Source organism: Lolium perenne, chromosome 2 (genome assembly GCF_019359855.2).
Source record: "Lolium perenne isolate Kyuss_39 chromosome 2, Kyuss_2.0, whole genome shotgun sequence".
In the NCBI taxonomy this organism is placed as follows: Eukaryota; Viridiplantae; Streptophyta; class Magnoliopsida; order Poales; family Poaceae; genus Lolium; species Lolium perenne.
In genome coordinates this window covers 190,088,945-190,160,460 of record NC_067245.2, presented here as the reverse complement: position 1 = coordinate 190,160,460, position 71,516 = coordinate 190,088,945, and the positions used below count along the sequence as shown (strand labels likewise).

Genomic DNA, 71,516 nt, shown 5'->3' with positions numbered 1-71,516 from the left:
CTCGAGACGAAGGAGTTGGTGATGCGCCGAGATTGGTTTGTTTTGGGTTGAACGTGAGTTGTTGTTTATTCCATAAACCCTAGATACATATTTATAGTCCAGCGGACTTTCTAATTCGGACGTGCACCTAACCGTGCACGAGTAAAACTCTAACTTTTAATCTAAAGATACGATCTACTATATTACAGATACACGGGCAAACTAGCCCAAATTCTTCGTGTAAGGCCGCTTCAGAGATCTTCCACGTGTAATCTTCCAAGCCCATCTCTCTAACGGCCCACCTCCTGATTTGACCAAAATCGGGTGATAACAAGGTGGACTTTTTAGGCATAGATGCAGTTGGATGACGGTCTATGTACTTTGTCGTAATGCCCAATTAAATCTCACTATACTCATCATGATATGTATGTGCATGGTCATGCTCTCTTTATTTGTCAATTGCCCAACTGTAATTTGTTCACCCAACATGGTGTTCGTCTTATGGGAGAGACACCTCTAGTGAACTGTGGACCCCGGTCCAATTCTCTTTACTGAAATACAATCTACTGCAATACTTGTTCTACTGTTTTCTGCAAACAATCATCTTCCACACAATACGGTTAACTCTTTGTTACAGCAAGCCGGTGAGATTGACAACCTCACTGTTTCGTTGGGGCAAAGTATTTTGGTTGTGTTGTGCAGGTTCCACGTTGGCGCCGGAATCCCTGGTGTTGCGCCGCACTACATCTCGCCGCCATCAACCTTCAACGTGCTTCTTGACTCCTACTGGTCCGATTAAACCTTGGTTTCTTACTGAGGGAAACTTGCCGCTGTGCGCATCACACCTTCCTCTTGGGGTTCCCAACGGACGCGTGTCGAACGAAGAGACAATACGTCAACCACGCGCATCAATGCCTATTATGCCGTACATCGCAATCCCAGGAATATTGGTTTTGCGAGACATAATAGATTGATATCACATAACATCATTCACTACAAACCATAATTGTCTTACATCAAAGGATCACATGATCCAGTCTTACAATAATAGTTGATCTAATGATCAATTACAAAACACACAACGGAAGAAACGTAGTAGCGGTCCATCTATTCCACATGCAACGCTTGACGTCAGGAGTAGTCCTAGTTATCATAGACGTCCTGCTGTCCATCTTCCTGGTACTGGGGCTTCTCTTCATAGTCTGGCCATTTGAATAGCCAGGGACACAACCATGAGTACTTTAAAGTACTCGCAAACGAATACTAGTGTAAGTACTAACAATTTTAGTAAGAGGATTCTAAGCTCTAGGTTCATTTGCATAAAGCCAGTTTTATTTCATAAGCATTTAGTAATCAAAAACTCTTCATTTGCCTAACTTAGCTCAAGTGGGAACATTAGTGTCATTCCCACAACTCTGTTGTGATCAAGTCAAAGTCATCTTTCAAATTCAAGTCATAAGTCACCAGTCACATGCCATATTTTGAAAAGTTCTGATGACGGAACAATATGCCCTTTCCAACTGTCCATGACCGCGGACGTGGCTATTCGAATAGTTTTACACTCTGCAGAGGTTGCACACTTGTGCCACAATATTTGATTACATCCGTTAGGGATAGCCCTGAATAATCATAACTCAGTATGCGGATCATCAACCATTAACCTTTCACTTACATACCCTAGTATAGGCACCTCTCCCCATGAGCTTGGCCTCCCAGTGAGGGCAAACCGCCAACCTGGGAACTGCACAGGGCTTGGGTCGGATATTCACCTCATTTCACGTCATTTCACTTTCAACGGAGGCAGCCTCGGCATAACCCCTATGACGCTTGTTCAGAGGGAACCCATACTAAGATACATAAATTTCCAGCTAAATCCTTACCCATAATCAGGTATTGTGGGGGTACTCTAAAATTGGAATGGTATCGCATCCGAACCCAATCATCAGTTTTTATCAAAATCACCATGTCATTCAGGTCACCTTCACCTTCAAAATCTTTTAATAGAATGACTCATCATCCCAAGGTTTTCAAAGTCAAAAGATTCACAAGTTCCCATCTAGAGTAGTCAATTTTAGTTTTAGAACTAGCAACTAATCATGAGGGGTGCTAGCTAACTTGTAGCTCTCTAGGCTAACTTTGATGTTCTTGTACTACTCCATATCTAGACTCAAGTTAACTATAAAAGTAAACCTTGATAAACAAAGTAAAAGCTTTGTGAGATAAAAATTGGGATTTGGAAAGTAAAACACAAAGTAGTATGGTATTGGTGCCTTGCTCAAGTAGAGCTTGCATTAGGTAGCTTGCAAGAGTATAGCTTGCCTTGATTGGTACAGTGATCAAAGTTTTCTTCTTCTTCCTCGTAGAAGACCTCCTCCTCCTGGTAGTCTTTGGTACTAGCGTCTATAAACGGATACGAGGTATACAATCACCACACAATGCTTAAGTACTAGACTTAACACACAAATGGTTCACACAAGCTATCCTATCATCACACATTATTAACAAGGTGGTTGGCTTTGTTTTCTTTTAAGAAGATCTTGTAAGAAGAATAATTTCCTCTCATTGATTCTTATTACGATTTAATCTCCCCAATTAATAGGTGTGAGATTATGTTGACCAAGGTCAACACTTCACATTTATCATTTGGGAAAAATGATTTAAATGAGGTATTACACCTCATGCAATTTAAATCCTACTATGGAACAATTTAATATCATTAAGTAATTAAATATGAGGTTCTTTATACCAAAGCTATTTCTTCATATTGAATTACTTGAGACAATGATTTAAATGAGAGGAAACCATTCATACTATTTTATAAATAATTTTGGGTACTTTAAATGGACTAGAAATGGCCACATAGCCATTATTTTTCTCTAGCCCATGATCATGTAAACAACTATGCTATGTTTTTACATATTCATGTAGAGTAGGTGAAATGTGAATTATGAGAGTTGGAATCAACTCAAAATCATTTATGGTTGATTTTTAATAAATGTTTGAATTTGAAAAAGGTACTGACTTGTTCTTTTTACTACATAATTTCTACAACATATGTAGGATTGAGACCAGTGTAGTTGGTTAGATATTTTCACAAGCTTTCCAACAATATCAAATTCATAAAATTTGGCTCAGTAGATTTTGTGCTATCTAATTTTGAAGAGGGCACCAATATTGAATTCAAACTAAAACGATTAATTCAAATTTGAATAACTGGGCTCGCGCGGGAAAGGTTAATGGGCCCGTGAGAGAAAACACGAGAAAGGCCGGCCCAGCAGTGTGTCTCGCACACGCGGGCCTCCTGACAGGGGGCTCCACCTGTCAGTGACGTATAAACGCCGAAGCGGTTTGGATCAATCTGGGACGCAGGATTAGAATCAGATCGGACGGTGCACAGGCATCGTCGTCTTCGACGAGAGGGGGTACTGGCCGCGGCGAGGGTAGGGGGTTGGAGGCTAACCGGCGCTCCGGCGATCGTCGATGAGGTGCTGCAGCGACGTTGTGGACGACGACGATCCTCCTGGTACAAGCGGCGGCTCCTGGGGCGGCGGCAATCTCCTTCTTCTTCTGCGGCGGCTCCGCAGACTCCGGTGATGAAATTGGCTAGCTACGGGTGACAATGTGGAGGGGGAAGGGGTCGAGGAGGCTCAGGGAGAAGAGGGGAGGTGAGTGGTGTGCTCAGAAGGCTTGGGGAGGGGCTCCTTTTATAGCGGCGAGGGGTGTTGCGGCTCGACATGGCAGGTCATCATCGTCGACGAGGCTACAGTGGTGGAGGGGCGTGGGCGATGACGCAGGGGTGTTTGCGACGTCAAGGCGGTCCTAATGCGCGTCATGGCACAACAGGAGGTGGACGGAGGAGTGCGGGCGACGTCAATGTCTGTGCCGGGTACCGGCGGAGTTCGTCGACGATGGCGTCATCTACAGGGCTCGCGCGGGCAGTTAAGCTTGTCTAGGATTTTCCTGGAGTCGTGGCGAGGCTACGGGCAAGAGGAGAGGGTGTGGGATGGACGGAGTCAATGGGGCACCGTGGTACACTGTCGTGCCCGTGGCATGTCCTGGCGCGCTCTGGCGTGTTCTGGGCGTCCTGGGCGCGTCACGTTCCAGGCGTTGTCGTGCTCTTCTTCGTCCTTGGCGGGTACAAGCATGAACAGGTGAGTGAGTGTGGTCTATTTGACAAGGTGAGAGTGAGAGGAGAGGGCAGGTGACGAGGATGGCATGGTGAGTGACAAAGGGCTCGGCATGGACGTATTCTGAGCAAAATCGTCATGGTACTGAGGTACCAATGCTTGGTTTTGTTCACTGGGTGCAAGAGGGTGCTAAAGATGACCCAGGCACAGATGGTTTAGTCCAAAACATGTTGGATGAAAGGATGTATGGGGTTGGCAGATTTGTGCATGTCAAGTGTTCGACACAGTGGCCGCAAGAGCTTGACATTTGAATTTTGCCAAACTTTTTGGGTGGATGTGATTCAAATAATATTTGGCACCCTTTGATGGTCTTGGTTTGCAAAGTGGAGGTGATTTGAGGAAATCCATAAGTGACATGATCTAGAATCTGATTTGATGTTGCATCTTGGCTTGCTTAAATTAAGCAATTGAAAAGGATCCAGTCAAAGTGGTCAACATCAAAAGTGTTCAACTTGATGAGGTCTTGGATGAGGTGCAAAGAGTTGAGAGAGTTTAGTTTAAAAATTTCTTAATACAGGGGCTCAAAGTGGGTACCCTGATGTAAATGTCAAAATTGACCATTATCATATGTGAGAGGTTTTTGATTTTTCTTTTGATTTGTTTTGGGTTTCTTTGAGTCCAAAGTGTTTGTTAAGAGTTTAGTGATGTTTCCAAACTACTTGTGCAAGGTAGAAAGGTCTTGGTTAAGATTTTGCAAAAATGGCCATAGGCCCATATGTGGTGTTATTTTTATTTTTCTTTTCTTTTTCTTTCTCTTCCTTTGATCCTAATTGTGTTCTTTTGGGTTCCTTTAGTATTTGGTTAAGTTTGTTAAGGGTCAAAAGCCATTTGGGTAAGGTAGATATGACATAGGCCAATATTGGAAGTATGGCCATTTGCTCACATATGCCTCACCCTATTATTTTGTTTTCTTTTTATTTGTTCCTCTTGGGTTTTGAAAAGGGTAGGGTTTAGGGTTTTGAAACATGTTCAATACAACAAACAAACAATCATGGCAAAAATCACATCATACATACTTGAATACTATGCATATCAAGTGGTTGCATTAAAGTTTTTGTTGGCTCCAAAATTTGAAATAAGTGAAATTCATTTTCTTCTTTGTTTTAAAATTTGGGATGTTACAGGGCCTGTCCCGGAGGTGCTTTAAAACCCGGTTCATGCAAGAACGCAGTGGACTGCAGGCATCCAAACGGCCCGAAAATTGCTGGCCCGATGCGAGCTAAGGGGGATGCAGGCTACCAAACGCGCCCCTATTTCCTCACTTGTACTAAAGCTAGGAAAGCTATTTGATTCCATGATAGACCAATTTTCATTCGAAAATAAACAGCAACCGCGAGGAAAACTACCAGTTTTTCCCATAGCGTTCCAAATTCTCCATCTGTATATTATGACTGGTTTGGCAATAATTTGGGACAAACTTTAATTAAAGCATATTGTAACCGAATCTATATAACATTTTATAGCACATAAAACCACAGGGCAAACAAAAAGAACTACAAACAAGATTGCTGTAATTAGAAGGGTAGGAGGCATATGAATTACTCTATCTACACAAGTAGGCCACACTTCCCGTCACAAATATTCAATATCACTATCTTGAGGTCTCATGGGCAGTGAACAGGCTAGTCCCTAATTTTGTAAAATTCATTTACCATTTTGATTTCAAGTTATAAATTAATCATGTTTCATATGAATTTCAATTCTGTTCGTGAACCCAGTTTTAAGTTTTGCTATCAATAAACATATTAAGAATCTGTTGCTGCTACAATTATTTTCTTGGAAGAGTGAATTCCACCTTTTACCCCCTAAGATCAATTTTGTGATAGCTTTTACCCGATTTATCAAAAAATCCTCAAAAGTATCCCATTTAACATACTTTCTTTCACTTTTTTATCCCTTTTTATAGTTTACCTTGTTCTGACGGGTGGTTCCCACCAGATGTGGCGTTGATGCAGGTTTCTCTAGTACGTGTCCTAATCAGCTAACCCGGTTTAGGTAGGAGCTGGTTAGCTGACTCTGATTGAGCTAGATCTCGGTTCGTCCTGCTTTAGCCGGACCAGCTCATTGTCTCCCTAATCGCAAACCGCCTCAGCTGCAGGATCTTTGAGCTAGAGAAAGACGAGAAGAGGAGGGTTATAGGGCGCGATAGGTCCGGGCGTCCAGCGATCGGCGGCGATCGTTGGAGAAATAATACACGATTCACCGATAAGCTATTCTGTCCCAGACCTTATCACCATCTAAGTTAGCTAATCACACCACAACAGTAACAACCAGCACATCTTCCTCTACGTATTCAACTATCCAATCTGCTTCTCAAAGTCCTGAAATTTCTTGTCCTTCATCTCTACGTTGTGGCTATAACAAAGATTTCATGCACGAAATTCTCAGCAGAACTGCAGCAACGTGGTCGTGTTGGGCAAGGAAGCGGCCGCCTTCGCGTGAGGACAGAGCCTTGGCCTTCGCCGCCCAGTCTGCAGAGTCGCCGGGGAGACTGCTGCCTCACCGTCGCCATTGCCCCAGGCGTCAGCACCACGACAGACGCAATAGTTCTACCATGAGTCCCTGAACCGGATCGGGTAGCTCTCTGTGATGACTGGTGACTGGGACACGCCGTGGAGCAACCTGCATTCGATTTGGCATAGCCACGTCAGAGTGACACTGGGACCCATGCGCTAGAATGCGAAAAAATATAAAAGGGGGTAAAAAGTGGAAGAAAGTATGTTAAATGGGGTAGTTTTGAATTTTTTTTGGTAAATTAGGTAAAAGATGTCAGAAAATTAATCTTAGAAGGTAAAAAGTAGAATTCACTCTTCTTGGAAATACATCCTACGAGAGATAGATTATCAAATTCATGTTCTGATTTTGGATTCCCAAGATCCTCGGAATCTAATTTTTAGTTCATGAATAGACAAAATGGGGGCTACCAACCTTCCACTCTCCTTGTACTTAGCCAGGCCAATATCACACGCGCGCCCAATCCGACAGGAATGAAGATGTGATTTGGCAAAACAGACGTGTCAATATCAAATGTGCAAACTAATACTACTAACTTGGTGCTGGACTTCGTAGTGCGTTGGGAATGCTAGGCATTCAGAAATTCGTCATCTTCTTTCTTTCGCCTTAGTCTTACCCATTTCATTGAGAATTTAGACGCGCAAGGATGAGACTTTCTCGTAGACTAGAAACCTAGTTGCTCAACAAATATCCAATTGTTATGTAATCTTCTTAGCTAGTCGATTCCCAAAGTTTGGGAGAGGGGGGGATTTGATTGGTCATAATGCTATGCATGTTATTGTTTTTCTTTTGTCAAACATCACTCGCACATCTCCAGAATTTGTCCCTGATGTTGCTGCACCTTGACACATGAATGTGAACGCTGCCTAGCATGTTTGAAGGGTCACATTGGACAGGAAATCCAGTCTTAAATTCTTGAGAAACAAACACAACTCCTTGGCATGACAATGTCAACTGCATATTAGTGGGGAACCCAAAATACTAATGGGAAATTACTCCAAGTAGAACATCAATCTAGTTACAGAACCACACACTGATTCAGCTCCCCAAAGAAATTTGTTAAGCGACCATATGATTCAGCACCTCCGGGGTATTCAGCAAGGGCTTGTCAGATTGTTCTTGCATGGTTCAGAAATACACATTATATAATATTTTTTATCTTTTAGAACTGTAAAGCAAACTAAAAGAGCTAAAACGACTTATAAAAAAGAACGGATCATAGAGAGAATTTTTTAAGAAGTGGTCAGATCAGATTTCTATGCTCAGTTCTTGATCAGAGTAGTTTTTGAGAGGAAAAACAATACAACTGCCAGTAGTCATTACATTTTCGACCGCATATTGTGCACTCATTCCTTCTTGTCATTCCTTTCACAATGGGAGGTTTTTAGCAGTTAGCAATAAATGTTTATGTGGCACTCAAATAAGATATAGAGATATGTATTTGAGAAAAACCGCACCAAGAATCTTTTAATCAAACAAAAATCAAAAGGATAAGCAATAAAAACTTGTTATAGAAGTGGAGCTTGTTTGAGAAAACATGCCACCTAGCAATAAGATAATTAACAATATCAACTCTAAGTGGCAATAATTCATATGTTCACATTCTTCAGGCTTGTGATATGCAAAAAGCATATTACTCCATCATAATGTGGTAAAGCATTTATTTTAAACAAGAGCCAAACAAAAACCAACTAGAGATAATTAATGGACATCTAGAATTTGAATTTGGCATAGCTTGATCCTACGGATCTTACATATAGCTCACCTTATGTTGAAGATTTTAATGATATAGATTTTATGTTATAGATGTCAATATTTTTCTGCAAATATTCGATCAAAATTTACCATGATTAACTTTGACCGAACCCAGAACACGAAGTAATTGTAAATGGAGGGAGTAAGAAGGATGGTGTGCGTTGGTGAATACTTCAAACCTAGTTTCTCAATAAATATTCAATTGCTACGCAATCTTCTTAGGTGTATATATAGTTTGATCCTACGTATCTTACATAGCTCACCTTAACCCAGAAGCCCTCAAACCAACACGAATGGCCCCGAATAGAGAAAAATGGCAACGAGCTGCAGAATACCGCCTGGATTTATATGCGCGCTGGTAGCATGTTGGGAATGCGAGGAATCGGAAAACACATCTCTTGTTCTTGGCGGCTGAATCGTTGCAGCGACCGCCTGGATTGCTCTGTTTAGCCACCAGCTGCGGAATACCGGACCTAGGTGCGAAGGCGAAACAACACGGGATTTCGGCAGAACCGGCTAGTCTGCGCGGTAGCCATATATGGTACCGGAAAACTTGATTCCAAACCTCAAAGCGGCCTATAAGCATGCACCCTGAGAGGTCAATTTCGTTCAGTTGCACCTACCTAAGTTGTCTACTTGGCTGGATTATGGAACGAGTTTCATCAGCCCTCCAACAAATAGGGGCCTGTGTAATGATGCTATATGGGTACCTCCAACAAATAGGGGCCTGTGTAATGATGCTAGATCGGTAAAGCGGTACGTCATGTTCGTTCGGAAATTGAAACTTTGCTAATACAATATAGGATGTCAATATAGGATGTTCCGATCGGACGGCCCAGCTCTCCAAATGGCTGTAGAGACTTCTAGGTAAGGTAGGCAAGTTAACTAATATCGAGCTGCCCCCGAGCGGAACCCTAGAACTTCTCCCGACCTCCCCGTACCCCCGCCCCGCCGCTGCCGGTGGCCCGGCGGTCGACGGCGGCGGCGAGGCCCCCCTCCTCGTGGCTGGCTGGCGGAAGCTCAGGTCCTCGCGGAGTTAGGCGCTTCTCGCGTCCTTGGAAGACGACTTCGGCTGGCGACGGCGCGGTCATCGGCGGCGAGCTCAGCGGGCGGCGGAGGGTGCAGCGGGTGGCAGCGTTCAGGTAGGCTGCGTGATGGGGCAGGGGAGACTCTGGGAGGAGCCAGGGCTGCGCGGCCGCCAGCCTCGGCGCCCCGATCGCTGCGAGTTTGGGTCAGAGGCAGGGGCCGCTGCAAATTTCTCGTGCCCTGCGGCACTCCTCAGTACTACTCGGCACTGTCATGTGCGCCACGTCGACCTCTCTTGGCATCGAGCTAGGCTCCGATTATCAAGCTGGGTTCTCGATGCTCCGACCTTTGCTCGTTCTCGAATAATTCGATTTGCCTCACTTCCCATGGCATTCTGATCAGAGACATACCATCTTTAAACGAATTCTGGCACACACTTATCATAATCGAGCATATTTGTGATCGCAAGAAAACAGAAAGAATCGCATTCTAAACAAGATTTCAGTACATCAGGCAGACATCTGACGTGGATTAATCTAATTTAAAAACCATTTGACGGCTCCAACTACACCGTTCCTGATCCCAGCCGCCAACTACATACCTTACACAGTCGCAAATATTGGAAATCACCATTTCAAAGTATCATGGACAAAACAGGTTAGCCTATAATACTGCAAAATTCAGTTTCTAATCCTCAATTGAAGAGTTGAACATCGCGGCGTGTGGTGTGTTGTAAAGCGAAGGTATTCACAAACATATCTTATAAGATTGTATATCTTCTACTCCCTCCGTTCTGCATCTTTTCGCTTTTGTGAATAAAAAATAATTGCAACACATGGTTGTGATTCTTTTCTTAATAGATGATCTGGGATGTTAACTCGGGTTTAAAGGGATATTCAAAGCATTCACCAATCTCCCTTCTCTAAGAATTACTCACACTTATAAAGGCTGATGTGCGTCGGTGAATGCTCCAAACCTAGTCAAATAGATATATGTAGTCCTTGTGCAATATTCGTCTTAGCTATACCCAGCCTATATCCTGCATTCCGACCCATCTTAGCTAGCTCTATTTCTCAGTCTAGAACCCCTCAAAATGGTACTGAAAAGGGAAACATGGCAACAACTAGGAGGAGTTACATACGCGTGGAGAGCGTGTTGAGAATGTGAGGTATCCGGAAACACCTCCCCTGCTCTTCATAGACGTCACGTTGCTCCAATGTTATACGAACCTAAGGTGTTGGTGGCCAACGTGCGGATGTAATAGATACCACGGGTGCGTCTATCGTCTGTCTCCAGGAGACAAAGCTATCAGTTGTAACCCCTATCGTTGTTATGGAAACGCTCGGCGTAGACTTTGATGGTTACTTCTGCTTGCCTTCGTCTGATACTCGGGGTGGGGTGATTGTGGCCTGGAAGGGCAGGGTGGTGCAGCTCGACAGCGCCCACATAGGTGCTCATAGTATCACTGCTAGGGTGGCACCCTTGGGAGGGGAACCATAGTGGTGGCTGACCTGCGTATACGGGCCACCTGCGGAGGCTGACAAGATCTCCTTCCTGGAGGAGCTTCGCGACATCTGCGGAGCTCACCCAGGCCCATGGGCGCTTTGTGGGGACTTTAACATGATCTATCGGGCTGAGGACAAGAACAACGGTAATCTGAACCGTAGGATGATGGGAAGGTTTCGCCGTTTCTTGAATGATTGCGAGCTAAAGGAGATCTACTTGCATGGTCGATGCTACACATGGTCGAACGAACGGGAGACCCCCACTCTAGTTCGGCTTGACTGTGTGTTTGTCAGAGTGGCTTGGGAGGACCTCCATAGTAGCTGCAGTTTGCGCTGCTTGGCGACGGTTGTGGCAGATCACTGCCCCCTCCACCTTGACTGTACCACACGGTCGGGGGCGGAAGAGGTTCCAGTTCGAGCATTTCTGGTTGCGGCTTGACGGGTTTGACGAGGTGGTCCAGAGCGCCTGGGAAGTGATCCAGGGGGACACTGACCCATTCCGGCGGCTTACTGCGAAGTTGAAACTTACTGCGCGCCGTCTCATGAGCTGGAGCGACAAAAAGGTTGGGAGCATCAAACTACAGCTTATGATAGCGCGGGAGGTGGTGCTGAGGTTGGACATAGCTATGGAATCCCGACTACTCACCCCCGATGAGCGTCGACTCTGGGCGCACCTCAAGCAGGCCTACCTAGGGCTGGCCTCACTCGAGCGGACGATGGCTCGCCAGCGGGCAAAGATTGCATGGCTGAGGGAGGGGGACGCCAACACGGCCTTCTTCCACCAGCATGCGGCCTACAGGCGCCAGAAGAATGTGATTCACAACTTGAGGGTGGATAACGCAGTGGTCTCCGATCACGCGGCCATGGCTGAAGCCACCTTCGCGCACTTTGAGGGCCTGCTTGGCACCTCGGCGGCAAGGGAGCACTCCCTGGATTTGGGCTTCCTGGGCATCGTGCCAGAAGACCTCTCTGAGCTCGAGGTGGCGTTCACTGAGGAGGAGGTTTGGGAAGTGATCAAGCACTTGCCGCCAGACAAGGCTCCTAGCCCCGACGGGTTCACGGCTGAGTTCCTTCAGAAATGTTGGGGGGTGGTTAAGGATGACATCATGATGGCCTTTGACAAGCTCTACACGATGTGTGGGCGCGGACTCCAAGGCCTCAACCAAGCCTTGCTGGTCCTGCTGCCCAAGCGCCCGGATGCCATGGCGCTAGGTGATTACAGGCCGATAAGTCTGATTCATATCTCCGCCAAGTTGGTGGCGAAAAACGCTGGCTACTAGACTGGCACCTCGGATGGAGTCGCTGGTGGATCGCAACCAATGCGCCTTCATTCGCAAATGGTGCATCCACGACAACTACATGTTGGTCCAGCAGACAGCTGGTTTCCTGCATAGAGGGAAGGAGCCGAGGGTGATGCCGAAGCTGGATATTGCCCGGGCCTTCGACTCCGTATCCTGGGGTTTCCTCATGGAAGTTCTCCAGAGGATAGGGTTTGGACCGAGGTTCCGAGAGCTTGTCTCTCTGCTGCTGGCCACAGCCAGTACCCGGGTGCTGCTCAATGGCGAGCCAGGCCCCCCGATATGGCATCGGCGGGTGATACATCTCCAACGTATCTATAATTTCTTATGTTCCATGCTAGTTTTATGACAATACCTACATGTTTTATTCACACTTTATAATGTTTTTTATGCATTTTCTGGGACTAACCTATTAACAAGATGCCACAGTGCCAGTTCCTGTTTTCAGCTGTTTTTGATTTCAGAAAAGTTAGTTTACAAATATTCTCGGAATTGGACGAAACAAAAGCCCACAGCCCTATTTTCCACGGAGGGTTCCAGAAGACCGAAGAAGAGTCGAGGAAGGCCAGCAGGGGGCCACCCCATAGGGCGGTGCGGCAGTGGGCCCCCTGTGCCGACATGTGGGGAGGGAGCCCCCTGGCTCCCCCGACTCTGCCCCTTCGCCTATTTATTCCTTCATCCGCGAAAACCCTAGCACCGAGAGCCAAAATACCAGAACAGTTCTAGAGACGACGTCGCCGTCAACCCTAACTCGGGGGGTTCAGAAGATCTCCTCCGGCACCCTGCCGGAGAGGGGAATCATCACCGGAGGGCTCTACATCACCATGCCCGCCTTCGGACTGATGCGTGAGTAGTTCATCCTTGGACTATGGGTCCATAGCAGTAGCTAGATGGTTGTCTTCTCCTCTTGTGCCATCATGTTTAGATCTTGTGAGCTGCCTATCATGATCAAGATCATCTTATTGTAATGCTACATGTTGTGTTTGTTGGGATCCGATGAATATGGAATACTATGTCAAGTTGATTATTGATCTATCATATATGTGTTGTTTATGATCTTGCATGCTCTTCGTTGCTAGTAGAGGCTCTGGCCAAGTTGATACTTGTAACTCCAAGAGGGAGTATTTATGCTAGATAGTGGGTTCATGTCTCCATTGAATCTGGGGGAGTGACAGTAACCCCTAAGATTGTGGATGTGCTGTTGCCACTAGAGATAAAACATCAATGCTTTGTCTAAGGATATTTGTATTGTTTACATTACGCACAGTACTTAAAGCAATTGTCTGTTGTTTGCAACTTAATACTGGAAGGGGTGCGGATGCTAACCCGAAGGTGGACTTTTTAGGCATAGATGCATGCTGGATGGCGGTCTATGTTCTTTGTCGTAATGCCCTAAGTAAATCTCACAGTAGTCATCATGATATGTATGTGCATTGTTATGCCCTCTCTATTTGTCAGTTGCCCAACTGTAATTTGTTTACCCAACATGTTATTTATCTTATTGGAGAGACACCACTAGTCAACTGTGAACCCCGGTCCATTCTTTTACATCTGAAATACAACCTACTGCAACCATTGTTCTCTTTTGTTTTCTGCAAGCAAACATCATTTTCCACACCATACGTTTAATCCTTTGTTTTCAGCAAGCCGGTGAGATTGACAATCTCACTGTTAAGTTGGGGCAAAGTATTTTGATTGTGTTGTGCAGGTTCCACGTTGGCACCGGAATCCCTGGTGTTACGCCGCACTACACTCCTTCACCAACAATCTTCACGTGGTCTTCATCTCCTACTGGTTCGATAACCTTGGTTTTTTACTGAGGGAAAACTCGTTGTTGTACTCATCATACCTTCCTCTTGGGGTTCCCAACGGACGTGTGCTTTACCGTCACAAGTAACTACTTTTCTGGCGCCGTTGCCGGGGAGAACAAGACACGCTGCAAGGGGAGTCTCTCACACCCAAACTCTTTACTTTGTGTATTGTCTTACTTTATTCTATTTTCTGTCTTGTTTGCTTTCTTTATATCAAAAACACAAAAAAAATTAGTTACTTGTTTTACTTTATTTAATTCGGTTTTGCTTTATTTATTTTTATTATTGCTAAAATGAGTACTCCTGAGAACACTAAGTTGTGTGACTTCACTAGCACAAATAATAATGATTTCATAGGCACTCCTATTGCTCCACCTGCTTCTACAGCAGAATTTTATGAAATTAAACCTGCTTTACTAAATCTTGTTATGAGAGAGCAATTTTCTGGTGTTAGTACTGATGATGATGCTGCCCATCTTAATAATTTTGTTGAACTTTGTGAAATGCAAAAGTATAAGGATATAGATGGGGATATTATAAAACTGAAATTGTTTCCTTTCTCCTTGAGAGGAAGAGCTAAAGATTGGTTGCTATCCTTGACTAAAAATAGTATTGATTCATGGACTAAATGTAAAAATGCTTTCATTGGAAAATATTATCCTCTTGCTAAAATTATATCTTTGAGAAGTAGCATTATGAACTTTAAGAAATTGGATAATGAACATGTTGCCCAAGCATGGGAGAGAATGAAATCTTTGGTAGAGAATTGCCCTACCCATGGACTAACTACTTGGATGAACATCCAAACCTTTTATGCAGGATTAAATTTTTCTTCAAGGAACCTATTGGATTCAGCTGCTGGAGGTATTTTTATGTCCATCACTTTGGGTGCTGCAACAAAGCTTCTTGATAATATGATGATCAACTACTCTGAATGGCACACTGAAAGGACTACTCAAGGTAAGAAGGTAAATTCTGTTGAAGAAACCTCTTCCTTGAGTGATAAGATTGATGTTATTATGTCTATGCTTGTTAATGGTAAATCTCATGTTGATCCTAATAATGTTCCTTTAGCTTCATTGGTTGCTCAAGAAGAGCATGTTGATGTGAACTTCATTAAAAATAATAATTTCAACAACAATGCTTATAGGAATAATTTTGGTAACAACAACTATAGGCCATATCCTTCTAATAGTGGTAGTGGTTATGGTAATTATTATGGTAATTCTTACAACAATAGTAGGAGTGTACCCTCTGATCTTGAAGTCATGCTTAAAGAATTTATTAATACACAAACTTTTTTTAACAAATCTGTTGAGGAAAAGTTTGGTAAAATTGATGTTCTTGCTTCTAAGGTTGATAGTCTTGCTCTTGATGTTGATCTTTTAAAACTGAAAGTTATGCCTAATGAAGTTAAAGATACTAAGTCATTTGCTACAGCAAATGGTATCCAAGTTCAAATTAATGACAATATTAGAATGATGGCTGAATTGCATGCTAGGTCGGAAAGAGAAAAACTTGCTAAAGAGAATAATATAGCTAGAGTTTGGACTATTACCACCACTAGTAATGTTGATGCTTCACATGTTGCTAAACCTCCTACTATCAATGGTAAAATAATTGGTGTTGGCAATGTTTCTACTTCTACTACAAAGTGTTCAAAATTGCCTGAAACTGCTGAAATTGTTTGTGATAAAAGTGCTGAAATTTTTCAAAGTGTTGGGGACAATGGTCCCATTGCTTTAGATCATAATGGTTTTGGTTTTGATAATTGTCATATTTCTGAAGTTGTTAAGTTCTTGCAAAAACTTGCTAGAAGTCCTAATGCTAGTGCTATAAACTTGGCCTTTACAAAACATATTACAAATGCTCTCATTAAAGCTAGGGAAGAGGAATTAAAACTTGAAGCTGCTATCCCTAGGAAGTTGGAAGATGGTTGGGAGCCCATCATTAAAATGAAGGTCGATGATTTTGATTGTAATGCTTTATGTGATCTTGGTGCAAGTATTTCTGTTATGCCTAAGAAACTTTATGATATGCTTGACTTGCCACCTTTGGAACGTTGTTATTTGAATGTTAATCTTGTTGATAATTCTATAAAGAAACCTTTGAATTGACAATGTTCACATTACGGTTTGGATATTGAATGCAATGCATCTTGTCCTATTGTTTTGGGAAGACCCTTTCTTCGAACCGTTGGTGCTATTATTGATATGAAAGAAGGAAATATTAAATATCAATTCCCTCTTAAGAAAGGTATGGAACACTTCCTTAGAAAGAGAATGAAGATGCCTTTTGATTCTATTATTAGAATAAATTATGATGTTGATGCTTCTTCTCTTGATTTTACTTGATTGTCACTTTCTGCGTCTAGCTGAAAGGCGTTAAAGAAAAGCGCTTATGAGAGACAATCCATTATTTTATTTCTGCAATTTTTGTTTTATATTTGAGTCAAGGTGCTTGTTAATACCGTAGAAATACCTTTTTATCTTTATTTTCTTGCATTGTTGTGCCAAGTAAAGTCTTTGATGGAAAGTTGATACTAGATTTGGATTTCTGCGCAGAAACAGATTTTTAGCTGTCACGAATTTGAGTTTTTCTCTCTGTAGAAGAATCTAAAAATTCTGAAAACATTCTTGAATAATCCTCAGATATGTACGAAATTTTCATTCAACTGGAGCTTTTCCATCTGAGCATGTTAAGTGCCTCGAAAAAATTCGTCTTTACGGACTGTTCTGTTTTTGACAGATTCTGCCTTTTATTTCACATTGCCTCTTTTACTGTGTTTGAGTGGATTACTTTGCTCCATTAAATTTCAGTAGCCTAGGGTAATATCCAGAAGTGTTGGGAATGATTGTGTCCTTGTTGAACATGTGAATTTTTGATTATTCACTAACCCTCTAATGAGATCGCTTTGAGTTTGGTGTGAAGGAAGTTTTCAAGGATCAAGAGAGGAGGATGATATAATATGATCAAGAAGAGTGAAAATTCTAAGCTTGGGGATGCCCCCGTGGTTCATCCCTGCATATTTCAAGAAGACTCAAGCGTCTAAACTTGGGGATGCCCAAGGCATCCCCTTCTTCATCAACAACTTATCAGGTCACCTCTAGTGAAACTATATTTTAATTCCGTCACATCTTATGTGCTTTACTTGGAGCGTCCATGTGCTTTTATTCTCGTTTGTTACTTTAGTTTTTTTAATAAATCGGATCCTAACATGCTTGTGTGGGAGTGAGACACGCTTTGCTTTTTCATTTGAACACTGGTGTTCTTTTTTTTACCTTTAATATTCATGGCAAAAGCTGAAAGCCGCTGCACTTATTGCTATTTGGTTGGAAACAGAAAATGCTTCATGTGGTAGTTGGTATACTGTCTTGAATAATTTGATGCTTGGCAATTGTTTTGAGCTCTCAAGTAGATCATGTTTAAGCTCTTGCATCATGTAGTTTAAACCTATTAGTGGAGAACTACCGTAGAGCTTGTTGAAATTTGGTTTGCATGATTGGTCTCTCTAAGGTCTAGATAGTTTCTGGTAAAAGTGTTTGAGCAACAAGGAAGACAGTGTAGAGTCTTATAATGATTGCAATATGTTCTTATGTAAGTTTTGTTGTACCAATTTATACTTGTGTTTGCTTCAAACAACCTTGCTAGCCAAAGCCTTGTACTGAGAGGGAATGCTTCTCGTGCATCCAAAATATTGAGCCAAAACCTATGCCATTTGTGTCCACCATAACTACCTACTATGTGGTATTTTTCTGCCATTCCAAGTAAATACTTCATGTGCTACCTTTAAACAATTCAAAACTTTATTACTCCTTATTTGTGTCAATGTTTTATAGCTCATGAGGAAGTATGTGGTGTTTTATCTTTCAATCTTGTTGGGCAGACTTTCACCAATGGACTAGTGGCATATACATCCGCTTATCCAACAATTTTGCAAAAAGAGCTGGCAACGGGGTGCCCAGCCCAAATTAATTAACTTTCATTAATAATTCTCTTCACATGTTTTGCCCTGATTTATCAGTAAGCAACTTAATTTTGCAATAGACACTCCTCCATGGTATGTGAAATATTGGAAGGCACCCGAGGATTCGGTTAGCCATGGCTTGTGAAAGCAAAAGGTTGGGAGGAGTGTCATCTATAAATAAAACTAAAATACATGTGTAAACAAAAGAGGAGAGGGATGATCTACCTTGCTAGTAGAGATAACGTCCTTCATGGGAGCCGCTCTTTGAAAGTCTGTTTGACAAGGGGGTTAGAGTGCCCACTGCCATTCGTTGACAACAACAAACACCTCTCAAAACTTTATTGTTATGCTCTCTATATGATTTCAAAACTTGAAAAAGCTCTAGCACATGATTTAATCCCTGCTTCCCTCTGCGAAGGGCCTTTCTTTTACTTTATGTTGAGTAAGTTTACCTACTTCTTTTTATCTTAGAAGCAAACACTTGTGTCAACTGTGTGCATTGATTCTTACATGCTTGCTTATTGCACTTATTATATTACTTTGTGTTGACAATTATCCATGAGATATGCATGTTGAAGTTGAAAGCAATTGCTGAAACTTAAATCTTCCTTTGTGTTGCTTCAAAACCTTTCATTAAGAATCTATTGCTTTATGAGTTAACTCTTATACAAGACTTTTTTATGCTTGTCTTGAAAGTACTATTCATGAAAAGTTTTTGCTATATGATTCAGTTGTTTAGTCATTATCTCTTTGTTAGCAAACTATAGACTATTGCTTTGAGTCACTTCATTCATCTCATATGTTTTACAATAGTATTGATCAAGATTATGTTGGTAGCATGTCACTTCAGAAATTATTCTTTTTATCGTTTACCTACTCGAGGGCGAGTAGGAACTAAGCTTGGGGATGATTGATATGTCTCCAACGTATCTATAATTTCTTATGTTCCATGCTAGTTTTATGACAATACCTACATATTTTATTCACACTTTATAATGTTTTTATGCATTTTCTGGGACTAACCTATTAACAAGATGCCACAGTGCCAGTTCATGTTTTCTGCTGTTTTTGATTTCAGGAAAGTTAGTTTACAAATATTCTCGGAATTGGACGAAACAAAAGCCCACAGCCCTATTTTCCACGGAGGGTTCCAGAAGACCGATGAAGAGTCGAGGAAGGCCGGCAGGGGGGCCACCCCATAGGGCGGCGCGGCAGTGCCCCCCCCCCCCGCGCCGACATGTGGGGAGGGAGCCCCTGGCTCCCCCGACTCTGCCTCTTCTCCTATTTATTCCTTCGTCCACGAAAACCCTAGCACGGAGAGCCAAAATACTAGAACAGTTCCAGAGACGCCGCCGCCATCAACCCTAACTCGGGGGGTTCAGAAGATCTCCTCCGACACCCTACCGGAGAGGGGAATCATCATCGGAGGGCTCTACATCACCATGCCTGCCTCCGGACTGATGCGTGAATAGTTCATCCTTGGACAATGGGTCCATAGCAGTAGCTAGATGGTTGTCTTCTCCTCTTGTCCCATCATGTTTAGATCTTGTGAGCTGCCTATCATGATCAAGATCATCTTATTGTAATGCTACATGTTGTGTTTGTTGGGATCCGATGAATATGGAATACTATGTCAAGTTGATTATTGATCTATCATATATGTGTTGTTTATGATCTTGCATTCCGTTGCTAGTAGAGGCTCTGGCCAAGTTGATACTTATAACTCCAAGAGGGAGTATTTATGCTAGATAGTGGGTTCATGTCTCCATTGAATCTGGGGGAGTGACAACAACCCCTAAGGTTGTGGATGTGTTGTTGCCACTAGGGATAAAATATCAATGCTTTGTTTTAGGATATTTGTATTGTTTACATTACGCACAATACTTAATGCAATTGTCTGTTGTTTGCAACTTAATACTGGAAGGGGTGCGGATGCTAACCCGAAGGTGGACTTTTTAGGCATAGATGCATGCTGGATGGCGGTCTATGTTCTTTGTCGTAATGCCCTAAGTAAATCTCACAGTAGTCATCATGATATGTATGTGCATTGTTATGCCCTCTCTATTTGTCAATTGCCCAACTGTAATTTGTTTACCCAACATGTTATTTATCTTATTGGAGAGACACTACTAGTGAACTGTGGACCCCGGTCCATTCTCTTACATCTGAAATACAACCTACTGCAATCATTGTTCTCTTTTGTTTTCTGCAAGCAAACATCATTTTCCACACCATACGTTTAATCATTTATTTTCAGCAAGCCGGTGAGATTGACAACCTCACTGTTATGTTGGGGCAAAGTATTTTGATTGTGTTGTGCAGGTTCCACGTTGGCACCGGAATCCCTGGTGTTGCGCCGCACTACACTCCTTCACCAACAAGCTTCACGTGGTCTTCATCTCCTACTGGTTCGATAACTTTGGTTTCTTACTGAGGGAAAACTCGCTGTTGTACTCATCATACCTTCCTCTTGGGGTTCCCAACGGACGTGTGCTTTACCGTCACAAGCAGCGGGGACTGAGACAGGGGGACCCCCTTTCACCATCATTGTTTGTCCTGGTGATGAATGCGCTCAACAAGGTGCTCGCCAAGGCAGCGGAGCTGGGTTTGCTACGACAGTGGCGCGGCAAGATCTGGCAACCTCTGTATCGCTATACGCGGATGATGTGGTGATCTTCTGTCACCCAAATGAGGCAGAGTTGAGTGCGGTCCGTGGCATCCTAGAGCTTTTCGGACAGGCTTCCGGCCTGCGCACCAACTTCGCTAAGTGCTCGGTGTCCCCGATTGCCTGTTCGGATGAGGAAGCGGTGGCTGCTGCGGAGCACATGGAGTGCCAGTTAGCGCCTTTTCCGGTGAAGTACCTGGGTATTCCCCTGTCCACTAGGCGTCTGTCGGCCCAGGTTTTCCAGCAACTCTTGGACATGCTAGTTGACAAACTACCGACATGGAGGGCATCCATGATGCCGCAGGCCGTACGTTTGGCGCTGAACCGAGCGGTGCTCGCGGCGACCCCGCTGCATCAGCTAATGGTACTGGCCCTGGACAGAAAGACCCTCAAACAGATCAACAAGATCTTGCGAGGGTTCCTCTGGGTGGGCCGGGCTGACGCCAATGGAGGTCAATGTCATGTCAACTGGGCAAGGGTGTGTCGGCCGCTTAGTCTAGGAGGGCTGGGGATCCCCGACCTTGCACAGATGGCCATAAGCCTCAGGGTGCGGTGGCTGTGGACGATGTATACGGACCCCATGCGACCTTGGCGCGGGCTGGACATGCAGTTCTCAAAGGCAGAGATGGACATCTTTGCGGCCTCCACCTCGATGGCGGTGGGCAACGGAGAGTCCGCTCTCTTCTTGGAGGACTGTTGGCTGGACGGCAAGTCCATCAAGGAGATGGCGCCCGAGGTGTTCGCGTTGGTTCCTAAACGGCGCGGGAAGGTGCGTACGGTGCGTCAGGCACTGGTGGACCGCACCTAGATCCCCGACATAGCTGGAGCACCTAGCCCCTTGCAGTATGGAAATATGTGCAACTGTGGGCCAGACCAAGGGATATACAGCTTTCGGAAGATCGGGACACGATGACCTGGTTGTGGACGACGGACGACCAGTACACCTCCCATTCTTGCTATGAGGCCCTCTTTCAGGGGGGGGGGGGGGGGTCACCTCAGCATCATGGGAGTTGAACTGGAGATCCTGGGTGCCTCCTAGGATGAAATTCTTCATCTGGTTGGCCTGTCTGGATAGGTGCTGGATAGGTGAGAGGCTGGCACGGAGCGGTCTGCCACATGCACCGAGATGCCCGCTGTGTGACCAATCCGACAAGACTATGACGCTTCTACTCACAGATGCTCATTCTCCTGGACGGTCTGGTTCGAGGTCCTCTCGTGGATTCGATCCACCTCAGGGCCTCCTTCTTCGGAGGAGGACTTCGCGGAGTGGTGGTCGCAGGTGGTGCGGACCGCTCCTCGCCAGTTGCGCAAAGGTACATCTTCGATAATCATGCTTACGGCGTGGTGGATCTGGAAGCACCGGAATGCTGCGATCTTCGACAACGCACAACATTCGGTGCCTTCCCTGCTCAACGACATCAGGACCGAGGCGCAACAGTGGGCGGACGCGGGGGGCCGGGATGTCCGCCAGATACTCCCCTAGAGTAGGGTTCTTTTCTTGGGTCGAATTGTAGTACGGGGTGTTTGTCCCTTCGTGGACATGTACATATAACCTTTTTCTATCTATCAGTGCATCGAAACGCAAGTCTTTTACGTTTTGGGGAAAAAATTAGACCTAAATGTGAAAGCAAAACAAGAGGGGACTAAGGCAAACAGGCCTTGACTGCACGGTAACTATAGGAACAGAATGCCTTAGCTCTCAGAGAAGTCGCTTCATTCAGCTGCGCCAATGCCTGCGTGATAGCTTTTTTTTAGGGAAAAAGGCCATCCTTTATTCAATAACATGTGGAATACACATGCCTCCACGCGGGGCATCCAGCCACAAGCGACAGCCCGAATCATCAAACAGAGCACTCCTAGCTGACTTATGAGCCTCATCATTAGACTTTCTACTATCAAACTTAAACTCTAGAAAATTAAAATTCTGCCGAGCTTCTATGATCTGAGAAACAATGTGAGAATAAACCCCTCTGGTTCCCTGCTCCAGATTTTGAACTACCGTCTTGCAATCCGATGCAACTCGCACCCTGGATGCATAGATATCCCTGGCCAGATCACACGGCATGCGAGCGCCTCCAAAGTTTCAGCATCAGTAACTCCAGTGTATATTAGCGCCGAGACTTTCAGGTAGACACCGTCTCTGCTTCTTGCGATCGCCGCTACTGCTCCCCTCCTCATATTCTTCCCAACAGCCACGTCTACGCTGATTTTCACCATACCCGGCGGTGGCGGAATCTAGCTTGCGTGACAGTTTTTTGTTCACTTTGGGGGTTTTCGGCCCTCCCCTGATTCTCTAATAAGTCGATTTCCATCATTTCAGTCAGAGACATGCATTCCAAATGAGTTCGAGCCCAAACCTTTAATCAAGCATATTGTAGATCACAAGAAAAAAAAATCTAAAACAAGATTACAGAAGGACAGCTGTCATTTAAAGAAATGATAGGAATTTTATACGATTTTTATCCTTTGATCTTTCCTATGTCGCACTGTTTGATTGGTAGGATTGGAATCCTTAGAAACACATAGGAATTATTATATAAGGCATTACACTATACTCTCTCCGTTTCTAGATATAAGCCAATAGATTTTTTAAAAAAAATCAAAATATAAGGTTTATTGTGTTGCCCCACTTGTATGAACAATATTTTTAAGAATTTAATTAGGTTTATTTATCTTATGCAAAATTCTCTATTAGCTCACGGCAATTTCCTAAGGTTGATCCTAGCCAAATATGGTGTAAATTTTCTTAAATATGCGTTTTTAAATTTCCGTACCAAAAACTATATAGCTTATATTTATGAACTGAGGGAATATTTTGGGGAGTGGCGTTTTGGCACCCGGGAGCATATGCTCCCAGTTTTTAAACTTAATTTTAAATGCACTTTTAAAATGTTGAAAAATTTGAACATAAAATTTAGTGGATACATCTCGAAATTCTACACGTTCACAAAGTGGTTCCACAGAAAACCGACATTTTGAGTGTCATTTGTAAAAAAGACAAATTTTTCTGTAAGAAAAAGTTGTGTACGAGACGTTTTGTTTATCTTTTTCACACAAGTTACAAAAAATGTCGGTTTTTCGCAAGACTTGATGTGCGCACTTAACATGTTGATATGTAAGCGAGAAATTTTTGTTCGAATTTTTTGAACATTTCAAAATGTTTTTCCGGTGGCAGGAGCATATGCTCCCATGTGCCGAATTGAATTTCCGAATATTTTGGAGAAACAATCCCATCCACTCAAACCTCATGTTACAATTCTTTGATTCTGTGAGTCAAACTCACTTGAAATTTTTCCCTACAGAATTCAACTGGACATAGCAAGTCTAATTTATGTTTTTCCTATTCCCGCGTTCTAGTAATCCTAGGAATCAAGCATGCCATATTGCCATCAACGTCTAATGGACAAAACGGGTTAGTCTATAATACTACAAAATCCAGTTTCTAATCTTGAATTGAAGCAAATGAGAATATATAAAACTGAATTCCGTTCCCTAGACTTAGTTTTGAGTTTTGAAACTGAGAAAATACAAAGTGTGAATGATACCGATAGAAGTATCCTCAGAAACAATCATTTCACTGAAGATTTCATTGCTGCTATTATTTTCAGGGAAGTACATGGCATGAGACCCACATAACAAAAATAATGAAGAGATGACTTCTCCTCTTCAATCAAGAATTATGACACTCCTGCGCCCTGCAATGACTTACAGAAAACCTTGCCTGCTGAGGTGCGCATCGGATGCTCCCCAAGAACTGCTATGCAGTTATCCGTTGTCTTAAGGTGAGGTTGAACAGATTCCCAAATCTTCTTCTTTTGAACCTGGCAAAAATATAACAGGCATGAGCTGTACTGCTGCAAAATAACTTTAATGGTAACCCATTTCTGCAAAATAATTTCTTGCATAAGTTGGATTCATGGCAGTGGACAAACTGCGACATGGTGCAAGGCCTATCAACTATCAAGATTATTAAACTACATAATTTTCACATATATAACAAATTTTATCCCTTACGTTCTCCTAGAGTCATATGACGGCCTAACAGTCAGGGATTGATTCTCGGGAATCCACTGCAGTTCCCAGAAAATATCATTGAGATATCAGTTTTCACTGCAGGTTTTCTCACCAGTCTGCATAGGATGTAGACCTAAGATATCATGACAGTTACCTGTGTAACCTGTCTCCGGAAATGACCCAACATACAATAAATCTCTCTTAAATAGTTAATTTTGCTTACCAGGTTTACATGAGCATTGTATACTTCCACAAGAAGTTACATAAAGTCCGGGTAATTTTAGATATTAGTTTCCGTGACAATATATGAACTGGAACATGAATTGCAATTATGCTTTGTTATCTGACCTCCATAATAGCGCGCATATATGTTTTCTACTACATAGTAGATGACTTTGTTTGGAAAATTAATGAAGAAAGATCCGCATAATGGCTGGGAACTGGTGCAGAAGTACATGCAGGATTCAGAAGGTATGGGTCATTCATATTCCCAACCATTTTGATGAGGACTGGCCTATACTTTAAATCAAGTAAGTAGCATCAAGCACACATTGCAGTATATACAACTCTACCACAAAAAAACATTATATACAACTTAGTGGACACCACAATGTGTACTTATTTCACAACAATTACACATTTTCTAATTGACTGCAGGTAATTCTGTAATCTTTTCCATGTACCTTTACTCATTCACTAGCTATGGATACATTGAATTCTCTAGATGGAGGCAGCATGAGCAAAATCTTAGAAAAACAATATAGTTTATGGCAACATGTGCAACACAGAAAATAAAATCATTTTACAGTTGAACAACATACACAAAGGGCAGAAGGAAATTAACTGTAGTAATCTGCATTACTTAGCATTATCACAATGCAAATACAAATGTGTAAGTCATACCTGGTTCCCCGTTGCAGGTTCTGATTGAAGACTCTTATCATCCTCGGATCCAAACCATACCCTTTCACCCGGAACAGAACCTTCTGGAGGGGTGAGCAACTGAACAGTCTCGTGAGAAGCATCAGAGGCACACATAAGCATGCCATTAGACTTGATGCCTCGCATGTTTCTTGGTTTCAGGTTAGCAAGAACAATGACATTGCTATCCTGCATAGATCGCATGCCATCGAAGATGTCATAACTACTCAGTAAAATGAAAGAAAATAAGATACACCTTATTACAACACAAAGCATATAGACAAAAAAATGAGTCAACAAGCCCCGTTGTGTCCTATGTGACCAATTCCTAGAAAACATCCAGCACCTCCTTGTCGACTGCCCGTCTCGTGGCAATTCTTGTTCGGGGTGCTCTCCTGGCTAAGCGTTACCTGCCCGCCACCACCATGAGGAGTCAAGTACGGCGATTAGTGGGCCACGGCTCGGTGACCAACAAGGCAACAACCAAATGGATGAGCAAGGGCCTGGTATGGATGACACTGCTCACCTCACCTCCTGGCTTCCCTGGAAGTAACGTAACGAATGCACCTTCCCACGCCTGGCAGGATCAAGGCAGAAGCCGCGATATGGGCGTGCGCAGGGGCTTTACGCCTCAGGGTTAACTACCCAGCACAAGGGGCGTCCATAAATTGGTGTTTGGATGTGTTGACATGTACCCGTCCTCTCTAGGGCTCTAGGCTTGTAAATACACATCCTTCTATTCAATGCAACGAGATGCAATCCTTTTGCGTTTTATTGGGAAAAAAATTCAACAAGGATAATTGAGTGCAACTCTATAATCCAGAATCAGTATCTTGGCTCAGGCTAATCCAGTCTTGGTAAAGTCAGGGAAGGCTTGCAGGCAGTTTTCTTGCCTCTCACTATGTGAAGTATTACTAGCATAATCATTATGTTGTACATTTCACCTAGCAGAAATGTTCCTCTTAATTGATACTCCCTCCGTCCCATAATTATTGCTGTGGTTTCAGTTCAAATTAGAATTATGGAACGGAGGAAGTACTAAACATCCCAATTTCACATAGTAGTTACTACTTCTCCGCCGAAAAATGCCCAAATTGTGTGATCCATACTAGTAGTAAAACTTAAGCACAGTAGTGCATTATTTACTTGAATGTGGCGTATGCTGAATAAATAAGAAATCCTTGATGCATCTTTACCTGCAGTTGGTCGAGGGAGAGGTACTTGACGAGGCCGCTGCAGATGGTGCGCGGCTGCTCCTCACCGACGTCGACCTCCTCCACGTACAGGGTATCGGCCTCCGGGTGCAGCCACGCCTTCACGACCCGCCCCACCCGGATGTCGAGCAAGCCCGCGAGCTCACCCACCGGTACCTCGCCCTTCTCCTCCGCTCCAGCCGCTGGCTTCTTCTCATCCACGGCCGACTGCGTAGGCGGCGGCGCGACTACGGCCTCCGAGGAAGACGAGGTGCAAGAGCAGAAGAGGGCGGCATGTTTGGTGGATCTCGCAGCCGATGACGGTGCCAAGAACGAGATTGACTTGGCTATCCCGCCGCAGCCGACTGGGGTCCGGGCGAGAATGGGAGTTGACGGCGAGGAGGGGAGTAGGAGGTGAGCGCGGCCGCATGAGGCGAAGGCCATTCTCGCTGCGGCCATCATCGTCGTGGTGCTCTCAGCCTCTCCACCAGCCGCCGGTCGGTCCGTCTCCGCCGCAACGATTTTATCCGATGGGGAAGAAGGGGCCCAAGTGTTAATTTTATCAGCGCAGAGGCCGCTGGCCCATGTCCGGAAGTTTATGCATATCTACAGATTAAAATCCGCTCAAAAAGATCTTCAGATTAAAAAGAACAATTTTTTTTTTTTTGAAATGGGGACAAAACATGTGTCCATCTCATTAACTTTAATAAAAAGAATAGAATTATCCGATAAATTAGCGGAAAACAAACAAAAACCATTACAAACTTTGGCAGGGTCGAACATGGCCCGCACGGCCCTAGCACCCAGAAACTTCTCGAAGTCTAAGCAAAACTCTTAAACTGCCATTTTATTATACAATATCGTCATAAAAGGTCACCTAGTGCAAGTTAATCTAAGGTGAGTGCTTCGGTTGAGTTGAGACGCCGTTGTTCTTGTTTGTCGCGCTCTAGGATCATGAAGCATATATAAAATAGAGTAGTGCTATAGAAAAAGCGCATGTAACAGCTTTTTCCGATTGTTTTGTTGCCGTAGGGTTTGGAGTAGGTTGATTTTCCAGTTAAGTTGTGCACTGGTCGTATTATGTTTTTTTTCAATTAGTTGGGCGGCTCTCTTTAAAAATTCAATTCACCTCTCGGGTGTATATGCTCCTCTTCTCACAAAAAACCATATTTTCTAGTTGTTAAAAAATTTCAACAAAAAAATTCACATGTACACTTCCGTAATCTATGGCGTTTTTCCAGTTTCACGAAAAACTGATATTTTTTTGTGGTAGATGTAAAAAGGAAAAAAACATGTCCCACAAAAAGCCTTGGTTTTATCACCAAAATTTAACTTTTTTACACAACCCAAATGACAAGTCGATTTTTCATAAAAAGATTTTGTGCGCACTTAGCTAGCATGTGAAGATGTCCATGTAAAATTTTCATTTGGAATTTTTGATATTAAAAAATGCAAGAAAGATGCATTTCAAAATAAAGAGAGCATATACACCCAAGAGCTGAAACATCACCCCATATCTCTTTTCATAAAAAGATTTTGTGCGCACTTAGCTAGCATGTGAAGATGTCCATGTAAAATTTTCATTTGGAATTTTGGATATTAAAAAATGCAAGAAAGATGCATTTCAAAATAAAGAGAGCATATACACCCAAGAGCTGAAACATCACCCCAGATCTCTTCTTCTTGATACTACCTTTTCGTAATATAAGGCGTGTAAAAAATTTTAGTAGTCAAAGGAGGTATAGTTCGATCAAGTTCATAAAAAAAATCTACTACCTCTATTCATAAAAGGATGTCTTAGATTTGTTTAAATTTAGATGTATCTATACACGAAAATCTAAAACATCTTTTTATGGACGGAGGGAGTATTAAGAACTATGTGATAACATATAAATATAATATAAAAAAGTATGTCATGATATATCTAATGACATTGAGTTGGCAGGATAGATAATGATTTAGAAAAAAAAACTTTGTTAAAGTTTAAATGGTTTAACTTTTGAAAAAAAAAAATTAAAAAACAGATATACAATTTTTAGATGGGCAAATCTTTTGCCTCTATTCCACTGGCAGAAATGTCTACAAAGCATAGCAAAGGGAACGCCGACCATAGCTTTTGCTGACTTCAACACTATCCCGTGGAAGCTTCTAGGGCCTTTTGGCCCTACCCCTGTTCCAAAAAAAAAAAACACTATCCCGTGCAGTGGTTGATGATACTGCCGCGTTCACAAGTTAATGGAATGCCAAGTGTTCCCTCTCAGAAAAGAAAACAGCTTTCCTTCCTTTTTTTTGAGATTAAAATGTTGCGATTACATTACTCAGAACCAGAGTCAAGTACAAGTCTGTTTTGGATACAATTGGTTGCTACACCACGCCATACCCTACACATCTTATTGTCACCGCCCTTCTTCGTCATTCTATGTGCCGCATCATTAATAGAACGCCGCACTGATCGCACCAAGGATCTTTCAAAGCTAAGCAGCATGATCTTTATTTCACACACCAGCTGACCGTAAGAGGAACGATCTTGCCCTTCTCTACTTAGCTTCGCCGCCACATCGACACTGTCCGTTTCCAGAATTACCCGTTGCCGTTGATCATTCCTTGCCAACAATAGTTCTTGCTTACAAGCCATCAGTTCAGCACCTTCCGCATCCGCTACGTGAGGGGGAAAATGGCATGCTCCAGAAAGGAAGCTTCCATTGTGATCGTGTATCACTACGCCACCACCACCCCAGTTTTCTAAATGCCTAAAAGCACCGTCAACATTTACCTTCGACCAGCCTATGGGTGGCGGGAGCCAGTGCTCAACCACTTTGGCCTTCGGCTTAGCAGTACAGATGTTCATCCATTCGTCAACCCCAGCCACAGCTTTCTGAGCGATACTCTTCGGATCTTTGATCTTCCTCGAGTCCCTGGCATAGTTCCTTGCCAACCAAAGGTTGTACACCAACATCATAATCCACGCTGCGGACTTGTCATCTATTTTCCCAATCCAGTTTAGCAACCACCCTTTGAGGTCAGAGTGGTTCACAAGCCGGGCAGGGGGTTTATTAAAGGTAAAGCCGGTCGCCTCCATTAGCCAAATCCAGGTCTGAGCCGACTGAGAACAATCCCGGAAGCGGTGGACCAAACTTTGCTCTTTGCCGCACACTAGACATGAAATACCATCTTTGATTCGCCTGTGTTTTACTTCAGATCCAACCGCGAGGCCATTCTCAATCAATCTCCAGAAGTGAATTTTTACTTTACCAGGTACGTTCGGGTCCCACAAGGCTAACCTTTCTTTGTGCTGGTCGCTGTGCCGCGAAGATTCCAACATGCCTGACTGAATCCTTTTATTCTGGATCGATGATACGTTGATTTCACCCAAAAAACTCTAATCTTGGTGTGGTTCCAAGCAAGAAAGTCTTTAGAGCCCGGCCGTCCGACGTGAATGCTCAGAATATCCTCAACGTCTTGGTCATAGAAGAAAAATCTCAATTTATGCTCATCCCAAGCCCCTCCACTAGGCACCAGAAAGTCATTGACGTATTGGGGACAGTCAGTTTGCTTACACCCCAGTGGGTGTTGGGTACTCTCCCTAGGAATCCATTTGTCCTCCATCGTTTTGATACATGATCCATCCCCTATGCGCCAAACAAGGCCCGATCTCAACAGGTTCCTTCCATGTATGATGCTCCTCCGGGTGAAGGAAGCTCTATTTGGGCAATCAGCTGACAGAAAATCCGAACCTCTGAAATACCTTGCTTTAAGCACTCGAGCACAAAGCGACCTTGGTTCAGTTAACAGGCGCCACCCTTGCTTGGCTAAGAAAGCCTGATTGAAGCATTCAAAGTCACGCAAGCCTAGGCCACCCCGGACCTTCTCCTGCACATCCGATCGCAGTTAACCCAATGCACTTTTCTTTTTTCCATCGGCCTCTCCCCACCGAAAATTTGAGGACACCGAACTCAGCTTCTTGCATTGATTCTTGTTGAATTGGAAGCAGCTTATCGGGTAGGCCACGACAGCTTGTAGCACCGATTTAACCAGCACTCCTTTTGTAGCGCTCTTTTGATCGGCCCACTACCGTAGGCAGTCCTAGGTAGCGTTCAGATAGAGCCTCGCTAGAAATACCAATACGGGTCTTTAGATCATTCTTGAGTATATCCGTACACCCAGGGCCAAAGAAAATAGCTGACTTCTGCAAGTTAACTTGCTGACCTGAGCTCGCCTCATAATCATGAAGAGTCCTCTTCAGCTCTTTCAAACTACCATTAGTAGCCTCAAAAAAAACAACACTGTCATCCGCGAACAAAAGATGGGTAATGTGGGGTCCTTCCGCACAAAACTGAACACCTCTAAGGAGATTATTCTCTTGAGCTTCCTTCAACAGAGCCGAGAACCCCTCCACACAGAATAAAAATAGGTAAGGAAAAATGGGGTCCCCCCCTGAGACCACGAGAAGGGAGAAATGGTTCAGAGAAACCTCCATTAAACTTGATAGTAAACCGGGAAGAGGTAACACATCTTATAACTATCTTTTTTTTTTGAACGCATAATATATTAGGTCAGCAGGCCGCCTCATTAAAAACCTTCCAGTCCCCTTAGGTACCCTGGAAGGAAAAGAGTGCGTCAGAAACCTGCTGCCGCTGAATCACAGAATAGTTACATCGTTTATGAGTTTGTCTAAACGGAAGCTAGGGGGTTCATCGACCCAATTACACGAGATATTATTGGAAAAACTATAATGGGCAATCTCATGAGCAACCTTGTTTGCCTCCCTCGAACAGTGTCAAAATGTTACGTCACCAATCTTCGATGCTATGTCAACACAGTCGACATAAATAGCTGCAGCGCTGCACCACCACCTTTGCTCACCCGTGCATGCTTGTATAGTTTCAGAGGAGTCCGATTCAGCTTCCACTCGATGACACCCGAGCTCTTCCGCCATCCGGAGACCCTCCCTTAGCGCCATGGCCTCTGCCATCTGAGCCGATTGCACATGTGGTATATGAGTACAGTTTGCGCACACTAAATTTCCTGTATAGTCTCTTATTACCGCCCCCACAACACCTGCATTTGTAACCGCACAGTATGAAGCATCAACATTGAGCTTTAAGTAACGAGGTTTAGGCCTAGTCCACCTAGCTTCCGAATTATCTCTGTTTCCCTGTTCTGCTTTAATGGCATTTGCAGTGATCGCTAGAATAGACAATCTACACTTGAATAAAGGAGGGACCTCCTCATTGTGTGTTCGACGACGCCTAATCCACCAGATGTACCAAGACGTAACAGAGATTGTTTCCTTCAGCGAAACCGAGTCAAGTCCCGGCATTGTATTTTCTGTCAGACAAAGCAAATGCTCTAAAACTGCCGAACCAGCTCTATCTGTTTGCATAGCATCCGTAATAATATTTTGTAAACCCAAACCATTCCAAAGCTCTCTCGCTGTATCGCATTGAAAAAGTAAATGAAGGATATCCTCTGCGCCCTGTCCACAGATCGGACATTCACCACTTGTGCCAATATGTCTGTTAGCCAGAATATATTTGAAAGGTAGGATGCCATGTAGTGCCCTCCAAATGAATATCTTCACTTTTCCTGAACCCTCAATTTCCATAGAATTTTCCAAACAGGATTTAAGATAGAGTTGCCCGGCATAGCAAGGAGTGAAGCATTGGGGCCAAACTGGTGGCGCCACTGTGAATGATAAGCAGTCCGCACCGAAAAGAAACCATGTTTGGTCAGTCTCCAAGCAATGAAGTCAGAGAAGCCATGTATATTCAAAGGAATTTGCATAATACGTCTAGCATCCATAGAATTAAACAGAGAAGTAATTAATCCTTCATCCCACTGTCCATTCGGATCAATCAGCTGGTTAACCCTTGTAAGAAGAATATTGCCACGTCTCGAAGTTATTTTTCCATTGGGGCTCGATGGAATCCAGGGGTCACTCCAAATATTAATTTTCTCCCCATCACCTACACGCCATATGTGACCTCTTTTAAAAGTAGCTAACCCTGCAATAATGCTTTGCCAAGTGAAGGAGGATCCTGATTTAGGACCAGCTTTTAAGAGGTCACCATCTGAATAATATTTAGCTCTTAGAACTTTTGCACATAGAGAATCAGGCTCATCAATCAATCTCCAAGCCTGTTTTGCCAGCATTGCTAGGTTGAAGGATTTGAAATCTCTAAATCCCATCCCTCCATCTTTTTTGGGATAGCACATTTTCCACCAAGCATACCAATGCATCTTGTTACTATTATCATCATCGCCCCACCAAAACTTGGCAATTGCATCCATCATACTTTTGCACACACCTTTCGGGATTAAGAACACAGACATGGCATAAACAGGAATTGCTTGTGCAACAACTTTTAGCAAGATCTCCTTACCTTTAATTGAGAGCTGTTTTTCTTTCCAACCATTGATCCTTTGTATAATCCTCTCAATAAAATGCTTGAAACAATCACTCCTATCAGCTCCCACCAAAGCAGGAAGGCCGAGATATTTATCAGATAGGGCTTCAGTATCAATGTGTAGAGCTTCACAAATTTCAGATCTCAACAAAGCATTAGTATTGGGGGAAAAATACACTTGATTTTGCTAAACTCACCATCTGTCCCGAATTAGCACAATAGGTATCTAGCACTTGTTGTAGTGAAGTTGCATTCGTCATATCCGCTCTCATGAGAATAAGGGAATCATCAGCAAATAAAAGGTGTGAAACTGACGGTGCATTTCTGCACACCCGTACCCCATCAATGCCACCAACTTCTTCTTCATACAACAGTAGACTCGATAGTCCTTCAGCACATAATAGGAACAAATAAGGTGAGAGAGGGTCGCCCTGGCGCAACCCTCGTGTAGGAACAAACATGTAGATTTCTTCGGAATTAAATCTCACTTGATAACGAACCGACTTCACGCAAGCCATCATCAAATTAATCCATCCTTCCTCAAATCCCATTTTGTTCATCATATTTTCCAGAAAAATCCACTCTACTCGGTCATATGTTTTATGCATATCCAATTTTACTGCACAGGATCCTATAGCACCATTCCTTTTATTTTTTATCGAATGGATACTCTCATAAGCAACTAAAACATTATCAGTAATAAAACGCCATGGAACAAATGCACTTTGCATTGGAGAAATAATTTCAGGAAGTATACCCTTCAACCGTAGAGCCAACATTTTGGAGATGATCTTGTAGATCACATTACAAAGACTAATTGGTCGAAATTGGGACACAAGTTCTGGATCATCTACCTTTGGAATTAGGACGATTGTGGTGTCATTCCATCCATTAGGTATTACCCCTGAATTAATAGCTTGCAGGACCTCCGTGGTAATTTCTCCTCCGCATAAATCCTAGAAACGTTTATAGAAAACAGCATGTATACCATCTGGTCTTGGTGCCTTGAAATCCCCTATACTGAAGGCTGCTTTTTTAACATCTTCTGCTGTAAAAGGAGTTCTCAATTTTTCATTCATTTCAGCCGAGACACGTGGTTGAACTTTATCGAGGAAAGCAGGATCTGTGGCTTCAACCTCAGAAGAGAACAAATTACTAAAATAATCCAAAATAATAGTTTTTAACTCTTCTGTACCTTCCACCCAGTAGTTGCCATTGATCAATAATTTTTTGATGAAGTTCTTCTTTCGTCTAGTAGTTGCAAAATTATGAAAAAAGGAGGTATTACGATCTCCCTCCTTTAACCAGTTTGCACGAGATCTCTGCATCCACTGAAGCTCCTCTTGTTCTAAAAGGATCTCAATTAATTCAGCTAAATCTTTCGCTTTCGCCTCGCTTTCATCCGTTAAAACCCCACTCACAGCAATATCAAAATCCCGCTGTGCTTTCCTTAGCCTCTTCCTTGGCTTCATGAGAACTGTGGCATCCCAAGCATGGAGAGCTTCCTGCAACCGGCCCAGCTTTGCTTTGACGCCACCCCCATCTCCTTCTCTGTCCGCCTCTTGCCAGGCCTCTTTGACAACATCTCTGAAAGTTTTTTCGTTTAGCCATTTGGCCTCAAAGCGTCTCGGTCCAGGTTTTCTTTGTGAAGCTTCAACTTTATAATCAGTGTCTAGCATAATTGTTTGGTGATCTGATTTACAAAAGTCCGGATGACGCAGAACAGCACCAGGATAGAGTGCAGACCACGACGGTGACACCACAACCCGGTCCAGGCGCTCACGTACTCGGCCTCTCTTCCATGTAAAAGGATCCCCAATAAAGCCAATATCCACTAGATTGCAATCAGAAAGAGCCTCATGGAAATCATTCATGTAACGTGGAGGTCTGGGACGTCCACCATCCTTTTCGTGTGAATACAGGATTTCATTTAAGTCCCCAATGACTACCCATGGTACATCATGTTGATCCTTGAGTTCTCGCATTTTATCCCATGTTTTATATTTGTCCTGCCAACGAGGTTCACCATACAAACCAGTAAGTCTCCAAATTTTATCTTGTCCATCCACCAGTTTCACATCAATATAATTTGGCGCTGAAAAGAGTTGTTGTATTACCACTTCTTTTTTCCATAACAAAATCACTCCTCCACTTCTGCCATCGCTTGGATTTATACATTTGAAATCCATCCCAAGCCTTCTTCTCAAGCACTCAGCCGGATAGTCATCGAGATGTGTCTCCGACAAAAACATCACCTCGGGGTTCCATCGCTTCCCAGCGTCAGAAAGCGCACGAACTGTCGGGGTGTTACCCAGACCCTGACAGTTCGAAGCTAGTATCCTCACTGCGACCAGACGAGCTCCTCTCGGGAACTCGCCGATCCTAGTGAAGGGGAATCAGTTCCATCCTTCTTTGTTCTTTTCGGTTTGTTGTTATTCTCATTGCCATCCTTTCCATACCCCCCCCCCCCCCCCTCCTCCATCGGAAGAGTGTTTTCCAGCAGTAGACCCGCTGATTCAATACCGTTAGCATTGCCATTGGTTCCTACAGCGGTAGATATCACTTCTTCAGAGAACTGTTCAGCTAGATTTCTTTTAGTTCCTGAAATCAGGTTCTCATCATTGTCAATGTCCATATCTTTGTCCTTCAAAGGGCTTGTTGCCATGTCTCTTAGGGCTGGATCAATAACAGCATTACCATCCAAAAATGGGAGTGCATTGTGTCTCCAACTTGAATTATTACCATTGCCACGGCCAGTCGAGCCAGGATGGCGTCCAACTTGAGCACCACGACCACCACCCCGGGCGTCAGGGAACCTCCCTCCTCTACCACCTCTACCGCCACCTCTCCCGGCATTACCTCCTCGCACATACCACGTCTCCCAATCTGCCTTCATGAAATCACCCCAGCCTAGATCCTTCTCCATATATTCACCAGAACCACATTCTAGGTGCGAGTGACCTATATATCCACATGCTGCACAAAATCTCGGCATTTTTTCATATTTCAGAAGGAAAACCTCTCTCTTGCCCTCTCTGCTCATAGACACAAATCTCTCTAGCACGTTACGAACATCAAGCTTCACCTTTACTCGAACAAAATTACATGCACCCTGAACATCGGTCTGGACCTCTTCCACCTTGCCCACTTTCTTTTCTATCATATTGGTGATTAGAGTCTCACCACGATAACCCACTTGTAATTTCTGAATCTGTACCCATGTCGTAAAGAAATTTAGATCAATCAGATAGGGATCAGTCAAACCATCATACTTCTCAATGCATACCACGGACTGTCGAAACAGCCACGGTCCTCCCTCCACAACCTTCAGCCAATCGTCGAGACAGAAACATTGCACTGTAAATAAATTTCCCTCTATGTGCTGGAATTTGATCTCTCGGGCAGGGCTCCACGCCACCCGCATATGCTGTTCAAACGTGGATGCACTGAAGTAATTGGTTGTTTGCACCCGAACTAAGGCCATCCACTTGAGCCCCTCTTTTGGAGCATCCTCGATTTCCTCAAACACTGCGTCGTCGAAATCACCTTCGCCAATACCCAGTCTATGGAGCATATCGTCAATCCCCTCTTCCTTCCTTTGACTAGATCCTCCTGGCCAATTGCCAGAATTCGAAGAAGACGCCAGAATTCGAAGAAGACGCCGCCATAGAAGCAGCAGCCGCACCTTGCAACTCTTGCCAAACCCTACCCCAGGGAGAGGCCGAGAGGGCCAGCGAGGGAAAACTGCAGACGGGAGGCCCCGATCCCACTGGAGATCGGTCAAACCCGACTCCTTAGGAACTCCGACGTCGATCAAGACCGGCGGCGGAGGCGCTAACCCTAGTCGCCTCTCACGTCGCGAGAGTCGCTAGGTCTTCTATCTTAACAGACAGATTTTCTTTCCCGACGACGTCTCATCTCATAACCATCTTAATCCAAAGCTCAGAGAACCCTAGTTGCAGCATGAATTTCTCCAAAAAAAACCCACTCGACCTTGTCATATGTCTTCATTATGTCTAGCTTTACTACACAAAAAAGGGTCTTCAGTTTCCTGGTTCTGATTGCATGAATGCACTCATATGCGATCAGGACGTTATCAGTGATCAATCTACTAGGGAAAAACGTGCTTTGCTCTTCCTATCCATGCGGAATTTTAGTAATAAGAAATTGACAAGGAAATTCGCAAAACAAAAGAAAAAAGAAATTGACAAGCAAAAGTGCACACGGAGACGTGTTGACGCGGTCACACAGTCGTCAAACCAACCTACAGAAATAGCACATGCCAATGCATTTGGATCCATCCATGTGCAGAAATCTCCAAAATAGTGAAGTTTTAATAATGATACAGGAAGACGAATGATACAAAAATCCAAGGCACCACCGCTCCAGGCAGTAATCACCGGCGAGCCCCGTCTCTCCCGAACCACCGGCGACAAACCACATCTGCTCCATTAATCGACTCCATATCATCAGACCTGATGTTCTTTCCCTACGCAAGGTCATCCCTGAGTGAGACAAGTACCATTAGATAAAATAAACTGACGTGTTTAACGTACTATAAACTTTTAACAGTGGGCTCTCCTTGATTAATTAGTTTGCCCGATCATCATGCTCTCTTCTTTTACCGTTTTTTATGCTCCTGATCATCATGACGAAAGGCAGAACGGAAATAGCAAGAGGGTGACATATGCTTAACTATGAAGTTTCCTGTTCACCACTCTGAGAACACTTTATTTGACGTCAACACACGCTTTTATTTTTTAATGAGGAAGACGAGCATCTAACCTGACAATGACACGGGCCAGCAGGAGCAGCCAATAAAGTAAACTTATCGGTACTAATGAGACCAATTCATCCGCAAAGCGCTAAAGACACCGCGTGGTATGGCTGTGAACTTAGGATGATGAGAATATGAGCACGGAGACCAGTTGACTACTGTGGAGTCCAGGGCTCCAGGCGCCCTAAATCTACACCGGCGAGGCAAATCTTTCCGGCGAGATCGCATCTGCTCGACTGACTCTGCAAATCAGGTGCGGCATTTTCTCTCTTCTGAAAGCTCATCCCGGTAACGCCCACAGTTTCTTGCTCGTCTTTCTCATAGCGAAGAACTGATTCTTCTTGCAGCCTCCATGGGTCCTGACAGTCTCTTGTTCATCTTGCTCGCAACTGCGGCACCGCTGCTCTCTGCGGCACAGCCTTTCGATTACCCCACGGCCAACCTCTCAACGCTGTGGACCAACAACAACGTTTCCCTCCCACACACCGTCAGCTACCCGGACGGTTCAGCAGTGCGCGCCATCGTCCTCCGTTCACCGCAAACCTTGTTTGGCCCCTCCTTCGCCGCGGGGTTCTTCTGTGCCGCCCCCTGCAACGCGTTCCTCTTTGCTGTCTTCGTTGTCTACACCAACAGCGGTGCCAAGATCACCAATCCGACTAACGGAATTCCGCAGGTGGTCTGGTCTGCCAACCGTGCACGCCCAGTCAAGGAGAACGCCACCCTTGAGTTTTCCTCGAATGGGAACTTGGTCCTGCGTGATGCTGATGGCAGTCTTGTCTGGTCAAGCAGGACCACAGGGTGGTCCGTAACTGGCATGGCCATCACCGAGATGGGCAATCTGGTGCTGTCTGATCCGAAGAACGCGACAGTGTGGCAGTCGTTTGAACATCCTACTGATGTGTTGGTCGCTGGCCAGTCAATCCTGGAAGGTATGTCGCTTGTACCGAATACCTCTGCAACAAATTGGACTGAGAATCAGTTGTACATGATGCCAGTTCTCCATGAAGGATTGTTTGCTTACGTCAGAGCCACGCCGCCACAACCCTATTTTTCATTATTGGTGACCAAAAACAGGACAGGAAATGATCCAACAAAGGTTACCTTCACCAATAATAGCCTCAGCGCCTATGCGCAGTCCAAGCAACCAAATTCGGACATGTTTCTCCCATTACAACCAGCTACATCAATCCGGTACATGAGATTGGAGTCAGATGGGCACCTGAGGATGTATGAATGGTCTGATGCAGAAGTAAAATGGGTTGTATCTGATGTAATCAAAATGTTCCCGGATAATTGTGCCTTTCCAACAGTCTGCGGAGAGTACGGTCTATGCACAGGGGGGCAATGTGCATGTCCCCTACAGAATAACTCTAGCTCAAGCTACTTCAAGCCAGTCGATGCGCGGAAGCCAAATCTCGGTTGCGCACCACTGACCCCAATCTCTTGTCAGGAAATGCAGCACCATCAGTTGTTGACCCTTACCAACGTTTCTTACTTTGACACCAGCCACACCGTTGTGAATGCAAAAAATGGACAGGACTGTAAGCAAGCTTGCTTGAAGAATTGCTCCTGCAGTGCTGTTATATTCCAGTATGGACAAAATGATTCCGACGGCACATGCCTGTGGGTGACAAAGGTCTTCTCCTTGCAACCAGTACAACCTGAAGTTGTTCACTTCAACTCTTCTGCTTACGTCAAGGTGCAGCTTAGCCCCCCCACTTCTGACTCTAATGCAAACAGAACAAAAACAAATAAAAAGAACGTGATGTTAGGTGCTACACTTGGAGCTATTACTGGTATTGTTTTCCTTGTCATTGCTATTACCCTTTATCTTTATGTACGAAGGAAGAGGAAGTATCAGGAGTTAGATGAAGAACTAGATTTTGATCAACTGCCTGGAATGACAATGAGGTATTCGTTTGAAAAGTTGAGAGAATGCACTGAAGATTTCAGCAAAAAGCTCGGAGAAGGTGGATTTGGAACTGTTTTTGAAGGGAAAATAGGTGAAGAGAGAGTTGCAGTGAAACGTCTCGAAGGTGCTAGGCAAGGAAAGAAAGAATTCTTCGCAGAGGTCGAGACTATTGGAAGCATTGAACACATCAACCTTGTCAGGCTGATAGGCTTTTGTGCTGAGAAATCTGAAAGGCTTCTTGTATACGAATATATGCCGAGAGGATCACTTGATAGGTGGATCTACTACCGCCATAACAATGCCCCTCTTGATTGGTGCACCCGGTATAGGATCATTCTAGATATTGCCAAGGGTTTGTGCTATCTTCACGAGGAGTGCAGGAGGATAATTGCTCATTTGGACATTAAACCACAAAATATTCTCTTAGATGATAACTTCAACGCGAAAGTGGCTGATTTCGGATTATCTAAGCTAATAGATAGGGATCAAAGCAAGGTAATGACAATGATGAGAGGCACGCCTGGGTATTTGGCACCTGAATGGTTAACATCCCAAATCACTGAAAAAGTTGATGTCTACAGCTTTGGAGTTGTTGTCATGGAAGTCGTATGTGGAAGAAAAAATATCGACATATCTCTGCCCGAGGAGAGTGTTCAGCTCATCAAGTTGTTACGCGAAAAGGCTCAAAATGATCAGTTGATTGAGTTGATTGACAAACATAGTGATGACATGGCCTTACACGAGGATGAAGCAGTTCAAATGATGAAGCTTGCAATCTGGTGCTTGCAAAATGAGAGTAGTAGAAGGCCTTCAATGTCATCGGTGGTCAAGGTACTGGAAGGTTCAATGAGCATAGACTCTAGCATTGACTGCAGCTTTTTGGAGGAAAATCTAGCAATGTCTGTCCAAGACAAGCAATTCACGTATTCAGTTCCACCTCAAGCATCGATCTTATCTGGCCCGAGGTGAAACAGGTGGTGGCTAATGAGCAGAACAGATCCAACTTATAAACTTTTGGTTTTGTAACTACCTTTGTATCCTATCTCATTCCTACTCTGGGTGTTTTTAGATGGCACCTAGATAACAATTTCTAGGCAATATATATGCTTGGTTTTCAGTGAAGCTGTCCCTACTCACAGCTTTAAAGCTGGACAATATGTAGTTTCATGTGATGTAATCTAGTTAAAACAACATAGAAAAGAGACCTAGGAGGCAGTTTGAAGGACTAAATGTTCTAAGAGCATGTGTACCGCAAAGTACTTATATATGAATGCTCAAGGAGAGAGATCATTACCATGTCACTGAGCTCTTGTATGGAAAGTTATCACCTACCATGTGAAATGCTTGTTTAGGTGCTTCAATTGTTTACCGTACAGGGTGCATCCGTCCAAGATCTTGTGCTAAGCAAAACAAAAAAAAAATTAAGGTGAGATCATGTGGCTCAAGCTCAGTTGGCAGTAACTGAAATTGCTACGGAGAAGAGAAGATGAGTGGCACCCAAAGGCTAGAAGCTCCCGAATGAAGACGGATCTGGAATCATTCAGCAGTGGAATCAGTAGGGCATGTATACGCCAACATCCACATAGTTGTTCCAAGGCGAGAAGGTTTCCTCCGTCAGGAAAATGGAGATTTAGGAAATACAGTACGACCGAGCTGAATCATACGACCACGCGCCCGGTGATGGCGTAGGCGAGTCAGGACGGAGCCGGGGACGGCGACGACGCGGCCGGCCGCAGTGGCGACGGCGCAGACGAGGCATCAAGCATCGACAAATTTAACCAACGCCGGATTTAGGGGTTTCGGGGAGGTTCTAGCCTTGCGGAGGAGAACATGACGACCCCGAGGCTTCGAGGGATGGCGGGGACGGCGGCCGGACCGGCGGTGGTGGCGGTCAGGTCAGTTCAGGGCGCGGCGGTGAGGCGGCGCTGGCGTGGTTGAACCGCGGTTCACGCGGTGACGGGCGAGAATAAAGTGACTGGGATTTAGGAAGATTTCAGCCAACTGTGAATCTCCCCATAGAGATGTAGTGGAATCCCGTCTAAATTCCACTTAAAAATTATTTTACTAGTTCATCCAATTCATATTAGCTGATGCTAATATAGATATATCTTAATACATTTTAGTTGTATATACATCTATTTTAGCATCAAGTAATATGGATTGAGGGTATCATTTTTAGTGTAAATTCTAAGCGTTGGATTTAGACACTACCTTTGCATCGGTGAGCCGGTGACCGCTGCAGAAAATAAATATGATGTTCAATTTGAGCCACTATGGCAACACAACGATTACCGAAACCATTTTTCATACGAGTACTTTCAATGAAGACACAGAGCTTCCAAGATAAATAAGCCAAAGAAGATAGACTATCAGAAATACATTGACAAGATTGCAAGCAAGCTTAAGCCATGGAAAGGGAAATTAATGTCCAGAAAAGGAAGGCTGACCCTTGTAAACTCCGTCCTCACCTCCTCCATGACCTATTTCCTCACAATTTTTGACCCTCCAAAATGGATGACTAAGAAGATTGATAGAATAAGGAGGAATTTTCTCTGGTGCGGAGAAGAAAATGCTTCTGGGGCAAAATGTATGGTTAACTGGCGGCAAGTGTGCTCTCCCAAACACCTTGGAGGATTGGGAATCAATCAAAGACCTAAGTTCCTTCAGCAGAGCCCTTCGCTTGCGCTGGCTCTGGTTTGACTGGCACAGTGATGATCTGCCATGGCATGGCCTTCCACTCCCTGTAAGCTCGGATGACATGCTCCTCTTCCATGCATGCACTATCCTCAAGCTTGGGAATGGAGCAAAAGCACTCTTCTGGAAAGATCCTTGGCATCAGGGCATTGCTTTGCAACACAGTTTCCCTGGCCTCTTCAAGCTTGCGTGGAGAAAAAATTTGACCGTCAAAGATGGGCTTACCAATGGCACATGGATGAAAGGATTGCAGCGCATAAACTCTCCACAGTTGGTTGATCTTTTTGTTTCTCTCTGTAACTCATTGCAACTGATCACCCTTTCCCCTGACGAGGATACGATTTCGTGGACACAAGCATCAGACAACTATTACACAGCTGCTTCTGCTTACTCTGCTTGCTTTTTTGGGCGGATACCACAACCTCTTCTCGCAGCTGCTTGGGATGTCAAGATCGAAAAGCAAAATCAAGTTTTTCCTACGGTTGCTGCTTCAAAATCGACTCTGGACTGCTGACAGGCTTCAAAAGAGAGGATGGCCTCATCAAGATCGCTGCTCCCTATGTGATCAGACCCTGGAGTCGGCCTGCCACCTGTTCCTTGGATGCTCTTTTGCTAAGGAGGTTTGGCATGGTCTCTGTGCTTCTCATGCCGTTGTTGCTAATATTGGCAGTCGATCTACCTCCATTATTGGATGGTGGAAAAAGATAGCGAGGTTCGGAAAGAGTAAGTCTCGCAGAGAGCATGCTGCAGTGGCTGTCTATGCTCTGTGGCATATTTGGAAGGAGAGGAATAGACGAATTTTTGAGAATATCTCGTCTAAACCTGAAGATCTGATTTTCCAGATCAGAGATGCGTTGGCAAACCTGAAGGCCGCTCACAACGAGTAGTTGGTTTTCTTTCTGTTGTTTTTCGCCTTTTTTCTTTGCCTTTCCCTGGCTCTTGCCATTGTACAGTTTTCCCTCTTGATATAATGAAAAAGGAGAGCTCCTCCTGTTCACCGTCAAAAAAAGCTAACAAAAACACTGTCTGCATAGATTTGGGACTTTAGGATGATCTCCACAAGATGGTAGAAAAGTCTTTGCTACGCGTTCAACAGGAAGAAAAATACAAATCCTCGATCACACCAACTAAATTCTGGTGTTTTGTCTTAAGATATTTTGTAGGGAGAATGTTATATATGAAATCTTACTCCCAAGGGTAAGCCTTTTACGATTCATTTCTTGCTAGAAGGCTCAACAACAGGTGTTTTTTTATTTCTGATAAATACAAATTAAGCTTCTATTTGATCTAAACAAAGAATAAAAGAGATCATGTGTGGTGGTCTCAACAATTATTTGTTTTCTTCGCACAATGTTTTATCAATAAGTAATTTTCATCTGAGATCTCGTGATATTTGTTTCAACCAAACATTGCACGCATAGTTTCATTTAGGTAAGCTTTAGAGAGCACATAATTTCTTCCAAATAGTTATGCTTTCCAAATATGATATAGTACTCTGGTTTCCTTCGGAGTTAAGGGCCATATAAATCTTGGTAGGTGTCATAGTTTACCTTGTATGTGCTAATTAAATGAGCCACTTCACAGGATCACCGTATAGTACTTTGTGTTAGGATGATCTCCACGTCACCGATTCCAACGGATCGGTAACAAGTCCTTGACCTCGTTCGCGCCCTGATCGGGGGCGTCCAACCCTCTTATGGTTGGTGGGCCCCTGTGACCTGCGCTATATAAAGAGGTGGGGGCCGGGGCACACGGTACGAGGTTCACCGCGCCGCCAGTCACCCCACCGATATTCCCCTACCGATCTAGGGCTAGCGCAGTGCTCACGGGAAGCACCACCACCGTCGCCACCGCACGCCCACGCCACTCGCGCCGTCGCCACCATGTCGGCACCCGAGAGCTCCTCCTCGAAGGGAGAAGGTATGTCTCCAATTCCTCTCGATCTCTCTCAGATACGAAGTCATACAACACAGACACAGTACCTACCGGCATTAGATCTACACTAGTCGTTCCTAGAGTTAAACATTGGTATCAGAGCACAGTCTAGTATTGTAGATCTTTTGTTTCGGTTAGAAAAGAAATCAAAAGGCAAACCCTAGATCGTCCCGTACCCCATACTGCAAAAGAAAAGCAAAGTTCACCGGCCAGGCCATTGGGCTCGCCGGCAAAGTCTGTGCCGCCGCAAGGCCGCGCCGCCCCACTCGATCCCGATGCGCATCGGCATGCCGAGGCATCGGGAAGAAGGGCTACTCTTTTTTGCGCAAGCGAAACGGAGCAAAGTGAAAGAAAAGCTCACCGGCTTACCGTGCTGCGGCACGTCGCCGGCAAAGAAAGGGCACCACCACTGCACCACTTGGCGGCGGTGCGCCCACCACTCGGATGGACGCACTCACCGACAAGAGGCACAGGGGGGCGCCGCTGCATCTCGTTTCGGTTTTGGCCGACGGGATCTGGTGTCTGCGGGCTGGGAGAGCCCCGATGCCGCCGGATCCGAGCGCGCGTGCGGGAGGTGAAGCCTCTGCGCAGCCGCCGGAGTTCGAAGAGAAAGGGAAAGGGCGGGCGGCGCCGTCGGCTAGCCGCCAGCAACCACGCGGACGAGCGCGCGGGAGGCTGCTGCGGGGCGCGGCTGCGTGCTGCCGTCGCCGGCAGAGAGCGCCGGGCAGGGGCGAGCAGCCGGGCGGGGCGAGCCAACGGCTCTCCGCGCGCCGCGCCGCCGCCGGACCCAACAGAGAAAAGAGACAGGGGGCTCGGGAAGAAATGTTTTAGGGTTAGGGTTTTTCGGCCGTTTGGCCGTTTTTTATACCCAAAGTAAAGGCCGACCGCCGGATCTCATCCGACGGCCAGCAGAGTGCGGCGCGTGGTCTCCGCGGCTGGGCCGCGTGGAGGCAGCGTGGGCCGCGTCGGCGCGATGGGCGGGCCGCGTGGGGCTCCGCTGGCCGGGCGCGGGCAGGCCGCAGGAAGGCCGCGGCAGCGGGTCGCGTTAGCAGGCCGCACCGCGTGCGGGCCGCGGCTGCTGGCCGCGTGGGCGCAGCGTAGGCTGCGCGTCGCTCGGCGCGTGCGGGCCGCATGGGCCGCGACAGAACAGTCATTAATTACAGTTTTTTTACAGTTTTACTAATTACAGAGGCGTTTTTAGGCAGTTTTGGGTCATTTTTGGCCAAAATTTTGTCTAGTTTTTTTTCTGAATAAATAGGACCAACGAATTATTTGTTCAGAAATTAAAAAGTAAAGGAAATGCCTCTGAAAAGTTCAAAGTTTAAAGTTTAAAGTTCACAGTTTCCGCTGCAAATAGCAATGATATGTGCATTTATCTCTATTTCTGCCCAACGGTGATATAGTTTTATTTGCATTAACAGTTGCATGTTTTAATTCGGACCAACGTTGGATTATAATTTGCAATTGTACTGTTCTCACTTCTTTGTGGTTTTCAGGAGGGTTCTACTTGATGAGCTGCATCAAGGATGTTCCCACCCTTAGAGGGGATAACTACACGGAATGGAGGAAGAAGGTGGATTTCGCCTTCGTCTGTGCTGAGGTGGACTGGGTGGTTGACACACCGCAGCCCATCAAGCCTGCTGACCCCGTCAGAGCTGACGGGGATACTGATGATGCATGGGCTAAAAAGAAAAGGGACCATGCTCCTGTGGAGATGTCCTACACCCTAGAGAACAGACAGTGGCAGACTGCCAACAAAAAGTGCATGGCTTTCATAAAGAATACAATTGAGAACGCTATAGTGGGCTCAATTACAGAGTGTACTTCCGCTGGGGAGTACCTAGAAAAGATAAAGAGCCAGTTCACTGGTTCTTCAAAGACATATGCAACCCAGCTGTTGAAGCAGCTGGTGACAGAAAAGTATACTGGAGGTGCACATGGCATCAGGGAGCACATCCTCAGGATGAGCAACATGGCTGCAAAGCTGAAGCCCATGGATGCTGACCTGGAGCTGAAGCCTGCACTTCTGGTTCACTTGGTGATGGCTTCATTGCCACAACAGTTTGAAAATTTTGTCATCAATTACAACATGAGTCCTGAGAAATGGGACATTGAAAAGACCATTGCCATGTGTGTGCAAGAGGAGGATAGACTCAAGGCACAGAATGGAGGTACCATCAATTATGTGAAGGACAACAAGAAAAGGCCCTTCACACCAAGCAACAATGGTTCTCCTTCAAAGCAATATGGTAAAGCCCCAATGCAGCATCAGCAGAAGTTCCAGCCCAGGCCATTGCCAGTGAACAAAGATCAGTGTCTTCACTGTCAGAAGACTGGGCACTACAAGAAAGACTGCCCTGCTTTTCTGAAAGAATTAATGGCAAAGAAAGGTAACAATTTAGTTTCCTTTGTAAATGAATCCCTGTATACACGAGTTTGAAATCTACTTGGTGGATTGATTCAGGTGCAACTGTTCATGTTGCAAATTCTTTACAGGGATTCCATTCGACGAGGACTACGAAAAGAGGCGAAGGATGCGTTGAAGTCGCGAATGGAATTCAAGCAGAAGTTGAAGCTGTTGGCGACGTCCTCTTGGAGCTAGCTGATGGCTTGACTATTCTGCTTAGAGATGTCTTATTTGTTCCTTCCATACATAGAAATTTAATAAGTGTATCGCGCTTAGATAAAGACAGTTATCAATGTTATTTTGGACATGGCAAATGTGCCATATGGTGTAATAATTCTTATGTTGGGGTTGCTATACTCCATAATGAGCTTTATTTATTGTCCTTGCGTGAAAAAGTAATGTCTGTGTGTAAAGTGAATGAACAAATATCCTCGTCGGAAACAGAAGGAAAGAAAAGAAAAAGAACTGATGAATCATCGAAATTATGGCACTGTCGCCTAGGCCATATTTCGAGGGGGAGAATAGAAAGACTCGTTAAAAATGATATTCTTCCTCCATTAGAATTCTCAGACATAGAACAGTGCATCGATTGCATTAAAGGAAAATTTGTAAAGCAAATTAAAAAGGGTGCAAATCGAAGCACAGCAACACTAGAAATAATTCACACCGATATATGTGGACCATTTCCGGTGAAAAGTGTGGATGGCTATGATTCGTTCATAACATTCACGGATGATTACTCCCGATATGGTTATATTTATCCAATAAAAGAAAGAACAGAAGCGTTGGATAAATTCAAAATATTCAAAGCTGAAGTTGAAAATCAGCATGATAAAAGAATAAAGATAGTCAGGTCTGATCGTGGAGGGGAGTACTACGGTCGACATACTCCATATGGCCAAGTCCCTGGACCTTTTGCAAGGTTCCTACAGGAGACTGGAATAGTCGCCCAGTACTCGATGCCGGGCGAACCTCAGCAGAATGGAGTAGCTGAAAGGCGCAACCGTACCCTTATGGATATGGTGCGCAGTATGATGAGCTATTCCACCCTACCATTGGGATTGTGGATTGAGGCGTTAAAAACCGCTATTCACATTCTAAACAGAGTACCAAGCAAATCGGTGCCCAAAACGCCGTATGAGCTATGGACAGGGAGAGTGCCTTCTCTGAACCACCTGAAAGTGTGGGGGAGCCCTGCCGAGGCCAAAGTATTCAATCCAAATATCGCAAAGTTAGATACCAAAACAGTCAGTTGCCATTTTATTGGCTATCCTGAAAAGTCAAAAGGTTATCGTTTCTACTGTCCAGACAAATATACAAAGTTTGTGGAAACGAGACATGCTGTCTTCTTAGAAGACGAAATGATGAGGGGGAGCATGGTAGCTCGGAAAATTGATCTTGAGGAGAAGAGGGTGCATGCACCCAATCCGATGACTCAGGAGCCATTTTTTGCGCTACCATGTGCACCTGTACCGACGGTCCCTCGCGATTGTGGTGCAAGCGCTCGTTGTGACTCCACCCATGACAACGATGAGTGAAAATTCGGAACCTGTCCGTCAGAGACGAATGAACCATTTGTTGCGCCTGAAAGGGAGCAACAACAGCCACCTCCAGAAGCTGAGCCACAAGTTGAGGCACAGAATGCTCAAGAGACTGGGGCCCCTAGAAGGTCTACAACAGCTAGAAAATCAGCCATTTCGACTGATTACAAAGTTTACAACACAGAAAGAGTTCATATGGAAGGTGATCCCACTTCATATGAAGAAGCCATGAGAAGCCCAGATTCATCAAAGTGGGTGGAGGCCATGGAAGACGAAATGAGATCGATGAGTACCAACAATGTTTGGGACTTAGAGAATATTCCTAAAGGAGCCAAAACAAAGGGCTGCAACTGGGTCTACAAAATAAAATATGACTCCAATGGGAATGTCGAAAAGTACAAAGCACGACTTGTGGCAAAAGGATTTACACAAAGAGAAGGGATAGATTACAATGAGACATTTTCTCCGGTCTCATGTAAGGATTTCTTCAGGATCATCATGGCACTAGTTGCACATTTTGATTTAGAGTTGCATCAAATGGATGTAAAGACGGCATTTCTAAACGGGGATTTAGAAGAAAATGTCTACATGAAACAACCCAAGGGTTTTATCATGGAAGGCAAGGAAGAAATGGGATGCCGCCTAAAGAAATCCATTTATGGATTAAAGCAAGCCTCCAGACAGTGGTATCTAAAGTTTAATGAAACAATTAAGAGATTTGGATTTAAAGAAAATATTGAGGACAATTGCGTTTATGCAAAGTTTAAAAGTGGGAAATATATTTTCCTAATCTTGTATGTGGATGATATTCGCTTGCCGGCAGTGATGTTAGTCTACTGCAAGAGACAAAGAAGTTCTTGTCCTCAAATTTTGATATGAAAGATCTTGGTGAAGCGTCATATGTTTTGGGCATAGAAATTCACCGAGATAGAAACAATGGAGTATTAGGACTATCGCAAAAGGCTTATTTAGAAAAGATTCTAAGTAAGTATAATATGCACAAGTGCAGTGCCACACCTGCCCCTATAGTCAAGGGCGACAGTTTTGGGAACCATCAAAGTCCCCAAAATCAATACGAGCTCGATCAAATGAAAGCGGTTCCATATGCTTCGGCTATTGGAAGCCTACAGTATGCACAAGTGTGCACTCGCCCTGACTTAGCTTTTATCACCGGAGTACTCGGTAGATATCAAGAAAATCCAGGTTTCGAACACTGGAAAATGGTAAAGAAGGCATTGCGTTATGTGAAAGGCACAAAGAGTTACATGCTAACATACAGAAGATCTGATTCCCTAGAAATAAGAGGGTATTCAGATGCAGATTTTGCGGGGGATAAAGATGATAGAAAATCCACATCTGGATATGTATTCACCCTCGCAGGGGGAGCTATTTCGTGGAGAAGCTCCAAACAGACCATAGTTGCATCATCCACGATGTATGCAGAATTTATAGCATGTTATGAAGCCACGGGGCAGGCATTATGGTTAAAGAAATTCATACCCGACTTGAAAGTGGTAGATTGTATTGACAAACCACTAAAGATGTACTGCGATAATGAGCCTGCAGTATTTTATGCTCACAACAACAAGTCGAGTAATGCTACGAAACCGATTGAGGTTAAGTATTATGTTGTGAAACACAAGGTCCAGGATCAAACAATAAGTCACGAGCATATAAGGACAAAAGATATGCTTGCGGATCCGCTAATGAAAGGCTTACCACCCAGCGTGTTCAAGGAGCACGTAGCCGGCATGGGTTTAAGGGAAAGTCTTACCTATCCTGGATCATAAGAGGCCCAAAAGTAAAAGAATTTGTTTCAAAACAGAGAAGTGCATTGTGGCTGTCTGATTCTATCGGCAATAGAGCTGTGACGATGAAACATGCCCTATGAACTAATCCAATATGAAACGAATAAAGTGAAAGTATAAAGTTAAAAGAAAAGTTGAGATCAAGGGGGAGAATGTTAGGATGATCTCCACGTCACCGATTCCAACGGATCGGTAACAAGTCCTTGACCTCGTTCGCGCCCTGATCGGGGGCGTCCAACCCTCTTATGGTTGGTGGGCCCCTGTGACCTGCGCTATATAAAGAGGTGGGGGCCGGGGCACACGGTACGAGGTTCACCGCGCCGCCAGTCACCCCACCGATATTCCCCTACCGATCTAGGGCTAGCGCAGTGCTCACGGGAAGCACCACCACCGTCGCCACCGCACGCCCACGCCACTCGCGCCGTCGCCACCATGTCGGCACCCGAGAGCTCCTCCTCGAAGGGAGAAGGTATGTCTCCAATTCCTCTCGATCTCTCTCAGATACGAAGTCATACAACACAGACACAGTACTGATGGCGTGTATTTCACACGTTCGTTGGGCAACCCCAAGAGGAAGGTATGATGCGCACAGCATCAAGTTTTCCCTCAGAAAGAAACCAAGGTTTATCGAACCAGGAGGAGCCAAGAAGCACGTTGAAGGTTGATGGCGGCGAGATGTAGTGCGGCGCAACACCAGGGATTCCGGCGCCAACGTGGAACCTGCACAACACAACCAAAGTACTTTGCCCCAACGAAACAGTGAGGTTGTCAATCTCACCGGCTTGCTGTAACAAAGGATTAACCGTATTGTGTGGAAGATGATTGTTTGCAGAAAACAGTAGAACAAGTATTGCAGTAGATTGTATTTCAGTAAAGAGAATTGGACCGGGGTCCACAGTTCACTAGAGGTGTCTCTCCCATAAGACGAACAGCATGTTGGGTGAACAAATTACAGTTGGGCAATTGACAAATAAAGAGAGCATGACCATGCACATACATATCATGATGAGTATAGTGAGATTTAATTGGGCATTACGACAAAGTACATAGACCGCCATCCAACTGCATCTATGCCTAAAAAGTCCACCTTCAGGTTATCATCCGAACCCCCTCCAGTATTAAGTTGCAAAGCAACAGACAATTGCATTAAGTATGGTGCGTAATGTAATCAACAACTACATCCTTAGACATAGCATCAATGTTTTATCCCTAGTGGCAACAGCACAACACAACCTTAGAACTTTCTGTCTTGTCCCGGTGTCAATGCAGGCATGAACCCACTATCGAGCATAAGTACTCCCTCTTGGAGTTACAAGCATCTACTTGGCCAGAGCATCTACTAGTAACGGAAAGCATGCAAGATCATAAACAACACATAAGCATAACTTTGATAATCAACATAACAAGTATTCTCTATTCATCGGATCCCAACAAACGCAACATATAGAATTACAGATAGATGATCTTGATCATGTTAGGCAGCTCACAAGATCCGACAATGATAGCACAATGGGGAGAAGACAACCATCTAGCTACTGCTATGGACCCATAGTCCAGGGGTAGACTACTCACACATCACACCGGACGCGACCATGGCGGCGTAGAGTCCTCCGGGAGATGATTCCCCTCTCCGGCAGGGTGCCGGAGGCGATCTCTGGATCCCCGAGATGGGATCGGCGGCGGCGGCGTCTCCGGAAGGTTTTCCGTATCGTGGTTCTCGCATCGGGGTTTTCGTCACGGAGGCTATTTGTAGGCGGAAGGGCAGAGTCGGGGGCCGACGAGGGGCCACACCATCGGGGGGCGGGGGCCCCCGTGGGCCGCGCCGCCACGTGGTGTCGCCACCTCGTGGCCCCACTTCGTGTGTTCTTCGGTCTTCTGGAAGCTCCGTGGAAAAATAGGCCCCTGGGCTTTGATTTCGTCCAATTCCGAGAATATTTCCTTACTAGGATTTCTGAAACCAAAAACAGCAGAAAACAAGAATCGGCACTTCGGCATCTTGTTAATAGGTTAGTTCCAGAAAATGCACGAATATGACATAAAGTGTGCATAAAACATGTAGATAACATCAATAATGTGGCATGGAACATAAGAAATTATCGATACGTCGGAGACGTATCAGCATCCCCAAGCTTAGTTCTACTCGTCCCGAGCAGGTAAAACGATAACACAGATAATTTCTGGAGTGACATGCCATCATAATCTTGATCACACTATTTGTAAAGCATATGTAGTGAATGCAGCGATCAAAACAATGTATATGACATGAGTAAACAAGTGAATCATATAGCAAAGACTTTTCATGAATAGCACTTCAAGACAAGCATCAATAAGTCTTGCATAAGAGTTAACTCATAAAGCAATAATTCAAAGTAGAGATATTGAAGCAACACAAAAGAAGATTAAGTTTCAGCGGTTGCTTTCAACTTGTAACATGTATATCTCATGGATATTGTCAACATAGAGTAATATAATAAGTGCAATAAGCAAGTATGTAGGAATCAATGCATAGTTCACACAAGTGTTTGCTTCTTGAGGTGGAGAGAAATAGGTGAACTGACTCAACATTGAAAGTAAAAGAATGGTCCTCATAGAGGAAAAGCATCGATTGCTATATTTGTGCTAGAGCTTTGATTTTGAAAACATGAAACAATTTTGTCAACGGTAGTAATAAAGCATATGCATCATGTAGATTATATCTTATAAGTTGCAAGCCTCATGCATAGTGTACTAATAGTGCCCGCACCTTGTCCTAATTAGCTTGGACTACCTGGATTATCACCGCAATACATATGCTTTAACCAAGTATCACAAAGGGGTACCTCTATGCCGCCTGTACAAAGGTCTAAGGAGAAAGCTCGCATTGGATTTCTCGCTTTTGATTATTCTCAACTTAGACATCCATACCGGGACAACATAGACAACAGATAATGGACTCCTCTTTTAATGCTTTAAGCATTCAACAACAATTAATTCTTTTCTCATTAGAGATTTGAGGATGTTTGTCCAAAACTGAAACTTCCACCATGGAACATGGCTTCGGTTAGCGGCCCAATGTTCTTCTCTCACAATATGCATGCTCAAACCATTCAACTCAGAGTAGATCGCCCTTACTTCAGACAAGACGAACATGTATAGCAACTCACATGAAATTCAACAATGAAAAGTTGATGGCGTCCCCAGTAAACATGGTTATCGCACAACAAGCAACTTAATAAGAGATAAAGTGCATAATTACATATTCAATACCACAATAGTTTTTAAGCTATTTGTCCCATGAGCTATATATTGCAAAGGTGAATGATGGAATTTTAAAGGTAGCACTCAAGCAATTTACTTTGGAATGGCGGAAAATACCATGTAGTAGGTAGGTATGGTGGACACAAATGGCATAGTGGTTGGCTCAAGTATTTTGGATGCATGAGAAGTATTCCCTCTCGATACAAGGTTTAGGCTAGCAAGGCTTATTTGAAACAAACACAAGGATGAACCGGTGCAGCAAAACTCACATAAAAGACATATTGAAAACATTATAAGACTCTACACCGTCTTCCTTGTTGTTCAAACTCAATACTAGAAATTATCTAGACCTTAGAGAAACCAAATATGCAAACCAAATTTTAGCATGCTCTATGTATTTCTTCATTAATGGGTGCAAAGCATATGATGCAAGAGCTTAAACATGAGCACAACAATTGCCAAGTATCACATTACCCAAGACATTTATAGCAATTACTACATGTATCATTTTCCAATTCCAACCATATAACAATTTAACGAAGGAGAAACTTCGCCATGAATACTATGAGTAGAAACCAAGGACATAATTGTCCATATGCTACAGCGGAGCATGTCTCTCTCCCATAAAGTGAATGCTAGGATCCATTTTATTCAAACAAAACAAAAAACAAAAACAAACCGACGCTCCAAGAAAAAGCACATAAGATGTGATGGAATAAAAATATAGTTTCAGGGGAGGAACCTGATAATGTTGTCGATGAAGAAGGGGATGCCTTGGGCATCCCCAAGCTTAGACGCTTGAGTCTTCTTGATATATGCAGGGGTGAACCACCGGGTGCATCCCCAAGCTTAGAGCTTTCACTCTCCTTGATCATGTTGCATCATACTCCTCTCTTGATCCTTGAAAACTTCCTCCACACCAAACTCGAAACAACTCATTAGAGGGTTAGTGCACATTATAAATTGACATATTCAGAGGTGACACAATCATTCTTAACACTTCTGGACATTGCATAATGCTACTGGACATTAGTGGATCAAAGAAATTCATCCAACATAGCGAAAGAGGCAATGCGAAATAAAAGGCAGAATCTGTCAAAACAGAACAGTTCGTATTGACGAATTTTAAAATGGCACCAGACTTGCTAAAATGAAAATGCTCAAATTGAATGAAAGTTGCATACATATCTGAGGATCACACACGTAAATTGGCTTAATTTTCTGAGCTACCTACAGGGAGGTGGACCCAGATTCGTGACAGCAAAGAAATCTGGAACTGTGCAGTAATCCAAATCTAGTACTTACTTTTCTATCAACGGCTTAACTTGGCACAACAAAACACAAAACTAAGATAAGGAGAGGTTGCTAAAGTAGTAAACAACTTCCAAGACACAAAATAAAAACAAAGTACTGTAGTAAAATAAACACATGGGTTATCTCCCAAGAAGTGCTTTCTTTATAGCCATTAAGATGGGCTCAGCAGTTTTAATGATGCACTCGCAAGAAATAGTATTTGAAGCAAAAGAGAGCATCAAAAGGCAAGTATGAAACAAATTTAAGCCTAACATGCTTCCTATGCATAGGAATCTTGTAAATAAACAAGTTCATGAAGAGCAAAGTGACAAGCATAGGAAGATAAAACAAGTGTAGCTTCAAAAATTTCAGCACATAGAGAGGTGTTTTAGTAACATGAAAATTTCTACAACCATATTTTCCTCTCTCATAATAACTTTCAGTAGTATCATGAGCAAACTCAACAATATAACTATCACATAAAGCATTCTTATCATGAGTCTCATGCACAAAATTATTACTCTCCACATAAGCATAATCAATTTTATTAGTTGTAGTGGGAGCAAATTCAACAAAGTAGCTATCATTATTATTCTCATCATCAAATGTAGGAGGCATATTGTAGTCATAATCAAATTCATCCTCCATGACAGGCGGTACTAAAAGACCAATATCATTATCATGAATAGGAGGCAAAGTATCATCAAAGTAAATTTTCTCCTCAATGCTTGGGGGAATAAAAAGATCATGCTCATCAAAGCCAGCTTCCCCAAGCTTAGAATTTTCCATAGCATTAGCAACAATGGTGTTCAAAGCATTCATAGTAATAACATTCCCATTAGCATGCATATAAAGTTCCATGGGTTTTTTAATTCTCTCTTCAAACACATCATGTTCTAATTCAAGATAAAGTTCATAAAGATCTCTCATATTTTTGTTGTTTTCCATTATGCTTAACTAGTGAAATAAAAACATGCATGATATTAAGTAAAGTAAAACAAGTAACTAATTTTTTTGTGTTTTTGATATAGCAAACAAGATAGCAAATAAAGTAAAACTAGCAACTAATTTTTTTGTATTTTGATTTAGTGCAGCAAACAAAGTAGTAAATAAAACTAAGCAAGACAAAAACAAAGTAAAGAGATTGAGAAGTGGAGACTCCCCTTGCAGCGTGTCTTGATCTCCCCGGCAACGGCGCCAGAAAATATGCTTGATGGCGTGTATTTCACACGTTCGTTGGGCAACCCCAAGAGGAAGGTATGATGCGCACAGCAGCAAGTTTTCCCTCAGAAAGAAACCAAGGTTTATCGAACCAGGAGGAGCCAAGAAGCACGTTGAAGGTTGATGGCGGCGAGATGTAGTGCGGCGCAACACCAGGGATTCCGGCGCCAACGTGGAACCTGCACAACACAACCAAAGTACTTTGCCCCAACGAAACAAAGGAGGTTGTCAATCTCACCGGCTTGCTGTAACAAAGGATTAACCGTATTGTGTGGAAGATGATTGTTTGCAGAAAACAGTAGAACAAGTATTGCAGTAGATTGTATTTCAGTAAAGAGAATTGGACCGGGGTCCACAGTTCACTAGAGGTGTCTCTCCCATAAGACGAACAGCATGTTGGGTGAACAAATTACAGTTGGGCAATTGACAAATAAAGAGAGCATGACCATGCACATACATATCATGATGAGTATAGTGAGATTTAATTGGGCATTACGACAAAGTACATAGACCGCCATCCAACTGCATCTATGCCTAAAAAGTCCACCTTCAGGTTATCATCCGAACCCCTTCCAGTATTAAGTTGCAAAGCAACAGACAATTGCATTAAGTATGGTGCGTAATGTAATCAACAACTACATCCTTAGACATAGCATCAATGTTTTATCCCTAGTGGCAACAGCACAACACAACCTTAGAACTTTCTGTCACTGTGCCATGTGTCAATGCAGGCATGAACCCACTATCGAGCATAAGTACTCCCTCTTGGAGTTACAAGCATCTACTTGGCCAGAGCATCTACTAGTAACGGAAAGCATGCAAGATCATAAACAACACATAAGCATAACTTTGATAATCAACATAACAAGTATTCTCTATTCATCGGATCCCAACAAACGCAACATATAGAATTACAGATAGATGATCTTGATCATGTTAGGCAGCTCATAAGATCCGACAATGATAGCACAATGGGGAGAAGACAACCATCTAGCTACTGCTATGGACCCATAGTCCAGGGGTAGACTACTCACACATCACACCGGAGGCGACCATGGCGGCGTAGAGTCCTCCGGGAGATGATTCCCCTCTCCGGCAGGGTGCCGGAGGCGATCTCCTGGATCCCCCGAGATGGGATCGACGGCGGCGGCGTCTCTGGAAGGTTTTCCGTATCGTGGTTCTCGGTACTGGGGTTTTCGTCACGGAGGCTATTTGTAGGCGGAAGGGCAGAGTCGGGGGCCAGACGAGGGGGCCACACCATAGGGCGGCGCGGGCCCCCCTGGGCCGCGCCGCCACGTGGTGTCGCCACCTCGTGGCCCCACTTCGTGTGTTCTTCGGTCTTCTGGAAGCTCCGTGGAAAAATAGGCCCCTGGGCTTTGATTTCGTCCAATTCCGAGAATATTTCCTTACTAGGATTTCTGAAACCAAAAACAGCAGAAAACAGCAACTGGCACTTCGGCATCTTGTTAATAGGTTAGTTCCAGAAAATACACGAATATGACATAAAGTGTGCATAAAACATGTAGATAACATCAATAATGTGGCATGGAACATAAGAAATTATCGATACGTCGGAGACGTATCAAGTACCTACCGGCATTAGATCTACACTAGTCGTTCCTAGAGTTAAACACTTTGCTGATATGGATATCAAATGGTATCTGAGAATAAATACCGCTAGTTATGCTAGAGCGAGTATATATTGATACACCAGGAGCCCAACACCCACATCTTAGAAATGCCACACTCGCATATCAATCTTTGTTCTCGGACAGCTTATGCCTTAGAACCTATATGAATGTGAGGTATCGGGAACTATTAAAGTTTCAATCGAGTATGTAGCCTATGCTAACCTTGACCTGCTTGTATATTTCAGATGCGTGGAGGGTACGATTTACCTTTTACGTGCTCCTCGAAGTGATGTGGTGGCAAGATGAGATGGCACAGCAGTACGAGAGACCCGTGTTCCATCTTTGTTGCGCCATTGTTTGCAAGCCCAGATGTGAAGAGTAGAGGAGTCTGAATTTTAGTTGTTGCTATTAACAGAGTATGGAAAATCATCAAAGAATCTTGTTGTTAGAGCTGATGAAGTGTTACAAATTTTGAATTTAGACTTGAAACAAGGGAACTAAATATGTTTCTCTTTATATTGCTTGGCTATAAGTAGCTGATAGTGTACAAATTATTTCTGACATCTAATAATGTTTTTTCTGAAAACATCAAACAAGCAAGAACACGATAAGACATCTCAAGTTTCTACATGTAATTAACTAGGATCTTTCTTCCAAGCATAAGACAAATATGTAACGAAGGGTCAATAGCTGATAATCAAGGGCAAGCAATAATGGGCGCTTTCTAGTTAAATAGAACAACCTTAGTATTTCTATAAAATACGGAGGCATGCTATGTTCCTAAAAGAAAACCTTATGTGAGTACCCCAACATATTTTTAGTATTCTACCTGCTACTACTGCCAATCATGAGCCCATTCCACCTTAATCTAGAAAACAGAATAAGTCATAGTGAATGAGAATCTCCTTGCAACAGAGTAGTCTTCATGCACATATTGCTATATGTTACCTGCTTGACTTGAGAGAGTAGTGATAAAAAATAAAACATAAAATCATGACATCCTAGTTATCTGACATTGCCTACAACTGCAACTTCTAGCTTCTAAATCCACCAGATATCTCAATTCCCTCTTCTCTTTATCCAAAAATGATATCTCTGCTGTGGTGACCGAGCAAAGAGTCATGCCCATTTCCAAGCCTCTTATTTTTTGCTTCAATTCATTCATCACGGAAGGGATGATAATGTGGCCATGAATTTTGCCGCAGCTATTCCTGTACGAACATGAATTTTTTAATGTATTATATCCTTATGTTGTCAAGCAAATCCACCAAATAAAGACCCTTTAGTTTCCTGATCGTTGAGTTGAAAGATTCTGCAAGATTATTGTGCACATAATGAACTTTGCTCAGCACTGAATTGGCTTCTGGCCATATCTTGGAGTGGTATGTTTCCAAGTATTCCTTCACTTTGTCATTCTTGTATAACTGCCTCATGTGGTAGTTCGGCTTCTTCACACCTTTCCTTTGAATTTCTTCCCAAAATTTGCAGCAAGGTGACGCATGCATTTCCTATGCTCTACCCCAGGGAACACATTGTCCACGAACACTTCTAAACCCTTGCAGGCATCTGTATGAATTACCAACCCAATGGTGTGTGCAATAGCACGGCGCAGATCGGCAAAAACCAAGTCCAGCTCTTCTCGGACTTTGTCTCCAGCACATCATACGCATCTGGAAATACAAAATTGTGTCCATCAACTGTACAAGAAAGGGTCTCCTTGTGAGAAAAGTTGCATCAATAACTAAATAGGGCCTGCAGCCTTCCAAAAAAACCCGGCGATAAACCTCAACACAAACAAAAAACCACTGAAGCATTCCTTGGTCAATGTCACTCCCCTCAATGTGTACTCCACGGAGAGGTGGTCAATATCTACAATACTACCTGGGCTGGTCCTCTCCACTTCACCTTTGAATCAATACAACAATTTAAAAATTTCCTACCAATTACCATAAATAGATTCCATAACATGTTGTTTACCATTGCCCACCCTCATGTATGGAACTCTATCTTGAAATTTTCTTTGAGGTTATTCTGCAACTCCTTTGTACCCACTTTATGGTTTTCTGTCACCCACCGCTTTACTTCTTCAACCACCCATCTTGACTTGGATCTACTGATTGTTTCCTTTCTAAGGGTTGATTCCAGGCATGTGCCTAAAAGGGTTCATTTTGACCTGAATATTTGTGATATTTTGCATTTTAGATGAGTGCAGACAATCATCAGTCGGACAGTGCACTCTGTAACGAACAGTGTCGCTCCTCTCAACTTCGAATGTACGTTCTGTCTTGATGCAGTATGTCACAAGTGCATTTCTACACTCACTCATGTATGCAAAGATGAAATCTTCTTCCATCTGTCCCATTGAACAGGTGGAAGGTCTTCGTCCTTACCCTCCTCGTCATCAATCACTGAAGCGTCAATGTCAGCCTCATCTTGGTCTTGGTTTTCAGCACGACATGCCCGTCGTAAATTCTGAACAACATCAGAATATAGTCGCTCTTCATCATCTACGTAGTCAGGCTCCACTTCTCGAGGGACCCTACTGCCGTTGCCCACGCTTGTCGAGCCACCACGTTGTTGTGCACTAATTGAAGGTCCCCCGCCTGAACTGTTCTTGCTAGAGTTGCCATTATGACGGCATGATTCTGCCAAGAAGGTCCATGTGCCGACACAACCACGTCATTTTTAGCCTCACTTGAAATTGCCCTTTCTCCTTATACTTAACAAGCATGGTAGCGAGCTCTGCATCATTACTAACTTTCACCCATTGAGTTCCTCCATCGTAGTATCTGAATTCCACTTCATCATGCAAACCAAGGATATGGACTGCAAATTACCTCCCCAAATTATCTAAAACTCCAGTTACAATCCATTAGCAACGGATAATCGAACCCTCCTTGGAATTTCTTCTTTTTCTTTGCATCCATGATGTACTGGTCCCTTCTAATGTTCACCAAGAATGCAAACCGCAACTCCATCCTAACCCACGAAAAACAGAATCGCAATTAGCACACCAAAATCAACCACAAATGGAACCGTAAAATCAACCAAAATGCAATGCACAAAAAAGATCAGCAGTAACAATACTTACCCCTTGGGAACCCAGTCGTTGATGCGGTTCCGGCCCGACACTTGCCTCGCCAAGGTTGTCCCTGCCAGTCGCCATTTCGTCGAGCAGGTGGCGGGCGCACTGGCGCGGAACGAGCGCCCCACTGGTGGCGTCGCAAGACAGTGGCGGCGGAGCAGGTGACGTCCGAGGAGGGGGTGGTGAAGCAGGTGGCCACGTGGGACGGCCGCGGCGGCGCAGGTGGTCGCATGAGCAGGGGTGGTCGTGGGAGCAAGTGGTGGCAAACGTGCTCTCTCCGAGTTGGCAAAGTTGCGCGGTCCCACCTGTAATATCCGGACCCACCCTACCACTAACTTCCAGGACGGAATCGGGCCAAAGCTAGCCGTTTGGCCTCTCCATAGCAGCTACGTCCAAAATAGCAAAACTGAGCACCATTACCCGCTAATGGTAAAACTGAACGTATGGTGGCCTCTAGTGGCAAATGAATAATTAACCCAAAAAGCAAAGCTTGAGAGTGCTTGACTAGTATGTTTTTGTCACAGTATCGTCAAATTTCTGCTGCATATTAGTTTTTGCCAAAAAAAAAAAGTGTATTGCATGTCTGAAGGATTCACATCACAAACCAAAGATAGTCATATTGGTCGTTATCTTATCATCTTACGCCTGAGGCAGTGTAAAATATCTCTAGGTGTTCAAATCTAACAAGATCATGTACCCATGTAACAGCCAAATGTTATCCCTGTAGAACCTGTTGGGTTGCTGCGGCAAAGGTGTAGGTTTCTGTTCTTGGTCCTATCATCTGTTGAAACTGCTGATGTCCTGCTGCTTTTCTGTAACGTTTTTTTTTTGTGCTAACATTGCTGATGTTTGGTGTGCCTGCGACAGATTAAGGTATATATATGTTAAGACTCTCAGCGGCAAGACCTTCGTTATCAAGGTCAAGAGTTCAGATACGGTCGACTGTGTCAAGGACTCAAGGCTAAGATTGAGGAGAAGGAACTCATACCTCCAGATGAACAGAAACTCGTCTTTGGCAACGAGGTGCTCGAGGATGGCTGCACTACCCTGGCAGACCTTACCATTCAGCATGAGTCCACCCTACACCTTGTTCTCCGCCTGCTGTCACCAGGGATGCATATCTCTGTCAAGACTCTGATTGGCACTCACATCAATCTCGAGGTTCTGAGCTCATATACCATCTCTCATCTCAGGGTGATGATCCAGAACTGGATGGGCTATCATCGGGACGACCAGAGAATCGTCTTTGACGGAAAGCAGCTAGAGACTGGACACAGCCTGTCCGACTGCAACATTCAAAATGGGTCTACCATTCATGTTGTGTGCCCCTTTGGACAGCCAAGGACAATGTGTATCCGAACACTGCGGGATGACACAATCAGTCTTAAGTTTGCAAGCTTAGATATCACCATTTAGAGCAACTCTAACGGATGCCGAATAACCTGTCGGAACCGTATTTTTCCGGTGAGTTTACGGGTTCGGGCCGAATGTGACCCAGACTAGAGCGTGACCAAGCGGCCTGGCCCGTAAACTTAGTTCGGGGCCCGAGAAACGCGACGGTTGCCCGTATTAAAACGGGCCGCGGAGGGGAGTTCGGTCTCCAAACCCTACTCCCCTCCGCCGCTGCCGCCCGCTCCGCCGCCTCACTCCACCTCCTCCGACGAGGAATCCGCACCTTGCCATCGCCGCTTCGCCCGACAACGCGACCCCATGGCTAGCCGCGGTAGCTCTGCTAGGGGAGGCGCTAGTTTGGGCAGCGGGGACTCGCCGTTGCGGCCCCCCGTTTTCCGCACGGGGGCGAAACGGTGGAAATTCAATCGCTCGGACGGCGCGCGCAAGCACAACGCCCGCCGGTGGACAAACTGGGGGCTTACGCACCAAGCAAGCTCGCGAAGTATGCGAATGGAGATGAGGGGTCCTCCTCTAGCGGGTCGAGCCACCCCCTCGCTTGCCCATCTACGACAGTTCGGAGAAGGAGGAGGACGCGGCGTCGGCGAGGGGTCCTCCTCTGGCTGGTCGAGCCGCCCCCCTCACCTGCCCATCTACGACAGCTCGTAGGATGAGGAGGACACGGCGTCGGCGCAGGAGCCGACGTTCTCCGCGGGCGACTACGTCCATGACAACCAGGAGGAGGAGGCCGTCATCGCGCATGTGGCTGGCATCTCCTACGTAGAGGCATGAGCTCGCTGGCGCCGGGAGGAGGACGACGCCGTCTGCCAAGTCCGGGAGTACGAGGCGGTGCGCCGGGAGGAGCTCGTCCGCCGCGTCAAGCTTGAGATCGTCGAGCTTGACTCCGAGTAGGAGCTCGACGCCTCGCCTTCCTTCACCACCTCGCCTTCCTCCGTCACCACCAGCACCGCCACGCGGAGTGGCCCTCGGGGCCGCATTTTGGTCAAAAATAGGTCGCGACGTTAGGGTTGTTAGTTAATTTAGGTTATTAGTACAAATTATGTAAAGTTTGATGCTCAATCGGAGCATCAACTATCATCTATATGTGTTCATCGATGAATTATCCCACGAGAATTTAATTTCATTTGTTTAGTTCATGTTTTACGGTTTTTGTTCTGCGCGAGTGGCAAAATCATTGTAAGAGACGTTTTTGGAAGACTGAATTCTACATTTTTGATTGGAAAATGCTTACCTTCCCCCCGGACGATGGCGCGTCCACATCGTCCTCCTTCCGCGCGTGCCACGTGCACAGGCCCAGGGAAAAGAAACTGCGCCACATTTTCATGCTGGATCCCACAGTCGCTTCCCTTCTCTCCTTCCTCTGGTTTTGCTCGGAAGATTTCCCCATCGCCACTCGTCCTATGAGAGCCACGCCCGCTGCCGTCCCCTGCGAATCCTGCGCGCACACCGCCGTTGAACCTCCCCGCCGTCCCAAATCCTGGTTTATTTCCCTCCCGCAAGCACCATTCACCTCAAGATCCCCGCAGCAAAACTGCCGCCATGGCTTTCTAGCAGATTCCTCTCGGACGTTCAAGCGATGCTGTCAAATCCGGCAAGAGCTCTAGTCGCTGCCGGCGGGGATCGTCCCCGACTTGCAGCAGCGGCGTTTCTGCTTTGCTGCATCTCCTAGCACTCTTTGCAGCAGCTGTGGCCATGGATTTAGGGATGGGGCACTTCAACGGAAGGGCGGCGGAGAAGGTCAATGCTACCAGGGGCGACGCATTTAGCTGCCAGCGGCAAGTTGTGTTGCTACCACAGCACAGTGACGCTGCTACAAAGGCAAGGCGGTCCTCCCATCGGCGAGGCGTCGTGCTCCCAGCGTCACCACGCGCTGCTGCAAGCGGCCGACGCGGTTGCTACAAACCAGGGCTGCCGTTGCTACAGGCAGCATCGACGGAGCTGCAAGCGCCGCTGGAGTTGCTACTCCAAGCAGCCGCCGGCGGATTTGCTACAAACCCTTGCCACAATTGCTGCGCCGTCGGAGCTGCAAGCTCGCCTTCAGCGACATCGCTGCTGCAAGCCGTTCATTGACGCCAGCTAACGGCCGGGCTCCTCGTGCGTGAGGGGATTTACTCTATGATTTCTGCTTCAGCTTTTTGCTGCAAGGAATTGCTACGGGAGACGGGCTGCTGGGCGATTTCCGCCGACGTGGATGGGCGACCGCCGAGTCGCCGACGCGCGTCGCTGCTGCGAGGAGCTTCGTGGCCGATGCTATCTGGTGGATGCGTTCTCGCCTGCGCCTCGGCTTCATGTGTGAACGGTTGGAGGAGAAAAGTGTGGGATAAGGTAGAAGAGACAACATGGGACGGACGAGTTGGCCATCCAGCGGTTGAGGATCCTCAAGGCTCTAGAGGCGGAGGATAGAGAGATGCTCTTACATGTCAAGGCAAGGATTAAGGACGAAGGGCACATTGCCTTGGAGAACCAGCGCCTCTTCTTTGGAGAACGACCGCACCCTAGTGGATTATGGCCATCCTCTATCTCCTGCCCGGAGTCCCTCGTGGTTAGTGAATTGATGCTTAGAGCATTTCCAACCGCATCGATTTACCGTTTGGAGAACGTGTTTTGTTCGTGTCGTGTTTGTGAAACGTCGTTCTTCAGTCGTGTTCTCAAACAGAATTTGAGATTTTTTAAATTTTATCGAAAACAATTGAATTTATTCAAACTTTCCATATATTACATAGATTCGAACGGAATTCGATGAAATTTAAACCTAAACCCTAATAGTACTTGCGGCAGCCAGACGGGTCGTAGTACTGGTGGCAACGACGTCATGCTTGCCGCGCACGTCGGACTCGTCCTTCACCGCGCCGCTTGGTGTAGCCTCGCCGTCGTCGGTGAGGTCGACGAGTAGCTTCCCGGTGTTGCGGATGGACATTGCGATCGCCAAGTCGAGGTCGCCCCTCTAGACGTCCTTGTCGTTCAGCGACAACGCAAATGCCATGTGCAACCCTGGACAATCGTCGGGGTCATCGCTGCTAGCGATGAGGCGTTGTTGGCACTCGTACTCCGCCAGCTGCGCCACCTTCGTGGCTTCCTCGTCGCCCGACTCCTCCTTCACCTCTGGCTTCGGGATGTGGAGGGCGCCGCCGGCGCGCCTGTGCTGCTGCCAGCTGACATTGTTGCCGCCGCGCCTCGAATTGACGGGCGGCATCGCGAACTCTGGCTCGTCCTTCACCTCACGCTTAGGCACGGTGTAGGGCGTGGCGCGGTGCGACGAAGGTGCCGATCGCGCCAGCCCTAATGAAGAAGATTTCGAGGAGGACGAGTATGCCCTCCTCGGCTGCCAGTTGAAAGTGCATGGAGCCCCCATGTGTGGTTTTGGTAATTAATGACAATCCCTATGGACTAATGTTTGCATTGAGTTATATTTGTAGGAGTTTTCCATAGGCAATGGTTGAACCATATGTTGGCTTCAAGATTGCAATAAGAAGCTAATGAAGAAGATCAAGTGTCAAGTATGTCTTGAAGATGAAGATGAAGTGAGCCCTCAAGTTCTTCAAGACATCAACATGATGAAGAGTAAAGAAATAAAGTGCAAGTTCAAGATGAGCCAACTCGAAGAGATCGTATGCTTGAAGCTTTCCATCCATATGGTGATCATGGATATGTGAAGACGCGCCGAAAAAGAAGCTCTCCCATATTGGAGTATGGGGGAGAATTCGCATGACTTCATCTAGCAAGCACAATCAAGAAAGGCGTTCCATCTTGTTGCGGACAAGACCATCATCATCAAGCTCAAGTGGAATGCACAAGGTTAAGGTTTGCTCTTGATAGGGTTTCTTTCTCACCGATCTCATGGTGTAGTTGGAGACCGGTTTATAATTTAGTTGCCGTACTATCAAGAGGGCTCTCGAGTGAGTAACTAGATCGTATCCTTCGGAGAGCTCTAACCTTTGCATCCTTGCATCACCTTTCTTGGTTGTTATTTGGATCTTATCCATGTGATGTTTTAGAGCTTGTGCTTATTCTCATGACAAGCTCTAGTTCATCGAAAACGGATTTCACATAGATCACTTGTTGCATTTTTTAGTTTGGTGCATCACCTTTCTTGGTTGTTATTTGGATCTTACCCATGTGATGTTTTAGAGCTTGTGCTTACTCTCATGACAAGCTCTAGTTCATCAAAAAACGGATTTTGCATAGATCACTTGTTGCGTTTTCGTGTTTGGTGATTTTCTCGGTTTCTCATGTTGAGGTATTGCACCTCTAAAAATAATAGAAAATAACCCCCCACTAGTTTCCATATTTTGTTGGGTAGCTCTTGTCTTCCTCTTTCCAACAAAATTGGTTTCACTTAAATCCGAGTTTCCTAACTCAACTTATTGCATTTTCGAGGTTGGAGGTTTTACCGATATGTCTTTTGCTCCCGGCGGAAGTTCCGGCCTCTACTGGCGGAAGTTCCGCCCAGATGCTCCTGACAATAGCATCTCCGTGCCTCTCTCGTTGTAACTCGGCGGAAGTAGGTCGGAAGTTCCGGCCAGCGGAACTTCCGGCCAAGTTCCGGAAACATCGTGTTTGCTCGCAGATGGTTCCAGTATGGTTTTCGCGCTATTTCGGAAGTAGGCCGGAACTTGGCCGGAACTTCCGGTCACCGGAAGTTCCGCCCTTGTTCCACCCACTCTCAGTCCATCAGCTGCACATGTGCGAAGGGATCCAACCGGAACTTCCGGCCCATGTGGCCGGAACTTCCAGTGTTATACAAAAACGTGCATAACGGTCAGATCTGGAGCATCTTCTCATATAAATAGCTTTCTTCCCCATTGGAACAAGTGCTTCTCTGACTCTCTCTCTCTCTCCTCCATTGTTGATCTTGAGAAGCTTGCCCTATCTATCTATCCCTCCATGATTCTTGCCCCCTTTTGAGGGAAAAGAGAGAGGAGATCTAGATCCACACTTTGACCAAACCAAATCATCTCTTTGTGAGTGAATCTTTGGGATCTAGATTTTGGAGAATTTTGTGTTCTCCTCTTTGTTCTTCCTCTCTTATTCCCCCAATAGCTTTTGTAGCTTTGTTGGAATTTGAGAGAGAAGGACTTGAGCATCTTTGTGGTGTTCTTGCCATTGCATTTGGTGCATAGGTTTGAGTTCTCCACGGTGATTCGTGGTGGTGAAAGCAAGAAAGTTGTTACTCTTGGGTTCTTGGAACCCTAGACGGATTCTAGGCCTTTGTGGCGATTTGTTGGGAGCCTCCAATTAAGTTGTGGAAGTGTGCCCCAATCTTTGTGTAAGGCCCGGTTTCCGCCTCGAAGGAAATCCCTTAGTGGAACCGTGACCTAGGCCTTTGTGGCGAGGGTCACCGGAGAATAAGGTGAGGCGCCTTCGTGGTGTTCCGGTGTGTGGTGTGAGTACCGCATCTTGGGGTTAGGCCTTTGTGGCGTTTGTGTGCATCGAGCAACCACACCTCAAGGTGAGTCTCTTGTGGCGTTCGGGAGCACTAAGCCACCGCACCTCTCCAACGGAGATTAGCACTTGCAAGAGTGTGAACTTCGGGATAAATCTTCGTCTCCCACGTGCCTCGGTTATCTCTATACCCAAGCTCTTTACTTATGCACTTTACAAGAGTTGTTGCAGCAGAACAAGGTGGAGAGGCCAAAAAACCAGGGCGTTACCTTGTTAGATTTTCAGAACACAAAGCCAATATCATTCGCCTACGCGCCAGAACCAATGGACGCGGAGGATTGGTTGATGGATACTTAGCGTAAGCTCAAAACTGTTGGATGGAATGACCTGGAGAAGGTCAGATATGCTACACACTTACTGTGTGGACCCGCCGCATCTTGGTGGGATAACATTGTTGTCGTTTACCCAGCTAAGAAGGTGTTCACCTGGGAGGAGTTCAAGAAGAAGTTCAGGGAATCCAATGTTCCCGAGAGTATATTTGAGTTGAAGCGTCGAGAGTTCGAGAGCCTCGACAGAAGGACAAGACTATTCTGACATATGTTAGAGAGTTCTCAGGATTGTCCCGATATGCTGCTGAAGAGGTCAACACGGAAGACAAAAGGAAGAAGAGGTTCATGAGAGGATTGAATCCTCAGTTTAAGGTACAACTCAGGATGTTGAGAGCTACTGAGTTCCAGGAGTTGGTGGATGCAGCCATCACTCTTGAGGATGACTTCAAACAACTTTGGGAAGAGAAGCGGAAGAAGGCCAGATTTGAGCCAAAGAAGTTCGTGAGTAACAAGTCCAACACCAGCTTGAGTTTCAAGCCAAGGTACAACAACAACAACAACGACATAAAGAAGGTATCAAATGACCAGTTTATGGCCCAGATAGTTTTCCGTAGTTGTGGACTTAAGGGACATTTCTCCAGGGATTGTAAGAAGCCAAGGGTGAAATGTTTCGGGTGTCACCAGGATGGGCACATGCTGAAGGATTTCCCCAAGAAAAAGAATGGTGGAGGTCAGTCAGGGGGAGGTGGAAATCGAAGTGGGAATTCCGGAGGGAGCTGGAAAAATAAGAAGCCCTTCGGAAAGTTGAACTGCACCAGCTTGGAGGAGGTGATCAACTCAGATCAAGCGGTCATAGGTACGCTTCAGATACTCACTCAACCTGTCAAAGTACTTTTTGATACTGGTGCAACTACATCATTCATTTCTCAGCAATTCATCAAACATGAGATTAGTTGTACTAAGTTAGAAACACCTATCACCATACTATCTGCGGGGGGAACGATAGTAGTTACCCATATTAAGCAGGGACAAGTCATTATGATCCATAAATGTGTGTTTGACACAGACCTGCTTGTTTTACATATGAAGGACATAGATGTCATTCTTGGTATGAACTGGTTAGAGGCAAATGGAGCCTTGATAGACCGTGCAAACAAAACAGTGTCTTTGAAAAGCCCAGATGAAGGCAGAATGATTTATCAAGGAGATAAACATACTCAGATTGAAGTAGAGTTATAGTTGAATAGCATGAAGGAAGTAAAGCTTGAGGACATCCCAGTACTTAATGAATTCCAGTATGTTTTCCCAAAGGAATTACCTGGAACGCCACCAGATAGGGAGATAGAGTTTACTATCGATCTAATTCCGGGAACAGCCCCGATTGCTAAGGCACCATACAAGATGGGGCCTAAGGAGTTTAAGGAACTCAAGGAACAATTGGATGACCTAGAACAGAAAGGATTCATTCAGGAGAGTATTTCACCTTGGGGATCACCAGTTATATTCGTGGACAAAAGGGATGGAGGCCGAAGGATGTGCCGAAATTACAGGAACTTGAACAATGTTACTATCAAGAACAAGTATCCACTTCTCAAAATACAAGATCTGTTTGATCAAGTTAGAGGAGCAGGAGTCTTTTCCAAGATTGATCTGAGATCAGGATACCATCAGATAAAGATCAAAAAGGAAGATGTTCCTAAAACTGCCTTTGTTTCAAGGTATGGACATCATGAGTACTTAGTCATACCTTTTGGGTTAACCAATGCTCCAGTAATATTCATGAATCTCATGAATAAGATCTTCATGCCATATCTTGACAAGTTTGTCATCATGTTCATTGATGATACCTTGATATATTCCAAGGACAAAGCTGAACATGCAGAACATCCTAGGATAGTGTTGCAAACACTAAGAGAACATCAACTCTATGCCAAATTTAGCAAGTGTGAGTTTTGGATAGATCAAGTACAATTTCTTGGACATGTCATCAGCAAGGATGGAATAGCAGTAAACCCAAGTAAGGTAGCATCAGTTTTAGAATGGGAAGAACCTAATAATGTCAAGGAAATTCGAGGATTCTTAGGAATGGCAGGATACTACAGAAGATTCATTGAAGGATTCTCCAAAATACCAGGGCCAATGACTAAGTTGTTAAGGAAGAACATACCGTCCGTGTGGTCTGATGAGTGTGAGCAGAGTTTTCAGACTCTAAAGGAGAAAATCACCACAGCACCGGTATTAGCAGTCCCGGAAGTTGGCAAGGATTACACCGTGTATTGTGGCGCATCCAAACATGGATTAGGTTGCGTACTCATGCAAGATCGGAAAGTGATATCTTATGGATCAAGGCAACTCAGACCTCATAAAGTGAACTATCCAACCCATGACCTAGAGCTAGCAGCGGTTGTATTTGCACTAAAAACTTGGAGACATTTTCTTTATGGAGCCAAGTGCGAGCTATACACAGATCACAAGAGTCTCAAATACTTCTTCACTCAGAAGGAACTGAATATGCGACAGAAAAGATGGCTCGAATTAATCAAGGATTATGACCTGACCATCAATTACACTCCAGGAAAGGCTAACATTGTAGCGGATGCCTTAAGTAGAAAGAGTACTGGAGGAGTAGAACAAGAAATAGAACCGAAGTTGAAGAAGGAAATAAGCCAAGCACAGATACAACTTTGGGAGAAGGAAGCACATGAAGGACTATCAGCACTGCAAGTTGCAGATGAATTAAGTGTGAACTTAAGGAATGAGATTATCATGGGTCAACTTGATGATCCATTCATCATGGAGGAATGAGAAGGATCGATGAAGGAAGACCATCAGAATTCCACCGAGGAGAGTCTGGATCATTATGGTTCCAGAAAAGGATTTGTGTTCCAGATAATGCTGAGATCTAGGAAGTTATACTTCGAGAAGCTCATCAAACACCATATTCAATCCATCCAGGAAGTACAAAGATGTACATGGACCTAAAAGAGTTATTCTGGTGGAATAACATGAAGAGAGAAATTGCACAATATGTGGCGGAATGCCATACTTGTCAAAGGGTGAAGGCAGAACATCAAAGTCCAGCAGGACCATTACAACCTTTACCAATTCCAGAATGGAAGTGGGAAGAAATAGGAATGAATTTCATCACCGGACTACCCATGAAAAATAAAAAGAAGGATATGATATGGGCAATCGTGGACCGGTTGATGAAAAGCGCACACTTCTTAGCAGTAAACCAACAAGACAAAGGAGAGAAGCTCATAGATCTTTACATCAAAGAGATAGTAAGTAAACATGGAGTTCCCAAGAAAATAGTGTCAGATCGAGGATCTGTGTTCACATCAGCTTTTTGGAAGCAACTTCACGAAGCTTTAGGATCCAAATTGGATTACAGCACAACTTATCATCCTCAGACGGGAGGACAAACAAAGAGGACAAACCAGATACTTGAAGATATGCTTAGGGCTTGTGCCCTAGACTTCAGAGGATCATGGGAGGAACACTTACCATTAGCAGAGTTTCCTTACAACAATAGCTATCAAAGCAGCATCAAGATGACACCATTTGAAGCTCTGTACGGAAGGAAGTGTAGGTCACCTATTGATAACCCAC

General features: G+C 44.6%; 5 protein-coding genes across 5 annotated transcripts; 4 read left to right on the top strand and 1 right to left on the bottom strand.

Annotated features, from left to right (window-relative positions):
* The first annotated feature begins 20,604 nt into the window (after window positions 1-20,604).
* Window positions 20,605-22,190, top strand: LOC127310206 (uncharacterized). The gene is made up of 4 exons (XM_051340897.1): window positions 20,605-20,647; window positions 20,740-21,476; window positions 21,783-21,793; window positions 21,884-22,190. Exons 1-4 carry the CDS (start codon window positions 20,605-20,607, stop codon window positions 22,188-22,190), a joined length of 1,098 nt encoding a protein of 365 aa, XP_051196857.1.
* A 1,970-nt stretch (window positions 22,191-24,160) lies between these two features.
* Window positions 24,161-27,386, bottom strand: LOC127306845 (uncharacterized). Its single transcript, XM_051337551.2, has 3 exons — window positions 26,839-27,386; window positions 25,625-25,831; window positions 24,161-24,528 (listed from the first exon to the last, which is right to left on the bottom strand). Exons 1-3 carry the CDS (start codon window positions 27,295-27,297, stop codon window positions 24,385-24,387), a joined length of 810 nt encoding a protein of 269 aa, XP_051193511.1. The 5' UTR covers window positions 27,298-27,386; the 3' UTR covers window positions 24,161-24,384.
* Window positions 27,387-38,026: 10,640 nt separating this feature from the next.
* LOC127306844 (G-type lectin S-receptor-like serine/threonine-protein kinase SD2-5) lies at window positions 38,027-41,033 on the top strand. Its single transcript, XM_051337550.2, has 2 exons — window positions 38,027-38,272; window positions 38,367-41,033. Exon 2 carries the CDS (start codon window positions 38,372-38,374, stop codon window positions 40,898-40,900), a length of 2,529 nt encoding a protein of 842 aa, XP_051193510.1. The 5' UTR covers window positions 38,027-38,272; window positions 38,367-38,371; the 3' UTR covers window positions 40,901-41,033.
* Window positions 41,034-45,996: 4,963 nt separating this feature from the next.
* LOC139835248 (uncharacterized) lies at window positions 45,997-47,366 on the top strand. The gene is made up of 2 exons (XM_071825159.1): window positions 45,997-46,950; window positions 47,057-47,366. Exons 1-2 carry the CDS (start codon window positions 46,071-46,073, stop codon window positions 47,101-47,103), a joined length of 927 nt encoding a protein of 308 aa, XP_071681260.1. The 5' UTR covers window positions 45,997-46,070; the 3' UTR covers window positions 47,104-47,366.
* Window positions 47,367-60,810: 13,444 nt separating this feature from the next.
* On the top strand, window positions 60,811-62,199 carry LOC127310205 (polyubiquitin 11-like). The gene is made up of 3 exons (XM_051340896.1): window positions 60,811-60,944; window positions 61,542-61,597; window positions 61,703-62,199. Exons 1-3 carry the CDS (start codon window positions 60,811-60,813, stop codon window positions 62,197-62,199), a joined length of 687 nt encoding a protein of 228 aa, XP_051196856.1.
* Window positions 62,200-71,516: the final 9,317 nt, after the last annotated feature.

Coding starts and splice junctions, on each gene's coding strand:
- LOC127306845 (XM_051337551.2), bottom strand. CDS start 27,297: ATGATGGCCGCAGCGAGAATGGCCTTCGCCTCATGCGGCCGCGCTCAC. Junction 25,832..26,838: donor TCTCCCTCGACCAACTGCAG/GTAAAGATGCAT, acceptor CGATCTATGCAG/GATAGCAATGTCATTGTTCT. Junction 24,529..25,624: donor AACCTGCAACGGGGAACCAG/GTATGACTTACA, acceptor TATTTTTGCCAG/GTTCAAAAGAAGAAGATTTG.
- LOC139835248 (XM_071825159.1), top strand. CDS start 46,071: ATGAGCTGCATCAAGGATGTTCCCACCCTTAGAGGGGATAACTACACG. Junction 46,951..47,056: donor AGAATTAATGGCAAAGAAAG/GTAACAATTTAG, acceptor AATTCTTTACAG/GGATTCCATTCGACGAGGAC.
- LOC127306844 (XM_051337550.2), top strand. CDS start 38,372: ATGGGTCCTGACAGTCTCTTGTTCATCTTGCTCGCAACTGCGGCACCG.
- LOC127310206 (XM_051340897.1), top strand. CDS start 20,605: ATGAATGCGCTCAACAAGGTGCTCGCCAAGGCAGCGGAGCTGG. Junction 20,648..20,739: donor CGCCAAGGCAGCGGAGCTGG/GTTTGCTACGAC, acceptor CAAATGAGGCAG/AGTTGAGTGCGGTCCGTGGC.
- LOC127310205 (XM_051340896.1), top strand. CDS start 60,811: ATGCGGTTCCGGCCCGACACTTGCCTCGCCAAGGTTGTCCCTGCCAGT. Junction 60,945..61,541: donor AGACAGTGGCGGCGGAGCAG/GTGACGTCCGAG, acceptor GCAAAGGTGTAG/GTTTCTGTTCTTGGTCCTAT. Junction 61,598..61,702: donor TGATGTCCTGCTGCTTTTCT/GTAACGTTTTTT, acceptor TTCGTTATCAAG/GTCAAGAGTTCAGATACGGT.